At 47.6% G+C, this 71,026-nt stretch overlaps 2 protein-coding genes and 1 long non-coding RNA gene across 4 annotated transcripts; 2 read left to right on the top strand and 1 right to left on the bottom strand.

The window, feature by feature from the left end:
- The first annotated feature begins 7,773 nt into the window (after nt 1-7,773).
- On the top strand, nt 7,774-17,270 carry LOC125701465 (uncharacterized). Its single transcript, XM_048963561.1, has 3 exons — nt 7,774-7,943; nt 15,774-15,863; nt 16,223-17,270. The coding sequence occupies exon 3, from the start codon at nt 16,241-16,243 to the stop codon at nt 17,213-17,215; it is 975 nt and encodes a 324-aa protein (XP_048819518.1). The 5' UTR covers nt 7,774-7,943; nt 15,774-15,863; nt 16,223-16,240; the 3' UTR covers nt 17,216-17,270.
- A 7,763-nt stretch (nt 17,271-25,033) lies between these two features.
- On the bottom strand, nt 25,034-60,525 carry LOC125701462 (uncharacterized). Its single transcript, XM_048963559.1, has 2 exons — nt 60,235-60,525; nt 25,034-25,517 (listed from the first exon to the last, which is right to left on the bottom strand). Exons 1-2 carry the CDS (start codon nt 60,517-60,519, stop codon nt 25,104-25,106), a joined length of 699 nt encoding a protein of 232 aa, XP_048819516.1. The 5' UTR covers nt 60,520-60,525; the 3' UTR covers nt 25,034-25,103.
- On the top strand, nt 34,519-51,294 carry LOC125701474 (uncharacterized). Of its 2 annotated transcripts, none has more exons than XR_007380246.1 (3): nt 34,519-35,502; nt 47,563-47,918; nt 48,052-51,294. It is a non-coding gene; the product is annotated as an uncharacterized LOC125701474 (long non-coding RNA). The 2 variants fall into 2 exon arrangements; XR_007380247.1 differs by lacking the exon at nt 34,519-35,502 and adding an exon at nt 46,756-46,883.
- Nucleotides 60,526-71,026: the final 10,501 nt, after the last annotated feature.

Raw genomic sequence — 71,026 nt, 5'->3', positions numbered from 1 at the left:
CTGGAGGAGGTGCAACCTCCTCCTGCTCACCCTCTTGGAGGACTTAGAAAAACCCAGACGTGTCTGTTTGGGAAATGCACACAGCATGCTCCTCCTCTAGCTGGGCCTGCAAGAGGCCAGCCTTGTCTGCGAGCAGCTGTGAAGCCTCTTTGTCTCTTTGCTGCTCTCTCCTTCCCCATTCACACTCTGCAACGCATCTCTTCCAGCTTCACCAGCCTTCTCCATATTTTGATCTGGGAGATCCTTACTGTCGCCATCTGCGCACAGAATACAACATCTTGCATGACCCATATCTGCAGGAGTACCACAACCGCAAAGACAACCTGCAGAACCTGAAGAAGAGGGGCCTCATCACCAAGGATGGCAAAGTAGGTTTGGAAGTTGGGTTCACCAACACAGGTCTCCTGAGGAGGGGTTTCCAGGCAGCAGGCAGGGGCCTGGCACCCCAGTGTGGAGTCCCGTTGGTCCTGGGAAGGAGGGAGGAGGCAGCGTCCCCTCGGCTGGGGAGGGGAGGGTGGAGAGGAGCAGCTGCCCCGCTGCTGGGGGCCTGCACATTGCTGGACGGCTGTGTGGGAAGCTACCTCAAGAGTTGTTGGGAGTCATCTGCCCGTGTCTCTCTGTAGGTTGTGTGCACTCTGAAAGAGTTCAACGAGTACAGGCAGTACCTGACCAGGCTGAAGCTGGAGTGGGAGAAAATCAACAGGCAAAAAGAGGTAGGCCAAACCTGGTGTTGGTGGGCACGTGTCAGTGGCATGGCACCGAGGGCATGATGGCTTTACTTGATGGGTCTGAGGGAGATGGGGAATGCAGAAAAGGTGAGGGCTGGGTTGGTGGTGCAGGCATGGAGGCATGGAAAGGACAACTCAGCTCAGAGCTGAGCTAGCACAGCGTGCTGACGTGCAGGTGACCTGGAAAGCTGCTTGCTTGCAAACAGAGCACTGTGGCAGCTCTTCTCTTCTGCCCTCACTGCATGGCTGAAGCAGAGTGCTGGCCCTCGTTGGCATAAAGCATCAGCCTGCAGCGTGGCAAGCACTTTCCGAGACAAGACCGAGCCTAACCCTGCTGTTCCCTTCCAGGAAATGTTTCTTCAGGAGATCTCCAAATTGAAGAAATGTGCCCACAGACCAATGGCAAGCACTGACGATCTCCGGCCTGGTCCTGTGGAATACATTGTGGGCAAGAAAGCCAGACCCAAGAAGCGTCACAAACCAGCTGGCCCTGCTCCTACATGCCATAATCTCCAGGCTGGCCAACGCAGAGGAAGGAATGTGGCGTTGATGCAGCACAAACTTCAGGGAGACTCACGGAGCACAGGACGTGCAATGAAGCTCCCTGAGAAGTTGCCCAAACCTGAGCTGGGCATGGAAGGCTCCAAACTCCACAGAAGCATCCATAGTGCTGCTGCCGCAGAAACAAAAACACAGCTCCCTGGACATAGTGAATTCAGAGCAATGTCTGAAAAAGAAGCAGACAGTCTTCAAGAGGAGAGTGGGACTGTGTTGGGAGAAGTAACAGGGAAGCAGAAGGCACTGGATCATCCTGTCTGCTCCTCAAGGAGGGCTCCCCAAAAGAGCAGTCAGAAAGTGCTTAGGAGTGCCAAAAGAGCAGAGCCTTCAAAGACGCCACGTTTCAATCACGAGCAGGAAATTGCATTGCTGGCTTGGGATGTCGCTGGGCGAATTTTGAAGGAAGTTTGGAAGTAGCATTCATTCGAATCCAGCACAGCCAGTGCACCTGAGCCAAGGCCAGCAGCCAGTCTGTGGGAGCAGTCCGTCATGGGAATAACTTCCAAAGCAGGAAAACCGGAGCAAGGGAAGCCTCTGACAAAGCATCCTCGCAGGCTTCCCTCCAGGCTTCAAGTCATACTAGAAACTTCTGGAAGTGTTTTGAACAAGTTGCAATCCTTTGTAGCTTCTCACTCTGAGCAAGACTTTGGCTGCAAATATTATGAAACCATCAAGCTTCCCAACAACCATCTCTCTCAGAGGCAGCCACAGCCATCCCAGGTGCCTCTGTCATGGCAAAGCAGGACAGAAGGACGAGGCTCATCAGAAGAACAGAGCCAGGCAACAAGGCAGAAAAGCCCGTGATCCAACCAACGCCAAGCACTGCTGACGTCTCTCATCTGAGTTGCAGCATTCGTCAATAGTTTATGGGCTGGTGCGGCTTGTTTCTGTGACGAGTGGGGCAGGAGGACCTACGGATCCATGCCCTGGGAAAGGGAAAAAAGGGGAAAACAGTAGAGAGAGATGGACCAAAAAACAGCAACAGTGGCAACGATCTGAGGAGAAACAAACTGATTTACTAAATAAGATATCAGAATGCAAGTTAACACTCTATAGTGCAATATAATACAATATAATTAAAATGGAAGCTAATAAACAAAAACACCCAACAGACAGTGTCTGCAAATCAGTCCTTACTCTAATGCTGAGGCGAAACCTTGGGAGCTCACATGCTGCCAAGATCAAAAAAGAAAGGGAAGGCCAAGTGATCTACAAATGGCTTTTATCTTTTGCTCTGAGCAGAAACGGTAACAGAACAGCAAACAGTCCTTCAGAAGTCCCTGCATTGCACCTCTTCCACACCCATGTGGGAAACCCAAACAGAGCAGAAGCCGGGGAGCACCGCCGGCACCTTCCCCTCCACGGGCCTGCAGTCTGCCAGACAGCCTGTTCCTCCAGCATGTCCAAATCGCCCTGCCCAGACAGGAGCTCGGCACCCAGGGGAGCGTGTCAGGGCTGTGCTGTCCAGGCTCAGGAGCTCAGGGCACCTCCTCCAAACCCAGAATCTAGAGGTCTCTTCTAACCTCAGCCTTTCTATGACTCTGTGATCATACGATTCACTGTTTGCGTTTGTTAGCTGCAACACACTTTCGTTCTTCAGACTTGAGAAACAACATTATTGGTGTTCTGTAGCCTGTCATCAGCAGAGAAGAACTATGAAATACTCTGGAAGCATTTCCTGAAAGACATGATAATGCACTGACTCCACATTTACTGCACACAACCTAATTCACTGCATTTTCTACAAGATGGCCAGAAAAAATTATTCTGTTATTTCATGCATGCCTACAGCCTAGTGCTGTGAGCACTTCAGGGGAACTGCTGGATCACGTAAACCCCTACAGCCCTCCTGCTCGTGCCTCAGTCACCGAGTCTGCGGCAGGCTAGGACTGCGGTTGGGGTGGCCTCAGTTCGCTGCTGCTGGAGCGAGAGGTGGCAGCGAAAGGTCGCAGTTCTCGGAGAGTTCCTGCAAGGAGCCATGGAGCGCTGTGGCAATGCTGGGTTCCAAAATTCAGATGCATTTCTGAGCACAGAGGGGAAGAGCGGAAAGGTGAGCACCGGGTCCTCGGAGAGGGCTGAGTGCAGAGCCTGGGCTGTGTGGGACTGCTCTGGGGCCGGAGATGCTCTCTGGAGGCTGAGGGGCATCTTCTCATGCTGGCGCTGGAGAAGGCTTGCAGGGAATCGCGCCTCTCTGCACATCCCAGAGTCGGGCTTGGAGGCCCTTACTTGATGGATCTGAGGGAGATGGGGAATGCAGAAAAGGTGAGGGCTGGGCTGGTGGTGCATGCACTGCAGCATGGAACGGACAACCCTGCCTGGGGCTGAGTTATTGCAGCAAACTGGCGTGGGGTGGCTGGAAATGTTGCTTGCTTGCAAACAGAGCACTGTGGCAGCCGTTTGCTTCTGCCCTCACTGCATGGCTGAAGCAGAGTTCAGACATTCTGTGTAGATCATCAGCCTGCAGGGTGGCAAGCACTTTCTGAGACAAGACCAAGCCTAAATCCACTGTTCCCTTCCAGGAAAACCTTGGTCAGGAGATGTCCGGTTCAAAGAAATCTGCCTACAGACTAAGAATGGAAGTGGAGAAACCTTGTCTGCAGTCAGCCACTTCTGTGGACATGGTTGTGGAGGAGAAAGCCAGTCCACTGCAGCCTCGCAAACCAGCTGGCCCTCCTCCAAGCAGTACTCGTCAGTCTGGTCAAAATAGAAGGCTGAAAGTGGCTGTGGTTCAGGGAGACCTTCGGGGAGATTCAAAGAGCACAGGGCGTGCTATGAAGTTGCCTGCCATGTTGCCTAGACTTGAGACAAGCAGCAAAGGTGCCAAGCTCCCTGCAAATATCCATGCTGAAACTGCCTCAAGAAGGAAGCCACAGTTCCACAGAGATCGTGACTTCAGAGCTGTGTCTGAACAGCACAGGGAAGACCAGAGTCTTCAAGAGGCAGTTAAGACAGAAGCGTTGGAGGGGGTGAAGGCGCTGGATCCATCTGCCAGTGCCTTAAGGAGGCCCTCCCTCAGCATCAAACAAGGATTGTTAGGAAGTGGGAAACCCTTCCCCGGAATGGAAGCCTCTGACAAAGTGTCTTTGCAGGCTTCCCTTGACAGAGCCACTCGAGAAGCTGCTGGAAGCGTCTGCAACACATTGCAGTCCTTTGTAGCTTCTCACTCCGAGAGGGAGTTTGATGCTGAGTATTCTGAAATCATCGAGCTTCCCAACAAGCGCCACTCACAGAGGCAGCCACAGCCGGACGGCAGGACGGCAGGACGAGGCTCACCAGAAGAGCAGAGCCTGGCAACAAGCCGGAGAGAAAAGCTGCCAGGGACGGCGACTCCACCACCTCCCTGGGCAGCCACTCCAGCACCTGACCACTCTGTGAGAGAAAAAGTTTTTCCTCATGTCCAACCTAAACCTCCTCAGGTACAACTTGTGGCCATTTCCTTGCGTCCTGTTTGTGGTCTGAGAGGAGAGGCCAAACCCCTCCTCACCACAACCTCCCTTCTGGAGGTTGTAGAGTGCAGTGAGGTCTCCCCTGATCCTCCTCTTCTCCACACTGAACAATCCCAGCTCCCTCAGCCGCTCCTCATAAGGTTTGCGCTCCAGACCCCTCACCAGTTTCCTTGCCCTTCTCTGGACACGCTCCAGAGCCTCAATGTCTTTCCTGTAGTGAGGGGCCCAAAACTGAGCACAGTACTCGAGGTGCGGCCTCACCAGAGCTGAGTATAGGGGATGATCACCTCCCTGCTCCTGCTGCCCACGCCATTTCTAATGCAGGTCAGGATGCCACAGGCCCTAACGGCCACCCGGGCACACTGTCGGCTCATGTTCAGCCGAGCATCAACCAACACCCCAGGCCCCTTTCCTCTTCACACTCATCCAGCCACTCAGCCCCAAGCCCACAGCGCTGCATGGGGTTGTCGTGGCCAAAATGCAGGCCCCAACACCTGACCTTGAAAGAAGCTTTCATTTCAAGAAGCACTGTCTTCATTTAGGTGACGGAAGTTGATGTGTTTATTTTCACGTCCGCTTGTCCAGTCTCCTTTCCTATAGGAGGTAGCAGTAAAGTTTCAGCTTCTCCAATAACGGCAGGAGGACATCAGTGTCATGGTTTTATGATTTCTGGTTATCAGTATTCCACATCATAACATCGTGGAGCGCACTGGGAGTTAAGGTGTTAATGCTCCAGTGCCGAGTACCTGTCCAGAATGGAAAAAGAACTACGTACTCGAGGGGGCTATGCGGTCAGGGAGGAGACACAACCCCTGCCAAGGTCACCTGATGCTTCCCTTCTTCATCAGGCTCTCCTCCGACAGCGTCTCACCTCAGTGAGCATCTCACCTCAGGGTTATGGTGATGCCTACCCACCTTTCAGACACACTCATTGTGTTTCATAGTGTGTTATCTTGCATTCTGATACCATTTTTAGTAAATTAGTTTGTCTCTCCTCAGACTGTTGACGCTGTTTTTAAGTATTTTGGGGTCCCCTGTTTCCCTTTTCTGGAGGCGCAGATTTGTGAAATCCCTCCGCCCCACCAGTCACGGAACTGGGCCGAAGCAGCCCATAAGCCGTGGACAGTCAGAGGGGTGACACGTCCTGACAACAGGATGGTGAGATTTACCTGTGACTTTTCCAATGGGGAACAGTCATTGCTATTTGCAGAAAAGCATTTTGGTATCCCACCAACAGTGAAGACCTCTCACACTTTGAATAGCAGCATGCCAGGTCTGTCTTCTGTACCTCTGATCCTGGCCCACGCCTGGCTAGGACCAGGCCTACAAAATGCAATATACATTTTCCAAAATTCACAGCTCCCCACATTCTTTGTAGTTCTGCTTAGTATTTGCCAAACGCCCTTGACATGTCTTGGCACATTTGTGCACAGGCAGCCGCGCTCCAAGATGGCTGCTTTACAAAACAATTTCAACCAAACCAGAACATTTTAAGAGAAAGAGCGACAGCAAGAAAGAGCACCATAACTACATTATGGTCCTATTAGATATATTTATACCATCAAATTTCATCTTGGGACGTGAAGAAATGAAGGAAAGCATGAAGGAAGCAGGGGGGCTGGAGCTGATGATCTCTACAGGTCCCTCTCAACCCCTACAATTCTGTGATTCTGTGAAATTAATTGTGGGACAATCCTGGAAGGAATCTGTGCCTCCTGCAGCGCTACATGAGATGGAAGACAGAGACAAGCAGGTCCAGGCCCTGGACTCAAAGCAGGGCCAGCTGGAGCAGGTGGCAGTGAGTGCACCCAGAATGGTCTCCACGCAGCTGCAGGGTTGCCGGGTGGCGGCGCGGTGACATTGTGATGGCATGGTGATGCAACAAAGGGTGAGCGTGACAGAAAGCTGCGGGCTGGGACTGCGGTCGGGGTGGCCTCAGTTCGCTGCTGCTGGAGCGAGAGGTGGCAGCGGAAGGTCGCAGTTCTCGGAGAGTTCCTGCAAGGAGCCATGGAGCGCTGTGGCAATGCTGGGTTCCTAAATCCAGATGATGAGCACAGATTTCTGAGCACAGAGGGGAAGAGCGGAAAGGTGAGCACCGGGTCCTCAGAGAGGATGAGTGCAGAGCCTGGGCTGTGTGGGACTGCTCTGGGGCCGGAGATGCTCTCTGGAGGCTGAGGGGCATCTTCTCATGCTGGCGCTGGAGAAGGCTTGCAGGGAATCGTGCCTCCCTGCACATCCCAGATTTGGGCTAAGAAGTCGGATGGGAGCTGCCAAAGGGAATGGAGGTGGGGCTGGAGAGGGGACCGGAGTGCCTGAGTGTGCAAGCGTGTCTTTGTCTTTGTCTTTGTAGCTCCGACCCGGAGGACGGAAAGTTGGGGCAGGAGGTAGCGGGCTGCTGGATCTGCCACTCGGCGTCAAAATCCCTGTGCAGCCTGGCACCAAGCCTGTCTTCTGCAGGACAAAGCTGGGGGAAAAGGTGAGAGGAGGAGGAAAGGGTCAAAAGGGCCTCTTGTTTCCTGGGGTAGCCATCATGCCAAGGAGGCCTTGTGGGACCTGCTGGAACTGCGGCCCTGTGCTCCAACCGCGCGGGGGAATGAAGGCACACTCCTGGCTCCACAGCAGGGAGACAGCCGAGGGCTTGCCAATAGCAGTGCCCAGTGGTCAGGAGAGATTCAGAAAGCTGGGCTCTCCACACAGAGGAGCTTGCCAGCACTAATTCTATTACCTTATCTGGCATCAGGCAAGCAGGTGGGTGGGATCCTGAACAAAGCAGCTGGCAGTGTGTTGGGTACCGCGGCTAGGCACTCATCAGGCACAGCCAGAAATGTGAAGACCGGGCATTCCTGGAGGAGGTGCAACCTCCTCCTGCTCACCCTCTTGGAGGACTTAGAAAAACCCAGACGTGTCTGTTTGGGAAATGCACACAGCATGCTCCTCCTCCAGCTGGGCCTGCAAGAGGCCAGCCTTGTCTGCGAGCAGCTGTGAAGCCTCTTTGTCTCTTTGCTGCTCTCTCCTTCCCCATTCACACTCTGCAACGCATCTCTTCCAGCTTCACCAGCCTTCTCCATATTTTGATCTGGGAGATCCTTACTGTCGCCATCTGCGCACAGAATACAACATCTTGCATGACCCATATCTGCAGGAGTACCACAACCGCAAAGACAACCTGCAGAACCTGAAGAAGAGGGGCCTCATCACCAAGGATGGCAAAGTAGGTTTGGAAGTTGGGTTCACCAACACAGGTCTCCTGAGGAGGGGTTTCCAGGCAGCAGGCAGGGGCCTGGCACCCCAGTGTGGAGTCCCGTTGGTCCTGGGAAGGAGGGAGGAGGCAGCGTCCCCTCGGCTGGGGAGGGGAGGGTGGAGAGGAGCAGCTGCCCCGCTGCTGGGGCCTGCACATTGCTGGACGGCTGTGTGGGAAGCTACCTCAAGAGTTGTTGGGAGTCATCTGCCCGTGTCTCTCTGTAGGTTGTCTGCACTCTGAAAGAGTTCAACGAGTACAGGCAGTACCTGACCAGGCTGAAGCTGGAGTGGGAGAAAATCAACAGGCAAAAAGAGGTAGGCCAAACTTGGTGTTGGCAGGCACGTGTCAGTGGCATGGCACCGAGGGCATGATGGCTTTACTTGATGGGTCTGAGGGAGATGGGGAATGCAGAAAAGGTGAGGGCTGGGTTGGTGGTGCAGGCATGGAGGCATGGAAAGGACAACTCAGCTCAGAGCTGAGCTAGCACAGCGTGCTGACGTGCAGGTGACCTGGAAAGCTGCTTGCTTGCAAACAGAGCACTGAGGCAGCTCTTCTCTTCTGCCCTCACTGCATGGCTGAAGCAGAGTGCTGGCCCTCGTTGGCGTAAAGCATCAGCCTGCAGCGTGGCAAGCACTTTCCGAGACAAGACCGAGCCTAACCCTGCTGTTCCCTTCCAGGAAATGTTTCTTCAGGAGATCTCCAAATTGAAGAAATGTGCCCACAGACCAATGGCAAGCACTGACGATCTCCGGCCTGGTCCTGTGGAATACATTGTGGGCAAGAAAGCCAGACCCAAGAAGCGTCACAAACCAGCTGGCCCTGCTCCTACATGCCATAATCTCCAGGCTGGCCAACGCAGAAGAAGGAATGTGGCGTTGATGCAGCACAAACTTCAGGGAGACTCACGGAGCACAGGACGTGCAATGAAGCTCCCTGAGAAGTTGCCCAAACCTGAGCTGGGCATGGAAGGCTCCAAACTCCACAGAAGCATCCATAGTGCTGCTGCCGCAGAAACAAAAACACAGCTCCCTGGACATAGTGAATTCAGAGCAATGTCTGAAAAAGAAGCAGACAGTCTTCAAGAGGAGAGTGGGACTGTGTTGGGAGAAGTAACAGGGAAGCAGAAGGCACTGGATCATCCTGTCTGCTCCTCAAGGAGGGCTCCCCAAAAGAGCAGTCAGAAAGTGCTTAGGAGTGCCAAAAGAGCAGAGCCTTCAAAGACGCCACGTTTCAATCACGAGCAGGAAATTGCATTGCTGGCTTGGGATGTCGCTGGGCGAATTTTGAAGGAAGTTTGGAAGTAGCATTCATTCGAATCCAGCACAGCCAGTGCACCTGAGCCAAGGCCAGCAGCCAGGCTGTGGGAGCAGTCCGTCATGGGAATAACTTTCAAAGCAGGAAAACCGGAGCAAGGGAAGCCTCTGACAAAGCATCCTCGCAGGCTTCCCTCCAGGCTTCAAGTCATACTAGAAACTTCTGGAAGTGTTTTGAACAAGTTGCAATCCTTTGTAGCTTCTCACTCTGAGCAAGACTTTGGCTGCAAATATTATGAAACCATCAAGCTTCCCAACAACCATCTCTCTCAGAGGCAGCCACAGCCATCCCAGGTGCCTCTGTCATGGCAAAGCAGGACAGAAGGACGAGGCTCATCAGAAGAACAGAGCCAGGCAACAAGGCAGAAAAGCCCGTGATCCAACCAACGCCAAGCACTGCTGACGTCTCTCATCTGAGTTGCAGCATTCGTCAATAGTTTATGGGCTGGTGTGGCTTGTTTCTGTGACGAGTGGGGCAGGAGGACCTACGGATCCATGCCCTGGGAAAGGGAAAAAAGGGGAAAACAGTAGAGAGAGATGGACCAAAAAACAGCAACAGTGGCAACGATCTGAGGAGAAACAAACTGATTTACTAAATAAGATATCAGAATGCAAGTTAACACTCTATAGTGCAATATAATACAATATAATTAAAATGGAAGCTAATAAACAAAAACACCCAACAGACAGTGTCTGCAAATCAGTCCTTACTCTAATGCTGAGGCGAAACCTTGGGAGCTCACATGCTGCCAAGATCAAAAAAGAAAGGGAAGGCCAAGTGATCTACAAATGGCTTTTATCTTTTGCTCTGAGCAGAAACGGTAACAGAACAGCAAACAGTCCTTCAGAAGTCCCTGCATTGCACCTCTTCCACACCCATGTGGGAAACCCAAACAGAGCAGAAGCCGGGGAGCACCGCCGGCACCTTCCCCTCCACGGGCCTGCAGTCTGCCAGACAGCCTGTTCCTCCAGCATGTCCAAATCGCCCTGCCCAGACAGGAGCTCGGCACCCAGGGGAGCGTGTCAGGGCTGTGCTGTCCAGGCTCAGGAGCTCAGGGCACCTCCTCCAAACCCAGAATCTAGAGGTCTCTTCTAACCTCAGCCTTTCTATGACTCTGTGATCATACGATTCACTGTTTGCGTTTGTTAGCTGCAACACACTTTCGTTCTTCAGACTTGAGAAACAACATTATTGGTGTTCTGTAGCCTGTCATCAGCAGAGAAGAACTATGAAATACTCTGGAAGCATTTCCTGAAAGACATGATAATGCACTGACTCCACATTTACTGCACACAACCTAATTCACTGCATTTTCTACAAGATGGCCAGAAAAAATTATTCTGTTATTTCATGCATGCCTACAGCCTAGTGCTGTGAGCACTTCAGGGGAACTGCTGGATCACGTAAACCCCTACAGCCCTCCTGCTCGTGCCTCAGTCACCGAGTCTGCGGCAGGCTAGGACTGCGGTTGGGGTGGCCTCAGTTCGCTGCTGCTGGAGCGAGAGGTGGCAGCGGAAGGTCGCAGTTCTCGGAGAGTTCCTGCAAGGAGCCATGGAGCGCTGTGGCAATGCTGGGTTCCAAAATTCAGATGCATTTCTGAGCACAGAGGGGAAGAGCGGAAAGGTGAGCACCGGGTCCTCGGAGAGGGCTGAGTGCAAAGCCTGGGCTGTGTGGGACTGCTCTGGGGCCGGAGATGCTCTCTGGAGGCTGAGGGGCATCTTCTCATGCTGGCGCTGGAGAAGGCTTGCAGGGAATCGCGCCTCTCTGCACATCCCAGAGTCGGGCTTGGAGGCCCTTACTTGATGGATCTGAGGGAGATGGGGAATGCAGAAAAGGTGAGGGCTGGGCTGGTGGTGCATGCACTGCAGCATGGAACGGACAACCCTGCCTGGGGCTGAGTTATTGCAGCAAACTGGCGTGGGGTGGCTGGAAATGTTGCTTGCTTGCAAACAGAGCACTGTGGCAGCCGTTTGCTTCTGCCCTCACTGCATGGCTGAAGCAGAGTTCAGACATTCTGTGTAGATCATCAGCCTGCAGGGTGGCAAGCACTTTCTGAGACAAGACCAAGCCTAAATCCACTGTTCCCTTCCAGGAAAACCTTGGTCAGGAGATGTCCGGTTCGAAGAAATCTGCCTACAGACTAAGAATGGAAGTGGAGAAATCTTGTCTGCAGTCAGCCACTTCTGTGGACATGGTTGTGGAGGAGAAAGCCAGTCCACTGCAGCCTCGCAAACCAGCTGGCCCTCCTCCAAGCAGTACTCGTCAGTCTGGTCAAAATAGAAGGCTGAAAGTGGCTGTGGTTCAGGGAGACCTTCGGGGAGATTCAAAGAGCACAGGGCGTGCTATGAAGTTGCCTGCCAAGTTGCCTAAACTTGAGACAAGCAGCAAAGGTGCCAAGCTCCCTGCAAATATCCAGGCCGAAACTGCCTCAAGAAGGAAGCCACAGTTCCACAGAGATCGTGACTTCAGAGCTGTGTCTGAACAGCACAGGGAAGACCAGAGTCTTCAAGAGGCAGTTAAGACAGAAGCGTTGGAGGGGGTGAAGGCGCTGGATCCATCTGCCAGTGCCTTAAGGAGGCCCTCCCTCAGCATCAAACAAGGATTGTTAGGAAGTGGGAAACCCTTCCCCGGAATGGAAGCCTCCGACAAAGTGTCTTTGCAGGCTTCCCTTGACAGAGCCACTCGAGAAGCTGCTGGAAGCGTCTGCAACACATTGCAGTCCTTTGTAGCTCCTCACTCCGAGAGGGAGTTTGATGCTGAGTATTCTGAAATCATCGAGCTTCCCAACAAGCGCCACTCACAGAGGCAGCCACAGCCGGACGGCAGGACGGCAGGACGAGGCTCACCAGAAGAGCAGAGCCTGGCAACAAGCCGGAGAGAAAAGCTGCCAGGGACGGCGACTCCACCACCTCCCTGGGCAGCCACTCCAGCACCTGACCACTCTGTGAGAGAAAAAGTTTTTCCTCATGTCCAACCTAAACCTCCTCAGGTACAACTTGTGGCCATTTCCTTGCGTCCTGTTTGTGGTCTGAGAGGAGAGGCCAAACCCCTCCTCACCACAACCTCCCTTCTGGAGGTTGTAGAGTGCAGTGAGGTCTCCCCTGATCCTCCTCTTCTCCACACTGAACAATCCCAGCTCCCTCAGCCGCTCCTCATAAGGTTTGCGCTCCAGACCCCTCACCAGTTTCCTTGCCCTTCTCTGGACACGCTCCAGAGCCTCAATGTCTTTCCTGTAGTGAGGGGCCCAAAACTGAGCACAGTACTCGAGGTGCGGCCTCACCAGAGCTGAGTATAGGGGATGATCACCTCCCTGCTCCTGCTGCCCACGCCATTTCTAATGCAGGTCAGGATGCCACAGGCCCTAACGGCCACCCGGGCACACTGTCGGCTCATGTTCAGCCGAGCATCAACCAACACCCCAGGCCCCTTTCCTCTTCACACTCATCCAGCCACTCAGCCCCAAGCCCACAGCGCTGCATGGGGTTGTCGTGGCCAAAATGCAGGCCCCAACACCTGACCTTGAAAGAAGCTTTCATTTCAAGAAGCACTGTCTTCATTTAGGTGACGGAAGTTGATGTGTTTATTTTCACGTCCGCTTGTCCAGTCTCCTTTCCTATAGGAGGTAGCAGTAAAGTTTCAGCTTCTCCAATAACGGCAGGAGGACATCAGTGTCATGGTTTTATGATTTCTGGTTATCAGTATTCCACATCATAACATCATGGAGCGCACTGGGAGTTAAGGTGTTAATGCTCCAGTGCCGAGTACCTGTCCAGAATGGAAAAAGAACTACGTACTCGAGGGGGCTATGCGGTCAGGGAGGAGACACAACCCCTGCCAAGGTCACCTGATGCTTCCCTTCTTCATCAGGCTCTCCTCCGACAGCGTCTCACCTCAGTGAGCATCTCACCTCAGGGTCATGGTGATGCCTACCCACCTTTCAGACACACTCATTGTGTTTCATAGTGTGTTATCTTGCATTCTGATACCATTTTTAGTAAATTAGTTTGTCTCTCCTGAGACTGTTGACGCTGTTTTTAAGTATTTTGGGGTCCCCTGTTTCCCTTTTCTGGAGGCGCAGATTTGTGAAATCCCTCCGCCCCACCAGTCACAGAACTGGGCCGAAGCAGCCCATAAGCCGTGGACAGTCAGAGGGGTGACACGTCCTGACAACAGGATGGTGAGATTCACCTGTGACTTTTCCAATGGGGAACAGTCATTGCTATTTGCAGAAAAGCATTTTGGTATCCCACCAACAGCGAAGACCTCTCACGCTTTGAATAGCAGCATGCCAGGTCTGTCTTCTGTACCTCTGATCCTGGCCCACGCCTGGCTAGGACCAGGCCTACAAAATGCAATATACATTTTCCAAAATTCACAGCTCCCCACATTCTTTGTAGTTCTGCTTAGTATTTGCCAAACGCCCTTGACATGTCTTGGCACATTTGTGCACAGGCAACCGCACTCCAAGATGGCTGCTTTACAAAACAATTTCAACCAAACCAGAACATTTTAAGAGAAAGAGCGACAGCAAGAAAGAGCACCATAACTACATTATGGTCCTATTAGATATATTTATACCATCAAATTTCATCTTGGGACGTGAAGAAATGAAGGAAAGCATGAAGGAAGCAGGGGGGCTGGAGCTGATGATCTCTACAGGTCCCTCTCAACCCCTACAATTCTGTGATTCTGTGAAATTAATTGTGGGACAATCCTGGAAGGAATCTGTGCCTCCTGCAGCGCTACATGAGATGGAAGACAGAGACAAGCAGGTCCAGGCCCTGGACTCAAAGCAGGGCCAGCTGGAGCAGGTGGCAGTGAGTGCACCCAGAATGGTCTCCACGCAGCTGCAGGGTTGCCGGGTGGCGGCGCGGTGACATTGTGATGGCATGGTGATGCAACAAAGGGTGAGCGTGACAGAAAGCTGCGGGCTGGGACTGCGGTCGGGGTGGCCTCAGTTCGCTGCTGCTGGAGCGAGAGGTGGCAGCGGAAGGTCGCAGTTCTCGGAGAGTTCCTGCAAGGAGCCATGGAGCGCTGTGGCAATGCTGGGTTCCTAAATCCAGATGATGAGCACAGATTTCTGAGCACAGAGGGGATGAGCGGAAAGGTGAGCACCGGGTCCTCAGAGAGGATGAGTGCAGAGCCTGGGCTGTGTGGGACTGCTCTGGGGCCGGAGATGCTCTCTGGAGGCTGAGGGGCATCTTCTCATGCTGGCGCTGGAGAAGGCTTGCAGGGAATCGCGCCTCTCTGCACATCCCAGAGTCGGGCTAAGAAGTCGGATGGGAGCTGCCAAAGGGAATGGAGGTGGGGCTGGAGAGGGGACCGGAGTGCCTGAGTGTGCAAGCGTGTCTTTGTCTTTGTCTTTGTAGCTCCGACCCGGAGGACGGAAAGTTGGGGCAGGAGGTAGCGGGCTGCTGGATCTGCCACTCGGCGTCAAAATCCCTGTGCAGCCTGGCACCAAGCCTGTCTTCTGCAGGACAAAGCTGGGGGAAAAGGTGAGAGGAGGAGGAAAGGGTCAAAAGGGCCTCTTGTTTCCTGGGGTAGCCATCATGCCAAGGAGGCCTTGTGGGACCTGCTGGAACTGCGGCCCTGTGCTCCAACCGCGCGGGGGAATGAAGGCACACTCCTGGCTCCACAGCAGGGAGACAGCCGAGGGCTTGCCAATAGCAGTGCCCAGTGGTCAGGAGAGATTCAGAAAGCTGGGCTCTCCACACAGAGGAGCTTGCCAGCACTAATTCTATTACCTTATCTGGCATCAGGCAAGCAGGTGGGTGGGATCCTGAACAAAGCAGCTGGCAGTGTGTTGGGTACCGCGGCTAGGCACTCATCAGGCACAGCCAGAAATGTGGAGACCGGGACATTCCTGGAGGAGGTGCAACCTTCTCCTGCTCACCCTCTTGGAGGACTTAGAAAAACCCAGACGTGTCTGTTTGGGAAATGCACACAGCATGCTCCTCCTCCAGCTGGGCCTGCAAGAGGCCAGCCTTGTCTGTGAGCAGCTGTGAAGCCTCTTTGTCTCTTTGCTGCTCTCTCCTTCCCCATTCACACTCTGTAACGCATCTCTTCCAGCTTCACCAGCCTTCTCCATATTTTGATCTGGGAGATCCTTACTGTCGCCATCTGCGCACAGAATACAACAGCCTGCATGACCCATATCTGCAGGAGTACCACAACCGCAAAGACAACCTGCAGAACCTGAAGAAGAGGGGCCTCATCACCAAGGATGGCAAAGTAGGTTTGGAAGTTGGGTTCACCAACACAGGTCTCCTGAGGAGGGGTTTCCAGGCAGCAGGCAGGGGCCTGGCACCCCAGTGTGGAGTCCCGTTGGCCCTGGGAAGGAGGGAGGAGGCAGCGTCCCCACGGCTGGGGAGGGGAGGGTGGAGAGGAGCAGCTGCCCCGCTGCTGGATGCCTGCATATTGCTGGACGGCTGTGTGGGAAGCTACCTCAAGAGTTGTTGGGAGTCATCTGCCCGTGTCTCTCCGCAGGTTGTGTGCACTCTGAAAGAGTTCAACGAGTACAGGCAGTACCTGACCAGGCTGAAGCTGGAGCAGGAGAAAATCAAGAGGCAAAAAGAGGTAGGCCAAACCTGGTGTTGGTGGGCACGTGTCAGTGGCATGGCACCGAGGGCATGATGGCTTTACTTGATGGGTCTGAGGGAGATGGGGAATGCAGAAAAGGTGAGGGCTGGGCTGGTGGTGCATGCACTGCAGCATGGAACGGACAACCCTGCCTGGGGCTGAGTTATTGCAGCAAACTGGCGTGGGGTGGCTGGAAATGTTGCTTGCTTGCAAACAGAGCACTGTGGCAGCCGTTTGCTTCTGCCCTCACTGCATGGCTGAAGCAGAGTTCAGACAATCTGTGTAGATCATCAGCCTGCAGGGTGGCAAGCACTTTCTGAGACAAGACCAAGCCTAAATCCACTGTTCCTTTCCAGGAAAACCTTGGTCAGGAGATGTCCGGTTCGAAGAAATCTGCCTACAGACTAAGAATGGAAGTGGAGAAATCTTGTCTGCAGTCAGCCACTTCTGTGGACATGGTTGTGGAGGAGAAAGCCAGTCCACTGCAGCCTCGCAAACCAGCTGGCCCTCCTCCAAGCAGTACTCGTCAGTCTGGTCAAAATAGAAGGCTGAAAGTGGCTGTGGTTCAGGGAGACCTTCGGGGAGATTCAAAGAGCACAGGGCGTGCTATGAAGTTGCCTGCCAAGTTGCCTAAACTTGAGACAAGCAGCAAAGGTGCCAAGCTCCCTGCAAATATCCAGGCCGAAACTGCCTCAAGAAGGAAGCCACAGTTCCACAGAGATCGTGACTTCAGAGCTGTGTCTGAACAGCACAGGGAAGACCAGAGTCTTCAAGAGGCAGTTAAGACAGAAGCGTTGGAGGGGGTGAAGGCGCTGGATCCATCTGCCAGTGCCTTAAGGAGGCCCTCCCTCAGCATCAAACAAGGATTGTTAGGAAGTGGGAAACCCTTCCCCGGAATGGAAGCCTCTGACAAAGTGTCTTCGCAGGCTTCCCTTGACAGAGCCACTCGAGAAGCTGCTGGAAGCGTCTGCAACACATTGCAGTCCTTTGTAGCTTCTCACTCCGAGAGGGAGTTTGATGCTGAGTATTCTGAAATCATCGAGCTTCCCAACAAGCGCCTCTCACAGAGGCAGCCGCAGCCGGACGGCAGGACGGCAGGACGAGGCTCACCAGAAGAGCAGAGCCTGGCAACAAGCCGGAGAGAAAAGCTGCCCGTGATCCAACCAATGCGAAGCACTGTTGACATCTCTCATCTGAGTCGCCGCATTGTAAAGGAGAGCATTGAAAACGCTGCCTCCAAAGTGAAGGAGGAGGAAGAATGGCTTCTTAGGCGTGCCAAAATTCTTGTCACCAATGCAGTTTTAAGAGCAAAGAAACGTTTAGAGGATGAGCTGCACCAAAGGTCTTAAGGCTTTGGAACTACTGGACCACCTAATCCCCTCCATCCATCCTGCTCATGCCTCAGTCACCGTGTCAACTACTCTTAACAACAATCTCATACACATGTCCAAACAAAGGAGAAAGTTCCTTTCAACCTACTGCAACATCAATAAATAAATAAACATTAAAAAAAAAAAAAAAAAAAAAAAAAATTGGGGGGGATTATTCTATTGTTCTTTTTGTACAAATATTGTTTATTTGTCTGGAAGGAGAGGCATACACCATTTGGAGAAAAGTTGCTGTTTCTGTGAAAAGGCTTACTCTTCCTGTATTTTTAAGCTGGAGGCTATCTCTTACCCTGTGCCATATGAGTCCCGAGGGCATGATGGCTTTACTTGATGGGTCTGAGGGAGATGGGGAATGCAGAAAAGGTGAGGGCTGGGTTGGTGGTGCAGGCATGGAGGCATGGAAAGGACAACTCAGCTCAGAGCTGAGCTAGCACAGCGTGCTGACGTGCAGGTGACCTGGAAAGCTGCTTGCTTGCAAACAGAGCACTGTGGCAGCTCTTCTCTTCTGCCCTCACTGCATGGCTGAAGCAGAGTGCTGGCCCTCGTTGGCGTAAAGCATCAGCCTGCAGCGTGGCAAGCACTTTCCGAGACAAGACCGAGCCTAAACCTGCTGTTCCCTTCCAGGAAATGTTTCTTCAGGAGATCTCCAAATTGAAGAAATGTGCCCACAGACCAATGGCAAGCACTGACGAGCTCCGGCCTGGTCCTGTGGAATACATTGTGGGCAAGAAAGCCAGCCCCATGAAGCGTCACAAACCAGCTGGTCCTGCTCCTACATGCCATAATCTCCAGGCTGGCCAACGCAGAGGAAGGAATGTGGCGTTGATGCAGCACAAACTTCAGGGAGACTCACGGAGCACAGGACGTGCAATGAAGCTCCCTGAGAAGTTGCCCAAACCTGAGCTGGGCATGGAAGGCTCCAAACTCCACAGAAGCATCCATAGTGCTGCTGCCGCAGAAACAAAAACACAGCTCCCTGGACATAGTGAATTCAGAGCAATGTCTGAAAAAGAAGCAGACAGTCTTCAAGAGGAGAGTGGGACTGTGTTGGGAGAAGTAACAGGGAAGCAGAAGGCACTGGATCATCCTGTCTGCTCCTCAAGGAGGGCTCCCCAAAAGAGCAGTCAGAAAGTGCTTAGGAGTGCCAAAAGAGCAGAGCCTTCAAAGACGCCACGTTTCAATCACGAGCAGGAAATTGCATTGCTGGCTTGGGATGTCGCTGGGCGAATTTTGAAGGAAGTTTGGAAGTAGCATTCATTCGAATCCAGCACAGCCAGTGCACCTGAGCCAAGGCCAGCAGCCAGGCTGTGGGAGCAGTCCGTCATGGGAATAACTTCCAAAGCAGGAAAACCAGAGCAAGGGAAGCCTCTGACAAAGCATCCTCGCAGGCTTCCCTCCAGGCTTCAAGTCATACTAGAAACTTCTGGAAGTGTTTTGAACAAGTTGCAATCCTTTGTAGCTTCTCACTCTGAGCAAGACTTTGGCTGCAAATATTATGAAACCATCAAGCTTCCCAACAACCATCTCTCTCAGAGGCAGCCACAGCCATCCCAGGTGCCTCTGTCATGGCAAAGCAGGACAGAAGGACGAGGCTCATCAGAAGAACAGAGCCAGGCAACAAGGCAGAAAAGCCCGTGATCCAACCAACGCCAAGCACTGCTGACGTCTCTCATCTGAGTTGCAGCATTCGTCAATAGTTTATGGGCTGGTGCGGCTTGTTTCTGTGACGAGTGGGGCAGGAGGACCTACGGATCCATGCCCTGGGAAAGGGAAAAAAGGGGAAAACAGTAGAGAGAGATGGACCAAAAAACAGCAACAGTGGCAACGATCTGAGGAGAAACAAACTGATTTACTAAATAAGATATCAGAATGCAAGTTAACACTCTATAGTGCAATATAATACAATATAATTAAAATGGAAGCTAATAAACAAAAACACCCAACAGACAGTGTCTGCAAATCAGTCCTTACTCTAATGCTGAGGCGAAACCTTGGGAGCTCACATGCTGCCAAGATCAAAAAAGAAAGGGAAGGCCAAGTGATCTACAAATGGCTTTTATCTTTTGCTCTGAGCAGAAACGGTAACAGAACAGCAAACAGTCCTTCAGAAGTCCCTGCATTGCACCTCTTCCACACCCATGTGGGAAACCCAAACAGAGCAGAAGCCGGGGAGCACCGCCGGCACCTTCCCCTCCACGGGCCTGCAGTCTGCCAGACAGCCTGTTCCTCCAGCATGTCCAAATCGCCCTGCCCAGACAGGAGCTCGGCACCCAGGGGAGCGTGTCAGGGCTGTGCTGTCCAGGCTCAGGAGCTCAGGGCACCTCCTCCAAACCCAGAATCTAGAGGTCTCTTCTAACCTCAGCCTTTCTATGACTCTGTGATCATACGATTCACTGTTTGCGTTTGTTAGCTGCAACACACTTTCGTTCTTCAGACTTGAGAAACAACATTATTGGTGTTCTGTAGCCTGTCATCAGCAGAGAAGAACTATGAAATACTCTGGAAGCATTTCCTGAAAGACATGATAATGCACTGACTCCACATTTACTGCACACAACCTAATTCACTGCATTTTCTACAAGATGGCCAGAAAAAATTATTCTGTTATTTCATGCATGCCTACAGCCTAGTGCTGTGAGCACTTCAGGGGAACTGCTGGATCACGTAAACCCCTACAGCCCTCCTGCTCGTGCCTCAGTCACCGAGTCTGCGGCAGGCTAGGACTGCGGTTGGGGTGGCCTCAGTTCGCTGCTGCTGGAGCGAGAGGTGGCAGCGAAAGGTCGCAGTTCTCGGAGAGTTCCTGCAAGGAGCCATGGAGCGCTGTGGCAATGCTGGGTTCCAAAATTCAGATGCATTTCTGAGCACAGAGGGGAAGAGCGGAAAGGTGAGCACCGGGTCCTCAGAGAGGGCTGAGTGCAGAGCCTGGGCTGTGTGGGACTGCTCTGGGGCCGGAGATGCTCTCTGGAGGCTGAGGGGCATCTTCTCATGCTGGCGCTGGAGAAGGCTTGCAGGGAATCGCACCTCTCTGCACATCCCAGAGTCGGGCTTGGAGGCCCTTACTTGATGGATCTGAGGGAGATGGGGAATGCAGAAAAGGTGAGGGCTGGGCTGGTGGTGCATGCACTGCAGCATGGAACGGACAACCCTGCCTGGGGCTGAGTTATTGCAGCAAACTGGCGTGGGGTGGCTGGAAATGTTGCTTGCTTGCAAACAGAGCACTGTGGCAGCCGTTTGCTTCTGCCCTCACTGCATGGCTGAAGCAGAGTTCAGACATTCTGTGTAGATCATCAGCCTGCAGGGTGGCAAGCACTTTCTGAGACAAGACCAAGCCTAAATCCACTGTTCCCTTCCAGGAAAACCTTGGTCAGGAGATGTCCGGTTCGAAGAAATCTGCCTACAGACTAAGAATGGAAGTGGAGAAATCTTGTCTGCAGTCAGCCACTTCTGTGGACATGGTTGTGGAGGAGAAAGCCAGTCCACTGCAGCCTCGCAAACCAGCTGGCCCTCCTCCAAGCAGTACTCGTCAGTCTGGTCAAAATAGAAGGCTGAAAGTGGCTGTGGTTCAGGGAGACCTTCGGGGAGATTCAAAGAGCACAGGGCGTGCTATGAAGTTGCCTGCCAAGTTGCCTAAACTTGAGACAAGCAGCAAAGGTGCCAAGCTCCCTGCAAATATCCAGGCCGAAACTGCCTCAAGAAGGAAGCCACAGTTCCACAGACATCGTGACTTCAGAGCTGTGTCTGAACAGCACAGGGAAGACCAGAGTCTTCAAGAGGCAGTTAAGACAGAAGCGTTGGAGGGGGTGAAGGCGCTGGATCCATCTGCCAGTGCCTTAAGGAGGCCCTCCCTCAGCATCAAACAAGGATTGTTAGGAAGTGGGAAACCCTTCCCCGGAATGGAAGCCTCCGACAAAGTGTCTTCGCAGGCTTCCCTTGACAGAGCCACTCGAGAAGCTGCTGGAAGCGTCTGCAACACATTGCAGTCCTTTGTAGCTTCTCACTCCGAGAGGGAGTTTGATGCTGAGTATTCTGAAATCATCGAGCTTCCCAACAAGCGCCTCTCACAGAGGCAGCCGCAGCCGGACGGCAGGACGGCAGGACGAGGCTCACCAGAAGAGCAGAGCCTGGCAACAAGCCGGAGAGAAAAGCTGCCCGTGATCCAACCAATGCGAAGCACTGTTGACATCTCTCATCTGAGTCGCCGCATTGTAAAGGAGAGCATTGAAAACGCTGCCTCCAAAGTGAAGGAGGAGGAAGAATGGCTTCTTAGGCGTGCCAAAATTCTTGTCACCAATGCAGTTTTAAGAGCAAAGAAACGGTTAGAGGATGAGCTGCACCAAAGGTCTTAAGGCTTTGGAACTACTGGACCACCTAATCCCCTCCATCCATCCTGCTCATGCCTCAGTCACCGTGTCAACTACTCTTAACAACAATCTCATACACATGTCCAAACAAAGGAGAAAGTTCCTTTCAACCTACTGCAACATCAATAAATAAATAAACATCAAAAAAAAAAAAAAATTGGGGGGGATTATTCTATTGTTCTTTTTGTACAAATATTGTTTATTTGTCTGGAAGGAGAGGCATACACCATTTGGAGAAAAGTTGCTATTTCTGTGAAAAGGCTTACTCTTCCTGTATTTTTAAGCTGGAGTCTATCTCTTACCCTGTGCCATATGAGTCCCACAGTTGTCAGGATGAGCTCTCTGCATATTTTAAGATTTTGGAAAGCAAATCATCACTTGTGCTGCATTCTTTGGCCTGCTTCCCATGCAGCATTCTCCAGGGAGTTTGCAAAGACATCCCCAGGGATGGAGAGCTCATGGCCTCAAACACTCAGTTTGGAACTAGCAAAGTTCCACCACTCTTATATCATCAATATTCTTCTCAGACTCACCCTAATTTGTGGTTGGATTCATGAGTTTTTTATCACACATCTACTAGATTAGAGAAATCCATCGCCTCTTTTCGAATTCACCACTTCACTTTCCCATGCCTGCTGGATTAATGAAATGGATGGTATTTTATCAGATCAATTATCAGATCTAACATCCTGGGAGGAAAAAGGGAGTGAGAAATAAAAAATTAGTTGGTGAGTAATATTGGAGAAGACATTGAAGTGAACGATTTTCTATTTATTACAAATAGAGGGTAACAAGTTAATAAGAGAGAAAGCAGAATTTGGGTAATAACCATCACACTGCCGTGATGAATTGTCTTATACACATTGCATATATTTGTTAACACTGTAATGAGCTGTGCCAGAGAATTCTGAAAAATGTCTTGTGGACTTTAAATATTAGTAGTTAGTAGTTCTTCTGTCTTGCCTTCACAGCCACTACAAATTGTCCATTTACTTGAACTTGTTCCTCCTCTTTCCAAAAAAGTATCATCACAGAATCACAGAATGGTCAGGGTTGGAAGGCACCTCAAGGATCACGAATCTCCAACCCCCTGCCACACACAGGGCCACCAACCTCCCCATTTCATACCAGCCCAGGCTGCCCAGGGCCCCATCCAACCTGGCCTTGAACACCTCCAGGGATGGACGGGGCATCCACAGCCTCTCTGGGCAGCTGTTCCAGCACCTCACCACTCTCATAGGAAAGAACTTCCCCCTGACATGCAACCCAAATTTTCCCTCCGTCAATTTAAAAACACTGTCCTGCTGTTATACACCCTTTCAAAGAGTTGACTTCCTTTAGGTACTGAAAGACTGCAATGATGTCACCCTGCAACCTTCTCTTCTCCAGAGAGAAGGACATTTTTGTCCATTTCCAATGACAAAAAGCCCAAAATACAAACTGTGCTTCAGTAACCTTGTGGGGACAGCAATCTGGTGCTCAGCATTTAGTCACTGGAGACCATGATCTGAAAGATGTCAGTTCTCTGCTGTGAAACCCGGGCGAGGATGTCTGAGCAACTGGTCTTTTGCAGTGAGGGGTATAAAAAGCCATTTTACTGCACAGTACTGGAGAATTACAGGCTGTGCATTATCATCATCATTATTTCTCTGCATGTAAGAAAAAGATAGATTTGCTAGCACTCTCGTTCTAGCACACCAGGCACCGATGGGACTTAATTATCTTAGATAATTTTGGTCAAAAATTAAAAACTAAATCTAATAGAAACATTAACAGCAGGGTTTTATTTATGGATGGAATCTGACCCTTCGTTGACATCAGTTAATGTCTCATTGGTGTTGAAATGACAGATAAGTCTTGTACCTTTGAAGTAGAATGTTGATCAAGCTGCCTTGTGAGCATGATTCCAGCCAGAACAGAACAGTGAACAGACACTTGCTAACCACTAATTATAATACCTCCCACTGGCAAGAAGCTGTCCTGACATGTTATAAAACACATTCGAGTTTCATGAGACATGCTGAAACTCTGATCTATTTGCAAGTGGATATTTATATCAGAAATGTCCGGGCTGAATTTTGTTCCTTTCTAATCTTCTCTCCCATGCACCCCCCTCTCATGTGGTTAAATGCAGCACTGACAACTCAAAATACTTGGAATTAGTGGCTTGCATCTGAGAAAGCATGAGGAAAGTGGTTTGAAAATCAAAATTGTTCTAAAAAAGAGTACAAATGGGGAGTTGCATTTACTGTCTGAGGCCCAGCAGGATTAAGGTGTCTGATGCACTCATTAAGAGACACAGGCCTTAATCACCATAACCTTGTTGACTAAAAGCTTGCTTTCCTGAGGAATTCATGCATCCTGACAGGGGTTGTCCAAGACGAAGAAACTCCAAAATGTGCACACACAAGTATGAGAACATGGCCTTACTTCTCACTTGCAGAAGGGTCACGAGCAGTGTGAGTACTGCTTCTGTATTTCCACCTGACCAGTAACAGGTTTGCACCACTGCTATGGACGATGGAAAATCCAGAGTGAGGCAGTGTGAGTTTCTTGTATGATCAAAATGTTTTTTTCAGAAAGCTCTACTCTGCTGTTTGGTCAACATCTTGTCGATTCTACTTCACTGTGGAGCACCTGCAACCGTTTGAGATGCTACCTGTGGGTAAATCAGCTACAGACATCTGCTTCCCCTTTGCCCTTTACTATAGGTGGTATATATCTTGTGGTCTGTCCCATATGAAGTTCTTGGTATGCTTACAGGAATTTGGCCAGACTTGTAGAACTGCTGCTCTGACCATCCTGCACCATCCTGCATACAGGTCCAAGCTGAGCTATCGGAAGTTGTGGAAGACACTGGATTTTCAGAAGAATCAGAACGTTGACATTCAGCACTGCTAACATCGGCCTTCTGATGCCTTGTTGCTTGGTGTATTCAGCAATTCTGATAAGTATTTTGTTATTCTCTACAGTGCCTTGGAGACATACATGACTCCTGAGTCACTCCAGCTCAGTATATACAAACCACAGAACAACAGAAGTTAATGCTCTTGGTCACTACCAAGTCAAGTCAGATTAAGATCGATGATGTGCACGTATAATTTGTATATTAATCTTCTGTTACTACCCTACATGCTGGGGAACTCTTAAGTAGGTGTCACAGGCCCAGCTTTTATGCAAGTGGGTTTGCCAGCCTGTCCAAAACAAACACAGGGCATTGGGTTTCACACAAGTGATAATTTGTATGTCTCTCCAGGACAGCAGTCCCTTTTCTTTTCCTCAAATACCTCAAATATCTTATTGATAGAAGGGCTGTACCGAGTGCTTGGTTTCCATACTTGTAGGGCAACACAGTTCATGAGGTGGGCACCCAGGTACCTATTGATGTATCTAACCCATTTTTTCACAGAATCACCCGGGTTGGAAGGGACCCCAAGGATCATGTAGTTCCAACCCCCCTGCCTGGCAGGGCCACCAAACATACACATTCAGATCAGGTTGCCCAGGACCCCGTCCAACCTGGCCTTAAACACGTCCAAGGACGGGGCATCCACAACCTCCCTGGGCAGCCCGTTCCAGGGCCTAACCACTCTCCTAGTAAAGAACTTCCCCCTAACATCTAACCTAAATCTTCCCTCCTTCAACTTAAAACCATTTCCCCTAGTCCTGCTGTTGTCAGCCCTTTTGAAGAGTTTACTCCCCTCCTGGGTGTAGGTTCCCTTCAGGTATTGATAGGCTGCAATGAGGTCACCCCGCAGCCTTCTCTTCTCCAGGCTGAACAAGCCCAACTCCCTCAGCCTGTCCTCATAGGGGAGGTGCTCCAGCCCCCTGATCATCTTAGTCGCCCTCCTCTGGACCCTTTCCAAAATCTCAATGTCTTTCTTGTACTGAGGGCTCCACACCTGGACACATTTTTTCAAAACTGTACCTCCCCCCATGCACACCCAGCCTGTGATTAGGAAATTTCATGGTCCTTGTGACAACCACTCAAACAGGAACATAGCAATGCTGTGCCGACAGATTGGACTGCAGAAAACCTGACCTGGCTCAAAGAGGCAACTGCTGCCTCTCCTTCATCTGAGGCAGCAGCTCTAGCATCAGCAGCATTAACTATTCACTCCCTGATCATTTCAGCCAGGCAGAATTAGGAAAGAACTGTAGTGAAGCCCTTGGAAAGGGCATAAGACACATGTTGCTTCAGGGAAGGACATCTGTTGGCAAAGAGAAAGGAAAACAACAGCAAAGCAACCTGGCAAAGATGGAAAAGAAGCAGGGGAAAGAAACAAGACTGGCCTGCAGCAAGGAAGATTCTCTCTGAGCAGAATGGATCAGAGGGGATTTTTTTTTTCCTCCTTGCACAAAGTTTTGACTTTCCATTGAAAGCAGAAAACCTAAAAAAAAAAAAAAAAAAAACCAAAAAAAAAAACCCAACAAAACCCCTTTGTTTTCAACAACTGTCAACAAAAATAACTTAAAAAAAAAGGAAGAAAATAGGTGAGGAATGGTTGATTATCTGAGATACAAAGCTACCATCAAGAAAAGCATGCATTTCTTGGATAGCACTGGAGGAATCTGCTAGAGCCCGTCTTCTGCTTTGCAGGGGAGAGAGGAGCTCACCCATACTCATCTGAGCAGCACCAAACACCAGATGAACACAGCTGGCTGCCTGGGACCCATCTCCCACTGGTGTGCAGGGGCAGGAGCAGCTCAGACACAGGCAAGGCTTTGGAAGGGGTTGTGTAAACAGGCTGGTTAAGCTGCAGAGATGCTTTATGTGGCAGAACAAGAGAAGAACCATTTTGGAGCTCTCTGCTGTGCAGCTGCCCCAGGGTGGAAGAGGTGAACTGAGCCAAGGAGACTGAATTCAGGAGAAACCTGTAATGGGCAGAGGCAGATCCTGAGCTGTCGTAAAGAACCAAAAGCCAACCCAAGAGATGCTTTATGTACATGTATCCCCAAACAAAAAATAACAATGAAGACAGTGATGGACTTCTTGTGAGGAACAAAATATTATGTCTTCTGTGGCAGTGGATACACTTTACCAAGTTCATACAGTGAAGCTGTAGCCCTGAGATAATCAGCACAAACTGCTCCTGAATAGCCTCTGTGCTACACAATTTGAAGTCACGGCTGAGAACAGCTTCTTGATGCACTCAGGGGCAAAACATTAAAAGTAGAGGTTGCAGGTGGAAGCCAGTACTGCTATCATGACCTTCCCATCATCTGTAAGTGCACTGGGGCCAACATAGACGCAAGCGAGCTTTAGAGAAGGTCTCAAACAGCTGTCAGAGACAAAGGAACAAAGCAAACCGACAGACTTGCTGTGGCAGTTTCACAAGCTCAGTCAATTTTTGGTTGAATGGAATACACAGAAAACTATTGTCTGAGATTTTTCCAGGACAATTAGACAAGGATGAAAGGTAGTGCAAAAGGTGTTGGCGTGAATTCAGCTCAAATCCAGACTGGATTAGCCCAAGCTAAAGGGAGCCCAACCTAAGCTTCTATCACAATCTCGATCACAAGGATGTCTGAGAAATCAAAGAGCTCTCATTATGGCAAGAGATTAAAGATCTTGACTAATTTAATACAACAAAATGTAGGCTGGGGGGAGGCAGTTACTGTCCGTATATGTATGGAGAAAAATAGAGAAACAAAACACAATAGAAAGTATTGTATTGAAGTCTAACTTCTATTGCAAAAGTAGACACAAACATAATAACAAGGAAATAATATATACCAATGACTTAATGAATTGTGATTAGAAAGGAGAAGATAATTCCTTACCATCTTGGCAGTGAAGGAGTCTCTATAACTGAGAATGGCTCTACCAAGTGAGTAGCAGAGAGCTTGGGGAGAGCAGGAAGGAGCCCATTCTCCCTAATGCAGGTGGTGGATGAGCAAACTGTCTGTAAAATCCTACACCTTCACTACAGGAACTACAGGGAGACCCAGGTTACTTGTTAGTAACCTCATAGAAACATAAGAGAAAGTGTGTTTTTGCTGTTGTTTTTTTTAAATTAAAAGAAAAAAACCACCAAGTAAAGCACCTTTCCCCCCCCGTTGGTTTTTTTTTTTTTTCAACTACCCTAGATCGTCTGCTATTGTTTTGTTGAACTGTTTTGCTGCTGTTATGTCTGAGTTTTTCTGAGCTTCCCATTCACAAGATCAGAAGCAAGAACTTGGGCAATTGGATCTGATAAAGCCTGCAGGTAAAACTCCTCATTTCGTGTGACTGTTTTCCACATCCAGTATCTAGTCTATGGTAATACAGGCACTTTTTAGCAACTTGAATCTCTGCTAGCTGAAGTAACACTTGTGGGGTTCCCTGAGACCCAGCTGTGCACCCATCTCTCCTCATAGAAGAACCATCCTTCTGGAGGGCTGCCATCAGACCCTGGCAGTGACTGCTTCCCAGCCACCTCCTGCACCTCTGTGCTAGATAGGATGGGTCCTGTCACGATCCGACGACTGAATTCTGTGGCCTTCATCAACTTGAAGAGAGATCAGTCCTCATCTAAACAGTGTGTAAGCAATAAAGCCAGAAAGAGCAGAAAGAAAGCTGATCAAAAACAAGTGAATAAAAAAATAAATATTGGCTGTGTTGCTTCAGAAAAGCACGGTCTGGGGAAAATTGTGTAATGCTATAATTAGATTTTATCATAATGCATCTGAGGAAGAAAGATGAAATGTGGTCACAAAGAAACATTGTCTGGCACAAAATCTCACCTTTGAGTTTAGTTTTCCATCTTCGGTAAAATTGGCCTCATATCGGTTCCTTGTATGTGTTTTCATTTTTCTTAAGCTTTTAAGAGCTGTAAAGCAGACACTTCATCTTGTGCTCCCATCTTTGATCTTCTCAGGGTTCATTAATGGAGCAGGGTTGGTTGGATTCATTGCCTGGATATCTGCCACAGGAGCTCAGATGAAGGCAATAACCAACGGCAATGTTCAATCCTCTCTGCGGGGCAGCTCTGGAGATGTACATAGGGAACAGTTTTCTGAGCTCAGTCTTTTAGACTCTGATCTGTTTCTTTGCTATGCTGCAGATCTAACTTCTGAGACTTAGAGAAAAAAACAGTTAGGGAGGAACACTTGGAGGTCTGTGGTCCAAAGGCAAGCTGAATGAGAGCCATTTGCATCAGGTTTTTGAGGGCTTTATTCTTTGAGTATCTCCAAAACTAGACAGTCAGTATTGGACCTCTGCTGCAATATTTGATTAACCTAATGGGGAAACACTTTCAGGGTTGAAAAGTTGTGCCAGTGGTCCTGTTTCTGTTGGAGGACAGCGAGCTATAAATGATATATGGAATCAGAAACAGGTTCTGCCTGTTGTGTTGTACTGGTACATGATGGGGGCTGGTACAGCCTTTGATGGCCTTCATTCATCTCCCCTCCTGCTCACTGAAATCATCAAATATGTAGGCAAAAAGAGCCTCTGGCAGCAGCAGGCAGGTTGCTCCTGCTTGAAATAAGTAGAAATCCAAATCCTCAAAGCTTGACTTTCACCAGTGTTCTCTGTATAGAGGATGCACTACTGGACCTGCTCCCACCATAGGATATGCCAGGGGTGGTTGCTTAGTGAAAACCATTTACAGCTGTACCTGCACCATGCTTCACCTTCGCAAGCACAAAAGCAAAGAGTCAAAAGCCTCTTATCTCTTCTCACTTTGTTTGGCTCAACTTTTGTCCCCTCTGCTGGGTGTTCCAGCCTGGAACCTGCAGGGAAAGCCTTGGGAGGCTGCAGTGTGGCTCCTGGGCAGTGCAGCTGGTGCATGGTGCATCTTGCTCTGCTTGGGAGCCCAAAAGGCTTTCACACCAGCACTTGCAGTCACAGAGGCTCTGCTCTGGTCCTCTCCCCAACAGCAGAACCTGAGCAGTGTGCTGCTCCCCAGTATGTTTTGCAGGTTGTTTGCTGCAGCCTTTTCCAAATCAGTCTGGTGAAATAACGAGGCACAGTAATGATTCATGAGCTGTTTTATGTTGGCTCCTTGCAGAGCTGAAGGGCGAGGCTGTGAGCTCAAGCACTGCACTGCTTATCAGTGGAGCAAAGGGACAGAGCACCCTGTGCTGGGTCAGACGTGTCCCTTTTATGTAGCCTGATCTGGCACTCCATGCCTTGAAGAGGTAGTGCTAGATGTCTCATCTAATAGGACATCTGCCATGTACCTTCCTACAACTTTCATTTAAGGTTATCTGTAATACAAGGTTATGTTCGTTGAGATCCCGGGAGCAGAAAGCCTATCTTTCACTATTACTCTGCACAGATTGCCTTGATGGCTTGGTAAGTGAATTATGTAGGAGACATTACACTGTGAAGAGCTGACCTTGTCCTTAACCTCAGCACATTCTTCAATTAATGCCCTGCAAGATAAATTAATTCTATTAATCCATATAGGCCTCAGAGCAGCTGAACTGGGATTTCTGCCTTTCTCACTAAACCAAATTCTCCCTTTCCCTTCCTAATGAACCTTTTGCTTACAATCAATAGAAAAAAGCTACTTGAAAGCAAAACTAAACAGTGCTTGCTGTACTTAAAGCATGCTTGCCCCCTGCAACCCAGCTGTGAAGGAGGAGAGATGCTGAGAAGCTGCAACGCACTGCTTTTTGCCTCCTCGACCATCCCTCAGGCAGAAAACCCACTCCACTAGCAGGGCACAGAGCTGGGATGGAAACAGGGCTGTCTGACTGCAGGGAGGTGTCCAGCAGAGATCCCCCAGGCTGTGTCTGCTCAGTGCAGGTGCAGCATTCAGGCTAATGCCTCAAACGCAGGGGCCTTGGGAATGCTTCAGTGCTGCCCGAGCATCGCTGCAGGTGATGTACTGAGCACTCATCCATTCAGCAACCCTGGTATTCTGGTTTATTTGATTATACTTTATGGGGTGGACGTGGCAGCTGTCAGTACTGGCAGTATCTAGGATGTATGGGTGACACAAAGGGAGACCATTTCTCATGGCATAATAATGACGATTAAGGATGGGATTCCTCCAAAGCAATCAGGAAAGTCAATGAGAGTCAGTAAGAAGTGGGTGCCTCATTTCCTTAATGTGCTTTTGAAAATCCTAGCCTAAAACATTGGTATTTCATATGGACTCATTTAAGTCTGTACAGGAGAAGTCTCAAATCCTTTCTGAAAACCGATATGCATATTGTAATTGGAACAGATTAAATATGAATATCCACAGCAGCTTAACCTCTTATTCTTCTTATTTAAAAAAACATCGGGTGTTTCAGCCATAAGCAGCTACATCCTGCAGTTAACAGTGGGCCATATCCAGACCTGTCAGCTCACACAGCTGCCCTGAGTTGAGCAGAGCAGCTCTGATCTACCCCAGCTGGGGATCAGAGGCTAAGTGTGAGAAGTAACCGGAGCAATATCATCAAGTTGCAAATATATTCAGAGAAGTGCTGGTTATCCAGTGCTCAGCATACATAATGTCTCTGTAGGCAACCAACATTCAGACAAGAAATAGGGCACACGTTTTGAGCAGTGAGGGTAATTAAACTGTTGGAGCAACTTACCCTGGGGAGGCAGTAGGCTCTCTGTGGTGTGAAATTCCTAGACTGGGAAAGAGACCATTGGAAATAAACAATCTAAAGCAAACAAAAACAGGGAGTCAGTTGCAGGGATCGTGATGGGGAAGTCCTGTTCTGAGTAAAAGAGGAGGTTAGACTCGATTACCCTGATGGACTCCTCCGGGCTGCATGTAGGCATTGAATTGCTGATTCTGAAAGGTGGCAGCAGCAGCCCAGCTTCTCAGGGTGCATGTGGATTTTCCTTTTCTTCTGTAATAGCTCGTGCTTGTTGATCACACATGTCTCTTTTTGTCTCATTTCTGATGAAACTCCAGGTCTCTGTAGGATACCTCATGGAAAAAAACTGCATCTCACCTGGTGTCACACCAGCACTATTACACCCAGCTCGACTCATCTGCTTTCTGTTAGAGCTCATCCAATGGCTGTGAGTGCTTGGATGGCTTTGCTCAGCCACTTCATTAGAGCTCTTTGCAACAAAGCCTCAGCACAGATGATGTCTCTGTAAATGTATGTGCAGTTCTGGCTATTTCACACCTCTCTGACAGCAGAGACTTGCATCGAGCAGCTCACCACATGATACATAGGTGGTGAGAAGGAGGGAAGAGACAAAGAAGGGGATATTTGGACTGGTTTATGAAGACTGTGGAAATGAATTTGTATTTGAATGCTGACAGACTTACGGCTGCTGACAACTTAAACCTATGCATTTTGGAGGACGGTGTTTCATCAAAAGCTCATCAGGTGCTCTGGAGTGGATTTATGCAGCCAGCAGTAATACAACACAAAATGTAAGGTAAACAGGGTGGAAAGTAAATCACCAACTCTCTTCTAGCAAATAAGAACTCTTCATGTTTTGGCTGACATATGCAAATGGAGAGGATGGAGGCATGTATGGCAGTGGTTCATCCTTGGAGCTGGGGCTGTGACTGAAGCAGAGCTGGAGATAGAGATGGCACCAGGAGTCCCTGCAGAGACCTCTGCCACTGCTGTGTGTCTCAAAGCACAGTTCACTGAAGGACTTACACCCCTTAAGCATGGTGGAAGAGCAGCTAAGGGGGAAAGGTGCTATTCTTGCACAAGGGCTGGCTCGGTCCCACTGGAGGTGCACTGAACACAGTGTGCTATCCCTGCTGAAGGCTTCTGCTTCTCAGGGAAGCCCTCCAGAACAGAGCAGCCTTACAGTAGTGCTGTACCAAAACACACTGCAATGCTGAAACTCATGGTAGCAATACAGCACAGCAAGGATGAGGTCCTGCTGGGAAATTACTTATGTGTGGCTTCAGAAAAAGCAAACTGCTTCCATCACATGCTTGTGCAGCTGAGCAGCCCTTGAGGCTGTAAAACTGCACCATCTTACAGCAGATCCCACTGGTGATCCTGCTCTAGATCAGCATTCCCCCTTTGCAGTGCTGGCTTGAGCTGCTGTGTCTCATTCAGCTCCTTGAAATCTGCAAAGCCCCTCTAGCACAGATTTGCCTCCTGCCGCTCCCTCACTCCACATGTTCCTCTTCTCATGTCCCACCAAAGACCCTCCCCCCTCCTTCTCTGGGCCACTTGCCCAGCCCTGGGTGCAATACCTGATCCCCACCCACCTGCCTGCTGTCCTTCAGGCACCCAATGCTACAAGTTGAGCTATGGCCTCATGATTAGCCTCACATTACAGCTCCTGGGACAGGACACCACCCATGTGTCCTCCCTGCTATCACCCTCCTCCATTTTACATCAGCATCTGGGGTCCAGGTCTCCATTTCCTCCACCAGGAATCAGAACAGATCTGGCCCAGGAGCTTCATTTCTACCTCTCTGTCTCTTCCTGGGTTTGATATGATTTGAAATATTTTGGGGGAGGGGATGCAAACACTTTTCCCATTATGCGCATATCATTAGCTTTTCCCTTTGTGTTCGTGATTTAATAACTTCTGAATCTGTCACAATCAGTGTTGAAAGGAGCGTGGCTGGATGTAATGGAATGATTTGAAAAGAAATGCTAAAAAACGGGAAAAGTCAGCATCCTTTTTAGCAGATGTAGAGTGAATACTATTTAGGGACGTGTTTATAAATCAGTACACCCTTTAATTAAGCAAAACATTTTGCTAAGAAAGAATAAATTAGCAATTCATGGCACAAGGCTTGGCCTATTATCAAAGAGCTTGTACGCGATAAAGCACAATTGCCTGCGTGTCTTAAGAGCTAATTATCAGTAACTTGTTTAATTCTTATTTCAGAGCTGCTTGTGAAGAGATGAGACAAAGATCTACACGAGGGATGTGGGCTCGTGGCTTGGCTTTCCCTTGACTCTCTTTCGAGGCTGCACTAATTGCCTTGAGCAGAAGGGCACCTGTGGCTGCTGTGCAGGCCCAGGCTGAGGGGAGGATTGCTCCCATCCAGCACAAGGCAGAGCCAGCACTTCTCTCTTACAAACTCATTCTGTAATGCTGCAAAAGTTATATTAATCTTGGTTTCTTCTTCACAAAATGGGGATGACAGCGCTGCTGGGCTGGTGGAGGTGTGCCGAGGATTGAGACGTGAGGCTGAGATGTTTGATGTAGAGATGAGGCAGACAAGGACCAGGAAGAGACTGAAGAAAGTGAGCAGTGATGGAGTCTGGGGTTCCCAGTGCAGCTCTGCATTGTGCAGAGCCTGTGGCACGGGGAGGCATTGCACAGATCTGAGAGAAGAAGGAATGCTACGTGCTCTATCAGAAACCCAACAGAAAGGCAGTAGGGGCCTCAGATCCTGGGACGGGACGGACGTTGATGTGTAAGCCTCAAATATTTGTCTCTTGGGCACATGCCAACAGAAGAGTTGAAGCACGCCATGCTGGCACGAGTGACAGGATTATGAGCGGTTTCAATCTGATGCAGATGGTCTTCCCATTTGCTTCCTTGTTTAAACAGCAATTTGGCAAGTTTGTCATTCATAAAGCTTTTATAGCGCTCCACATGCTTCTCCCCTGTGGCCCACTAGGAGCTGCTTGGATGTTTGTTGATGTCTGGAAACACGCATTAGTCTTTAATGAGGTTGTATTCTTACTGTTTCCTTTGGTCGGAGGAGCCTTGGGAATTGCACACTATAGAATGTATCCCCACTGAAAAACCTGCAACTTCTCACCAAAGCATCACTTGATGCACAATGGCACAGCCCAGCTATTGGAATGGGGAACAGAGGAGCGCATTGAGATGGGCTGAGAAAAAGCTATGTGAACTCGCAGGTGTTACTCAAAGCAGAGGCATTGGAGAAGAATGGAGACAGGGCCCAGGCAGCCCCATTGCAAGGCACTGCTGGAGGTGGAGCAGGCAGGGGGCATCCCCTTATGAGCTGGGGAAAGGCTGAGGAACCAGCTCAGAAGGTGATGTGGTTCTGCTTTGCACACTTCGGATAAGCTCTTCTTTTATTAACAAGGCAAACAGACTGCAGGAATCCTAAAGGGTTTTGTTTGCCCACAAGTAGTACTGATGCAAAGCACAACTGAAATATAATCAATTAATAGCTTTCATGTCGTTTTGCTGAGTGTAAAACAGCAAAGCATCACGGCTTGCATTGGCACAAGCTGCTCAGATCTAAAGGCAAGTAAATATTTAGCCAATAATTTTGATTTTGAGCAACAATATGCATCTTTATTCCTTATTGGCTGATTTGTGTTCTTAACAGAAGGAATAAGGAATGCTGGGGTATCAGTCTTCAACTCCGCATCTTCTGCAGTGGGACATTGTCATCTTTGCAGAAATGCAGGAAAAAGTCTTTGGCATTCTGTACTCTGCAGCTACCTCATCCAGAGCTGCCTATGCTCATGTATTCCAGCAGTCTTTTCTGCTGTAATTAGGACCTGCCACAAATACAGCTTGTGGACAAGGACTCCTCATCTATTTTTCTGTCCCCTCAGAAGAAACCCACACAGTTTGTTATAGATCAGTGTATTTATAGGCTTTGCTCCATGGCAAACAGGCTAATTTTTCACCTTTTCCTTATCTGTATGTACTTGCAAAGACCGTGTTTCATGTTATTTGATGGAGAGATGTGAAAACAAGAGGCAGCTGGAGGTCAGACAACAGCAGGCAGGTAACCATAGACTTAGCTTGCTGTGGGACCTCTGCCAATGCATTTAACACTTCTGATCCTGCTTCCCCCAGATGTTGTGAGAAGATAACACAGAAGATAACGCAGGAGCAGGACTGGAGCCCCGAGAGGGGATCAGCTTTGAGCACAGTGTGACACCCAAGCAGTGGAGGAGCATGTCTCACCGAGTGATGGTGGTGGTGGTCAGTCCAGGCTCATGGCAGGGCGAGGCACACTGATGTTTTGCATCTGGAATCCAAACCAGACCCATTTGGAAGGCACGACAGCCAAGTACAAGGTAAGCTTTGCAAGGAGACTAGAACAGTTATACTGGTGAGAGTGGCCAAAGCAAAGGTCCGTGAGGTATCTGCCTCCAACCATGGCCATGACCATGGGAGGATGTGAGAACAAGGGTGGTATCTATTGTAATACCAACCAATTCCATTTCAGAGGCAGCTTGAGCTGCATCCAGGGAAGCTCCCAGAACAGCTGTGCTGAGGATAATCCAATTTTAAACATCCTGAGAGTTCTGACAAGGTGCTGCCCACCACTGTCCTGTATTAGGGGGCAGATGTCCAAGGCACTGAGGTGCAGGTCTGTCCTTCTATCATGCGTGTTTTTTCCTCTGCCTGCTCCAGCCTCTGTTCTGTGTACTGAGAGGGCCTGGAAGGGTAAGAAGAGTTGGGGAAAGAAGCTTTTTTCCCTTTGACATAAAAGCTACTCACAAATTCATCTCACAGCTCTGGGTGTCTGCTGCCATACAAATGTCTTTCTTTCTTGACTCTGTCTTTGTACGTCTCACAGAAAATGTATCATCAGGAGGATATATTATGACGTTTTTGCAATACTATCCTCTGCAGCATATTGCAGAGCATCCTTCAATGGATTTCCTTCATGTGCAGCTCCTGCCATTAGTGTTGTGAGTTCTTCCCAGAGAGATGTACTTAGAGGTAATGGGTTCAAAACGCATGCGAGTTATGAAGTGGTTATGCAGTACTCTTAAAGGATTTCAGTGGAGAGGGAAAGAACCACAAGCCTTGGTATGTGGAGAAACAGCCCTAGAACTGAGGCTGTACTCTTTTTCATGCTGTGTCATCTGATCACTGTCATTCGCTCTGAAAACAAATCACCTTAAAGGAAGGGATTGGACAGGACCTTTGCCAGTATTGCATGTTTAATTTTTTCTTTCAAATGAGATGAAGTAATACAGATAGGAAATTTGCTGAGAGTATTATAGGAAAGTCATGCACACGTGGAAAGGAACATTGAGACAAACCCCTTGATTGAATGTAGAAGCACCAGGCTATTAAGGAACCCCACACCTGGATTCATCAGTTCTCCTATGGGAACTATCCTTGACATATTGCTTTGTGCTGTCAAACAACAGTAAATAGCAGAATGTGTGTGGGATTTTTTTGATTCTTTGTGTTTGTTTCTACACAAGTGTTTTAAGGCACAATAAAGAGGGGAAAAAAACGTCTGGGACATCTGCAAATAACAGAGAGATTACCAGGTCTGCTGTAGCTGAGAAAATGCCTTGCCCTGGGTTGGGCTTCACCTAATAGAGGGAGGCATAGCAACACTTGTTCTGTGTTTTTGTCCAGGTGTCCTGGCCTCTGTTTTCACAGGCTGAAGAATTGAGCCATGCATGTATTCAGAGACCATACATCTTTCTCTACAACAGTGCATGCAAATGCTGGGTTCAAGATTTGCTAATGATTGTCAGAAACTGCAAAAGGATTAGAGCTTGGTTCTTGCAGACTTGACAAAAAGAAAAACAAACAAACAAACAAACAAACAAACAAACAAAAAAAAACCAGAAAAATTGGCTCCAGACTTCTGTGGGATGGTGAAAAACTGTGTTTATCTTAAAGTGTTTTTCTCCTTGAATCTTTTGTTGTAAGTTTTCAAATGAGACCTGCAAAGAGGACAGCCTGAAGAGGTGTGTTTGCCTCCAGAGCATGTTGTGTGGCCACCAAGCAGCACTCAGAGCCTCCTGCAGCCCTCAGCTAACCAAGGAGCCCAGTGGGCATTAGGGGGTTCTGGAAATGCACTAAATAGCAACAAGAGCAAGTACAGAGATGTTGGGATAACGCGAAGGAAAGAGCACATGTCGCTGGGTGGGAGCAGAGGAACACACAGAAGACAAGAGACAAACACTTCCAGCATGTAGCCTTGCTGCATTTTCTCTGCAACCACCACTGCCACAACTTTGTCATTGCTCAGAAAAGCTGAGGTGGAGGGGAAAAATACAACTGCAAGAGCCGAGGATTCTACAAATCACCAGTTATCACAGAGGAATTAATTTGTCATAGGATGTAGGAGGGGAATAACCCCCTGTGCTCTTCAGGAGAGCCCCACTCCAGCACTGCTAGATACCTAATCGTTTTCAGTGCTGTATGTTTGTACAATGTCAGTGATAATGACAAGCATGAGATGAGGTGTTTAATCTTCCTGGAATTCAGTTTCCTTTGCATTACCATGGCAATGCAAGAAAAGATTTGATCACTAGCTGAGACACTCCAGTAAAAATTAATACAGCTTCTGCCAAGGAGAGGAGACTGACAGCTGTGTTTGTAAGCCTGATTTGAACCTTCTGTTTTCCACGTTATATCAAAAGCCACGAGCCCAGAGAAAGTTGAGGGAAAAAAGAGAAATCTTACAGCAACTTAAGATAAATGCCTGAAGTTAAGAGAATATGTTTAATTCTTGCTAAATTGGCATCAACGTCTGTAGCTGACTGCAAGGCAAGAAAGTCCAAACTCCCTTGAGGCAGCAAGTTCTAAAATAACCTCCTACTGCAGCATTTTGCTGTCAGAAGTTCTAACTTGTGACTCTGCTCATTCCTCTGTAACATCTTTGTGCTCACTGGGGCAGGATCTGCTATTTTATCCCTTGTTTGTGACATAGGAACAATAGACCCATATCTGAGGTCTCTCATGCCAAAGTAAAAACAACCCCAATTTTAATTTCCAACGGATTTAATGTTCTTTATTCCCACTCATAACTATGATAGTAATTATTTTCATAGTTCTACTCATTCCTTTAATGAATGTTTTAAGCCTGAGCAGAGGATGCAGGTGTCCACATCAACAGTCAAGTGTGCAAGTGGAAGGTGGTATGAAATTAAGTGAAATGATTCCTCCAAGCATCAGTCTCCCATAACTGACCAAGAAAGCACCTCTCTGAATGACAAAAGGTCACAAACCTCTCTGCATGTCCTCATTGGTGCTAAGGGCAGAGGACACATTAAGGATGGTCTCCTCTTCACTGTTCCCACTTGCTTCTTAGAAGCTGTCCAAGTACCACATGGTGTGCATGAGAGTCAAGGTGAATGTTCTTCATGAAGACCAGGAGTTGATGGGGATGAGAAGAGAAGGTGTGAGAAGAATAGGGCTCATGTGCACTGCAGGCAGCCAAGGAGCTCAGGTGGTCTCAGCATTTTGAGCTTGATCAGAATGCAGATTGTTGCTGCCCCAGTTAATCAGGAAGAATTGAGGTTGGCTCAACCACTGGAAGCAGAACTCATTTGACAGTAAGGAAATTGTTCTCCAAAACTTTGTGAAGGTCCAGAGTATGATAAAGCCAACAACATCCATTGGTAGCAGTGAGGGTTGCAGTGCTCATGCCCACAGACGTTTGTCCATCATCGTGAGAGTCATGGATAAGGTCAGCTGTGACAGCTTCTTGCCTACAAAAGCTTCTGAATGTTTTGAATTGAAGTCATTTGAGTAAGTGCCAACCACAATGATGTTCACCTTGTTCTCTGTCAGACTAAATCGTTTGCCACCCCATTTCTTGGTGACATCTTTGGGCAGAGCCCAACTAATGGTTAACACAGCGAGATCAGCAGTTCAGTTCAGCCATCTGGAACAAAGCCACAGCCTGTCCAGCCCATAACTTAGCAGCAGTGACAGTACTTGAAAGCCAGACTGACATCTCTCTAACTCAGACACACATTCATGTCAGCTCTTGTAAAGTTTTTATGCTGGGGATCTTTCTTTTGCAGGTGATTCCTATGGGCATGTAGACTACTGCCTACAGACTCCTGCCAGGGCTCAAAAAAGAAGTCTCCAGCTGTAACTTTCCTTTTTCCCTACCTAGCACTTTATTGCAATTGGAAATGTTTCATAAGGCCACCAGCCTAATTGAAAAGATACTATCTGAGATACTGTTCTGAAATGCATGCATTTAGAGTTAACTGTACATGCAAAATAGAAATATATGCATATGTATGTACCTACAACCATTTTTTCTATTTTTGGCTGGATGAGCACATTACCTGGGATCAATTTAGATTCTGATCTCTGACAAATTAGTGTCCAGGACTAATATTTTCCAAAGGCATTTGTTTGTGAAAAAAAAAAAAAAAATGCATATTCAACTGCACGTCCAATCTGCAAGTAGACTTTCTGCACTGCTGTGTACTGATCAGGAATTGCATGGAAAATAAATCTATCCATTTGCATTACTGGTCATCTGATTTACCAGCACAGCCATTCATGCAAGCTAGACACTTGGGTGAATTTAGATTTTGTACATGCATGTGTGTAGCTGAGTCTATTGAAAAATCTAGGTCAAACACTGTAGACAACTTTTGGCCTGACTTCTGTATCCACAAGAACTTTGCTGTATAAGAAATTGATTCGAGCACATTAGAGAAGGGGCTAGAGGAAGTTCTGATCAGACGAAACAGATTTATATAACTCAGTCTCCCCAAAATACAGCCACTGAGAGTTTCTTAAGTGGAGAACTTCCCATTTTGTTCAGCTCCATTAAAATGGAATCTAGCAGTGCCACCACTGTAGCACAGTAACAGAGCGCTGCAGTTTGATATGCATCCTGCTGTTCCACTCTCAGGTTCAAACTTGAGGTTGAGCTTGTTTAAGGATTGATCTAGGATCCAGGCTTCCTTTTCTAAAGAAGCGAATGGGAACTTGTGCCCTCAGTTCTGACTCACAGTTATCCTTTTTTTCTCTAGAAGATTCCTCACATTTACTCAGTGGGAAAACATGCAGGAACCAGTAGGCAGTATGAGTGAATGGAAACATCACCCTATGCTCATGCCTTTAACACAAATCTCAGCTTGAAGGGGTTTTGGGGAGGGAGGGAAGGGAATACCCTGTTTCTCATTTATCACATCTCACAAAGTTTGAGGTCTTTGTGAATGTGAGACTTCAAACTGTCTCATTTTGCTCAGCCCTTCAAACATGCCAACATCATCATAGCAATTTCTGAAGATAATTTATTGATTAATATAAGGGAAACACTAGTACAGCATATTTAGATGGTTCACATGTCTCTAGCTTAGCTCAAATAAGCTCAAATAAGTCAAGAAGAAAGACATTCTCTAGCATTCAGGTCTGCTTGACAGAGTGATCACATCAGTTAGACTGACTTAAGCTTTTACATGACAAGAACCTGCTTGTCAATGGCTTTAGCTTTGAATAATATAAATAAAGAGAAAATCCACAAATATGAAGACTAAGCCAGTGGATACTGAGACTGAGCACTGTGGAAAGAGCCACCAGAGCCATCTGTATAACCAAGATGTTATAATTGCAATATGTATAACCAAGATGTTATAATTACAATATAATCAAAAGAGTAAGGCACAGCAAACAGGGATCACAAAAGAGAATAAGTAGAAGAGCTTACCCTTGGGTTGAGCTCACTAGAAGATATCAAAGAGGAGGATCTCCAGAAGAGATCCTTCCCCTCTGGTAGCCAGCTCTTAAATAGGTCCAGGAGGGGTGGAGCCTGGCTCCACCCCTTCCGGCAGCACAGGTGAATTGCCTTCACCTGTGCTCCTCTGGCTGACTCATGGCTCACCTCAGGTGATCAATCAGAGGTTCAGGCCGTGACTCAGCAGTTCCCATACACTCCACCCCTTCACGGCATGAACCAATGATCAGGTTAACAAAAGGGTAAGCTTTCCCTAATACAGAGATCCGGTATATCGCGACGCTTATACAATTTTATCGCGACGTATGTTGGTACAGTTCAAGACAAGTGATGATTAGTGGATGTCCATACTCTTCTATGGGCCAGTGCTCGATGATGTGCCTGGAGGCATGAGGTCCTGAGGTGCAAGTCCATTCTATGTTCCATCAGTCCCATGCAGACCATCACCGGGTGTTGTACGTGATCTGACAGCAACACTGGAACGCTTGATGGCATTTTGTTCCTTCCGGTGGTCCTGAAGGCTCACAGACTCACGGGGAGTAATACAGATGTTTTACAGGTACCAGGAGGGGAAGGTCTGCTCTCCAGGGCAAGATACAGGCCGTATTTCTGTCTTGGGTCAACACTTCCGCTTGTACTGGGGCACGTCCTGGCCGCCTGTACCACACCTTTTTGCCGGATATCTGCGGCTGCATAACGATATCAGGCACCAAAGGAGGTGTCCTGATCTGCCATAGGGACATGATGGGGGTCCCTTTAGCAATAAAGATCGGAGTGTTGACCATAATATCAGTAGGCCATGTACCTATTACTGGAGGGACTACTGAGCCTCCCACCTCCAATAGTCTCCCCCAAGGTGCAAGTAGGCCACACCACTTGGGTCCTACCTGCACCTTCCAGGGCCATTTTATTTTATGGGTACCTGGCTCTAAGTTTTCAGGGGCAGGGAGCAGAAGATTATTTTCATTACCAATTTGGGGTCTTACCTGATGATCAGTGCCCGTAATTTGGATCCTAAGCGGGGTGGCCCATGTCGTCTGCAACATTCTCAGGGCACTGGGTCTGCCATCTCGAGGTCTTTCATTCAGGTCCCGCAGGGTTTCATACAGTCTTTTTGTCCACCCCTGCAAGGACTGGGAGTCTGTCTTCAGGGCAGCCTTAAGAATACCATTATAACGTTCGATGAGGCCTGCCCCTGTTGGATTATATGGCAGGTGGAATCGCCATTCGATGTTATTTTCTTCTGCCCAGCGCTGTATCGTTGCACCAGTAAAATGAGTCCCTTGGTCGCTCTCGATGACTTGAGGTGTCCCGTAGGCAGACATCAGTTTAGTGAGTGCCTTGATGGTATATGCCTGGTTTGCTTTCGGTACTGGATAGGCCTGCAGTAGCCCACTTGCAGTGTCGACACAGGTCAGGGCATATCTTGCCCCTTCGGAACGAGGAAGGGGCCCGATGTAATCGACCTGCCATCGCTGGAGAGGATTGTGTCCCCTAGCAAGATGGGCTGTTGTTTCGGGCAACGATCTCGGTCTCATCTTGGAGCAAGCGTCGCAATCCTGGCATGCCTGGACGATATCAGATAGTTGTATGGGCAGTCCCCATGCTTTAGCAGCTGCCCACATTGTCTTTTGTCCAGCATGCCGTAGCTTCTGATGTAGCCAGCGGGCGATGTTCTCAGATGGTGAATTCTCAATCCATCGAACTCGGGCCAATGTGTCGGCTTCATCGTTTCCCGGTGACTGTAGGGGCTGATGACCAGAAACATGGTAGACACGTACAGTCCTGTGTTTGACCGTATTCCATATATCTAACCACATGTCTTTGCCCCAGATCGGTCGGGCGTGGATAGTCCATTCCTGGGTGGCCCACTGTGCAATCCAGAGAGTGAGCCCCCGGTACACAGCCCAACTATCTGTGCAGATGTTCAGGATACCATCACCAGGTTCCTTGGTTATAACCATCCACACGGCTCGCAGTTCTGCCCATTGGCTGCTCTGACCATCCCCCTCATCGAACCAGATTGTCTCGGTGGAAGGATGGTATGCTATTGCTCTCCACTTGCTCGGGTTGCCCTTGCTGGACCCATCTGTGTACCAGGCATCTTCAGGGATAGGATATTTTCCCTCGTGAACGGGACTCTTCTCTGGTGGAGCGACCAGTATTTCTTTTGGTGCATCACTGTGATATGTAACTGGGCCTAGGATCTTCTGAAGTTCTTCTTTCAAGGGGGATGAAGACAGACTGCTCCTTTGGCTGAGATAGGCGACCCATCGTGCCACTGTTTGTGCTTGGGCCACCCCTGTCTTAGGAAGGTGGGTCAGATCCTTCACCCACCCCTGAATTGGCAGAGTGGTCTTGACTATAACTGCAGCTGTCTGAGTTATTGGCTCTACTGCCTGTAATGCCGAATAGGCAGCCAATAACTGTTTTTCAATCATACTGTATCTTTCTTCTGCTCCGTGCCAAACCTGAGACCAGAAACCAATGGGGGTCCGAACAGAACTCTGGCGCTGCCACAGGCCCCAACCGAAGCCGTCTTGAGTAACATGAACGTCCAACTCGGCTGGGAGGGTAGGATCGAATATACCCAATGCCTGAGCTTGTTTAACTGCCAGTTTTGCTTGTTGGAAAGCATCCTGTTCGGCTTTCCCCCAGTCCCATAGCTGCCCCTTTTTTGTGAGTCTGTATAATGGCCTTAGCAGCTGCGCTAGGTGAGGTATAAAGGAACGCCAATAACCCAATATACCTAGAAACTCTTGCAGCTGCTTTGATGTTGTAGGGACTGGAAATGCCTGAACCTTATCTATAACAGCACTGGGTAGCACTTTGGTCTTTCCTGACCAAACCACCCCCAGGAATTTTACGGACAGGCCTGGACCTTGCACCTTTTGGGGATTTATAGCCCATCCCCTTTGTTGCAAATAGGCAGTTAATGAATCAGCTGCCTGTCCTACTACCTCCAGTGAGTCGGATGTCAACAGGAGATCATCAATATAATGATATAGGTTAACATCATCAGGTTTTCTCCAGTCAGCCAGGTCACGCGCCACTAGATTATGACAATACGTTGGTGAATGCACGTACCCCTGTGGTAGGACCTGAAAGGTCCACTGCCTGCCTCCCCACGTAAACGCAAACTGATCTTGCGATTCCTCAGCAATTGGGATACTGAAGAATGCATTTGCTAGATCTAGGACACAATGATAGGTTTTTATCTCCCTACTCAATGTGTCCATTAGGGAAGCAATATTGGGTACGGCCGCATGAATAGGCGGCGTGACCTTATTTAATTCTCTGTAATCTACTGTCATCCTCCATGTGCCATCCGACTTTCGCACTGGCCATATGGGGGAGTTATACGGGCTGTGTGCAGGTCTTATAATGCCCACTTTTTCTAATTCCTGCACCGTTCTCGATATTTCATCTTGCCCACCCGGGAGTCTATACTGTCTAACATTAGTAATCCGGCGCGGTTTTGGCAGGCAAACAGGCTCATGTTTCGCATGGCCTCTTAATATTGCCTGCACCGCCCGGATACTGATACATCTTTGTCGAAGTCTGAACTCTCCCACAGTTGTTTGGAGAGCCAGACCCCATAGAATGTCTATGCCCAGGATGTATTCTTGGACTGGGGCAATAGACACCTTGTACTCCCGGGGTGGGAGACGCCCAACCCCCAATTTTAACCATGTTTGGGTGACAGGAATAGTCTGTCCCCCAAAACCACCAATCATCACTCTGTCGCCATGAAATTTTCCTGGATCTCCATAGATAATTGATGTTTCTGCTCCAGTATCCACTAATGCCATAACTCTCTGAATATTTTTTCGGGACCAATAAATTGTTAATTCTACATAGGGCCTCCGGTCCCGTCTGGAGGCCCTACGGGGACTAACACCCCTTGTCAGTGCATGAATTGTGCTAGGGCCAGTTCTTTTGCTTCTGATGGCTCAGGCATTGTGGCCCGAGACACCTGAGGTGGCTTCTTTTTCCTGTTTGGAACAATAAAATCTTCTAGGTTCCATGTTGTTGTTGGAACCCTCTCTATAGCTCTTACCCTGGATTTCTTAGGGTAGCTCTGGAATTTTTGATTGTCCTTTAGTTGTCTCCAGAGCTGGAGAAGGACGTGATTGGGTTGGCGGTCGATCTTAGCAAATTGGACCCCAGCCCGAATTAAATCATTAAACATTTGTTTTCGGGATACCCTTATGGGTCCCGATCGAGGAGCTCGAGTAGCCGGCATTCTGGTTTTATTTACCGGCAGGACCTCTGCTTCCTCCAAAAACCGAATATTGCGCCTAGTCCGCAGGCGTTCTGTTTCTCCCAAATCGGCAACTAACTGGGCAACCTGCTGGACTACGGCTTCTGATGCTACAAGGGGATTTAATATTGAAACTAAGGTACCGTACAGATGGGAGGGAGCTTGTTGTAGAATTAAATCTCTCATCCCTGCTGAAAATTTAACCATATCAGGGCCATCAAATGTATCTTCATAGATGGCCTCTCTTACACCCAGTTCACGGATATAGTTCTGAAGGTCCTCCATGGAGGACCACATACCTGTATGTAACGGTATGTCTGATTTATTTGGCCATACCATACGGCAGGCCGCCATTAACCATTCCAGTATGGAATGGTTTTCATCACGATATTGATTGCCCACGTATAACCTTTGCCTAAGAGCAGGATGGACAGTCATGGTGGCCAACTTAGATATTTCTGGGCCATTCACCACGACACTTTCTGCCCCAGAATCCCACAGTCTCAATAACCAAGCCGGAACACTTTCTCTGGGCTTCTGCCGAAATCGTTGTACTAAATCCATTAATTCTGTTGCTGTGTATGGCCGAGCTGTCACATGTAAATGAGTGTGGGCAGGGGGCCATTGATCGGGTGGCACCCCTGCCGGTCTGTCCTGTACTTTTTTTGTTTTTTGGGTTATCACAGGACGGACCTCCAATGGATCAGTTTGAATTGGACATTCAAGGTCTGATTTGGATTTCTTGTTGTCCTGATCAACGAAGTCTGTTGATTCAGGAGCCTGGTCATCATTTATTGAAATATTACGAATTTGGCTTACAGGAAGATGTAGAATTGGCTTCTTCCCCGTTAAAACGCCAAGTTCGTGCTCTAACTTTTCAATGCGATCTTTCAAAAGTTGATTTTCGGTTTCTAAAGTATTATTTCTTGAGTCCGCATGATTTAAAGCGGTTAATAGTGGCCATGCCACCATGGAGGCAGCCAATTGTCTTTCTTTGGTGATGAGAATGTCCTTGCCAAGTCCTTGAAAATAGTCTGCCATGCGATATGGGGAGAGATTGCCCATAACACGTAAGGGACCCCATTTTTCAATGATGGCAGCTAACTCGTAATAGGGCGATCCCTCAAATCCTGGGATCTGCCCTGGAATCATTTTCTCTAGGGGAGTATTGTTCTCCCCCTTGACCCATTTATAGAAGTTCCACAGGAAAGACATGTTAATTTCAGTATAATCAGCCTGCCTGGCTCGCCAAGTGTATAACCAAGATGTTATAATTGCAATATGTATAACCAAGATGTTATAATTACAATATAATCAAAAGAGTAAGGCACAGCAAACAGGGATCACAAAAGAGAATAAGTAGAAGAGCTTACCCTTGGGTTGAGCTCACTAGAAGATATCAAAGAGGAGGATCTCCAGAAGAGATCCTTCCCCTCTGGTAGCCAGCTCTTAAATAGGTCCAGGAGGGGTGGAGCCTGGCTCCACCCCTTCCGGCAGCACAGGTGAATTGCCTTCACCTGTGCTCCTCTGGCTGACTCATGGCTCACCTCAGGTGATCAATCAGAGGTTCAGGCCGTGACTCAGCAGTTCCCATACAGCCATCTATCCATCAGTTTTAGGTAATCACAATATAAGCTGCTTCTCCCACCAGATTCGGAGATTCTCCTCTTCACACATTCCCACCAATATATAAAACATCTCTCAGGAAACTTAGGAGTACTACTAAAAAGGTAAGTGACAGAATTCCCTAAAATTAAGTGTACCAAATATGTCATACCTCATTTGAAAGGGGGAGAGCTCCTTGCTTTCTCTCCTTCTCGCATCAGCGTGTCACATAGTCCTTGCAAAACGCCAGGAATAAGTAGGTAACTCTGGTGCTCAGGATGCATTTGTCTAGTCATTAATTCAGAAGGCATACGAGGCACTAACTAGCTGGAGGGAGAAAGCCTGTGCCAGCGAGGAAGGGCCTGCTGAATATATAACAGAAGTAAAGACACCGATCTCGGTCTTCTCAGACCACATTTACATGAAGATGCACGTGTCAGGAGAAACATGGCTATCCAGAAGGAAAAGCAATTAGAAATGGTAGCTTTTGACAGTATGCAGTTCCTAACCAAGAGAGCTGAACAAGTATCTCTCCTTCCTTTTTGCTAATGCAAAGATAATGTATGAAAAATGTCACTCAGCACAATAGGAGAACGAAGACTGGCAGTGTGAGGGAAGGAAGGACCAAGAGGAAGAGCTGGCTCTGTGGCTGATGAGAAAGGCTCTTCTCCCAGAAATGCCAGCCCTGATGTGAACTATATGGACTTGCTGAGGGACAGCTGAGATCTGAACTAAATAACAGTTAATGAATTTGATTATTGAACTTCATACCTTGCCAAAGTAACCTTGTTTCCTCCTTTCCAGTCTAGAGTTTGTCCAGAGGTGTGCATGCAGCCACAGAGCCATGGTCCCATGGGATCACAGAAATACGGTGGGACAGCTGACCCAACTGAAAGGCTGCCGGCGTGGACATGGACTCTTCAGAAGGAATGGTCTGAGAAGGAGAGAGATGGGAGGTCATCTGCATGAACGCACAGCAGGAGTACAAGATGAGCAGGCAGAAGTTTTCCTTGGAGAGCATAAGCACAAGCCTTGGCTGGGCTGCTGGTGGCAGAGAGACAGTTGGTCTCCAACCCAAGATCACACAAATTCAGTACCTTGGGGGAAGAAAACAGAACTCTCACTGAAATGTTCATGAGAAAATACTCCGTTCACAAATTGTATGTTTGAGATTGCAAAGTCCTCAGCAAAGTACTGCCTGTGTGTTTGTTTTTGTACGTGTTTATATGCAAAAAGTCTGTTGGTCAAGTCATCCTTTCTTTACACTGTGTCCCTTTTTCTGCTTTATGACAGATTAATGACACTGAAGAAGTTCTAGTCACCTTGTCCAATGGGCTAAAGTAACCAAGATGAAATGAGCATGGAGGTCAGTATTTCTTCAGAGGCAAATCCTTGCTTTCCTCTGTCCCCAAGGACAGCTGGAGGGTATGACAGCAGGCAGGACAGGAGCCTGCAGTGATATTCCCATCCTATTCAAAACTCTAGGGATAAACAGCAGAGCTTTGGCTCTGAGCCCTTCATTCCAGCAATCAAACCCACGCTGGCAATAAATCAAGTGGCAAACCAGTGTGTCTATAGATCCTGCCAAGTCACTTTAAACCGCAGTTGCTGGGTCTTTTCTGCGACATTTTGATGTATGTCTTTGGCCCATTAGAAAAATAACTTCATTTCCAACCACAGCTTATGTTGTGAGACAATTCTCCCCTTCATTGAAGATCCCTCTAGATAGCCAGACTGCAAAGCACGATACTTGGCTCGGGTTAGAGGTAAACGAGCTGGCGTTGTGCAAAAGCCCATTTCTAAAGGACCCGGCAAGACAGATCAACTCTGAGGGCTGACAGCAGCTATGAGGGCAATGAATGGAGACAGCAAATGCAGCACAAAACACGAGGCATTCCCTCCATCCCATCTGCAGGCAGTAAGGGGCAGCAGACACTGGTCAAGTTTTACCCTGCAATTACACTGATCATCTTTTCAGGTTTTAAGGATTTTGTTGGATTTTTTTTTTTTTTTGTTTGTTTGCTTGTTTGCTTTTTGCTGTTGTTTTTTTTGGATGTTTTTGGGCAGTGTGTCTTCCTACTTCGAACTGCAGGAACCTCTCACAGACTGACCACTCCAATATTGCCAGCAGCTGTTCTGGTTCTGTGGTTCCCCATCATCCCAACTGGAGCAGAGTCTAAGTTCAGGGAGGAACAAAATCATCTCTGAGCTGAACCAGCCCTCAGGCTGTGTGGTGCCCGTTCACACAGGGACTACACTTACATCCCGCTCAGTCACATGCCATAAATCTGTGTAGATGAAACCAAGGTGGGATGCACATCCAGCAAGATGTCAGCATCACTGAGTCCAGGACCCTGCCACTATGAGCAGTGACATTGCAGAGATAGAGGTAAGAGTAGCACCAAGAAATTCAGAAGCAAAACTGAATTCAGAGGTAAAAAGAAGAGCAATAAATAATCAGAATGTGTCCCACTGTGGCTGGGAGCCCTTCAGTGACATGCAATTTCTCCCTTTCCCTCCTGGCCTCTCCAGTTTAGCCTTGGGATGAGCTGCTTAGCATTCTTCAAGAACAGGACAAGAAAAAGAATCATTTGGCTGAATAATGGCCATTAGAAGAACATGGAAGATTTTATGAAAAACTACTGGCTTTTTTAAATGCATTTCTCCTTTTTTTGATTTTTCAGTGACGTCCTCTATCAGTCTTTTTTACTACAGAGTGCAGTGTAAACTAGGCACTTGTTTCTCTGCCAGAGTTTTTCTTTTAAGATACTTCTAAAATCAAAACACTATCAAAATAATTCATCCACAGAATATTTACTTTCAAGAAGATGAGGTGTGCATTTTTTCTGAAGGCAGACGCATGGAGAACAGTTATTCAGCTCTGAATATTTCAGTGTGCAGAGCAACAAGACAGACTGCTCTGTAGCATGCCCCATCCAAGCTCTGCCCAGACACTTATTTTCCTGCACCAAGTGCTGAGGTATCCCACGTTCTCTCCTCTCACCAGCCAGATTCCTTGTTCTTACTCTGCTTATGAATATCTAATGCTGCTGGTGCAGGAGCAGCAGCTTGATTACAGATTTCCAAGCCACGTGCATTGCTCCCCATCAGCTCACCCAAGAGCTCTGGGCAAAGCACAGTGTACAGGATTTCCAGACAACACAGAGAAGTGAAAGGCACCAGCTAGTTGCACCACAAAAGGCTTCTTTGTGCTCATCTCATCGAATCTTTAACAGCTAATATTTTAGGAGCGATATCTGAGAAGTTTTTTGAAGAACGGTTTATATGATGGTTCTGTTAACAGCAGCAAGAACATGCACAGGGAAGTTTATTGATTCTCGTTATTGAGCTAAGTTTGCTTCCTAGAATTCAGAGTCAGAGGTGGGCTGTGACTGCAATACTGAATTACCATGAGCTGCCCATACGTTGGAACCATCCAGAGGTGCAGCTGCCCTGAGCAGACTGCCTAATCACAGCAGGCTGCAGCTCTAACCTGCTCACAAGGAAGAGAAATGGAAGCTAGAGGAATGGAAGATGGGAGGATTACAGAAGTTTTCCTTGGTCCTCCCTGTCCATGGGCAATTTTCTGCTGCTTAATGTGTTTGATGGGTAGATCAGCAGTGGATCATGAGACAAGGGATATCTGAAACATGGAGGGCCAGAGCAAGATGTTTTGGCACTGGGTTGGGTTGTGTCATAATCCAGTGCTTATTCCTTTCCCACCTCAATTCCTTCCTGTAAAATTGGATCCGATTGAAATTCTTGATGTCTAGCTTCTATCCAGCAATTACACGTTAATTTTGCTGGTTATGCTGTGCTCCAGCAGACATGGATTGCCCATGCATTGCATTACCTTCTTCTAGAAATAGTGCTCAGGGCAGCACTCAGCCTGCTTAGAGCTCCCCGAGCCAAAGCTGGATGTTGAGGTGGAGTGTGCAGTGGCAGAGACAAGGAGAAAAATGGTGTGCACAGAAAGAAAGAGGAAGATCCATCAGGACCTCAGAGCTGGGTGAAGAATAAGTGCCAGAGGGCAGGGGAGAAGGGCAGCCAGCCCTCAGTCTGACACCACACACAGACACCACACACCTCTTCATCCTCACTCATTCATAAAATAAATACAGCCAACTACCTACTGCTCCCTCATTGCACAGGCCACCCTACAGATTACCACAACCTGAAGTCTGGGAACATCTGTTCTAGACCCCTCATCCAACCAGCACATCACAGCACATGGTTATGGGTTGATATCACACAGCAGGAACCAGCCGTGTAGAACCACCTACAAACACACAAGCATCCCCACCTGATACATACCTTAGAGCCACATTCCACCCAAAACTCCCAGCTTCTGCCCTCTCACAGAGGAGAGTTACAAACACCCCAGTGTGCAGGAAGAGCAGAACCAATCCCAGTATCCCCTTCCTGCTGGCTTCCGACCCATCAGCACAAGCTCCACTGCTCTGCCCAGCCCCGGGCTGCACCATGCTCTGCTCCATGCTGCACCTGATCAGAAGCAGCTTGCACCTCACCTTGCCCTTCCAGCACCCCTTACCTGCTTCACCACATTTTCCTCCTCCATACAGCCACTTCTGCCTCTTAAAGAATGCCTCCTCTGCTCCTGTCACCTGGGACAAGCTTGTTGTGCAGAGGATAAGCATGTCCTCTCCCAGGTTATCACTTGCCTCCTGGCAGCACAGCTGCACTTTCTGAGGATTTACAAGTCTATCTGCTTAATAATTCCTTAATATGCATTCAGCATCTTGTGCTAGCACAGGTGGGGACCTGAAGAAACTCAGTAACAGCCTTCAGCTGTTCTGTCCCTTCAGTCAACCTGTGTGTAAAACCTCTCCACCACTTTATACAGGGCTGACCCCAGTGCCTCGGACAGCGGCGGCTGTTCTACAGTAAGTTAATTTATAACAGCATAGCATCAAATTATTTTAGGTGTGTGCTGGCTTCATGTGTCTTGCTGTGTAGTTATATTTTAATCCTTTCAAAGTTCATTACAACCGTTTTAATTTTAAATAGGATCATTTCAAGGTAAAAATGATTTCCGAGCTGCCACATGAAAATCAAACATGGATTTCTCCCACACTGCATTCACAGCAGTTGTGTCTTTGTCCTCCTGCCACTGAATGAATTAGTAAAATATAAAAGCAAAAACAAAATTAACAGTTGCTTCTTTGAAACTCTTAGTTTGGTCTGTAACATTGTTCTTACGTTGCCATGTCCTAATCAGAATTGTATCCCATTCTAGGGGGAGTTCCTTGTTCCATTCTAGTTCCTTGTTCTTAATAATTGGATCAAAGAATCATAGAATCTTTGGATTTTCCTTACTGTGAAATTTAACTCCATAATCCGGAGCCTCTGATGCTTGTCTGTACAACACTTGCAGCATGTGGTCACATACTTTAACCTTAGCTGCAGATAAGTGCCATCATTCTGAACTTTTCCACTCTGTTATACAGAAATGAGTTATTATTTTTGGCTCTGCACTGTCTTTCTGTTCTGCATTCATTTCTGCCCTGCAGTATCACTCTGCTGTTTAATGCAGTGTATGCACAGCAGACATGGCCAAATGCTTTCTGGATAACACCTTTCAAGGGGGCAACAACTTGGGGAACTCCCCAGCTTCCACCTTTCTGCTCCATGCATTGTCCCACCATCTTTCCTTTGCAGATGCACATCCTCATGCCCTGCACAGACCCACGAGTCCACTCCCTCCCTCCTTCTGATGCAGAGGCAATCGTAGCCCCAGTGTGTTAACAATTATAATTAGTCATTAATCATTTCCCAGCTGACACTCTGATGCTGTCACTGCAGAGGCACAGTGGCCCAAAGATATCCTTCTCAGCTGGGATTGAGTATGACTTCAGCACAGTTTTATTTTATTAAGATGAGCTTCTGAATGAAGACATTCAAGACACGTGTGTGGTTGCCCTGATTACTGAGCTGCTTCAGCTTCGTATCTAAAAATTGCTGTGATCTCCACAAAGGTCCCTTCCATTAGTCTGATTTCTCAGGCTGCACTCTTGATGTAATGGGGGGATTGTCTGGAGTGACCAGGGAAAAGTGCTCGTGTCAGTCTGCAATGCAGTAGAAGACCATGCTTGGTATTAATGCTATTTCATTTCTATTCCTAAGAGATCTCAATCTGTGTCGAGTCTGGACCACACCAGGCACTGAGCCACAGTAGATGGCAATTCCTAACATGCAGGAAATGCTATGAAGGAAAAAGCCATAGCTGCCAGGCAGTGCAACATTAAATGACACCACAGTTTTCCACTATCTTGAAAATCTGAATGTTTTCATTGGATCTATCTCTAGACCTTAGAGCTCATCTTCATCATTGCCTTCTGCCTCCTTCCTACAGCTGTGAGACAGTGTTTGCTGTCAGAAATGTGGGTGTGAAATATGGGCTTCTCTGGATAGAAGCGCAGCAGAATCCCTGTGAAGAAGTCAAGGATGTCTAAGGGAAGAAGTGAAGAGTGGTTAGCTGATGGTTTGGGTGTAAGAAATTGCCCTGAGTGACTTCCTCCAGAAATGTTCCTCAAGACATTTACACTGTTGTTATTTTTGATCAGCGAATAGCAGATATGATTCCTTCAGCAAAATCAAACATGACGATGTGGCCCTGAGAAATAATGTCATGTCTCTGGAAAATGGCAGAAGGGGAGCTCCATTAGGGCCACAGGTGCACAGTAATCTTACTGAAGATGTCTGTCCATTTGTCTGAGCTGCCCCTCCGTCCATCAGGCTGCACCCGTGGGCACTGCCCTGCAGGTCTGCTGGTGCTCACACAGTGACAATGGCCATTGAATGCTTTGAGCTTGGGATGTGCAGAAGAGTTCAAAGTAACTCCTATAATTCACGCTTGAACCCTCAGCTCCTGGGTGCTTGACTTTGCCGACCAGTGTCAGCAAAAGCTGAATGAGCATTTAAGTATTCCTCAGCAAACAAAAAAGCAATCAATAACTGTCTCTCTGTGTTCCTCTCCTTCTCCCTTCCCAGGGAGGCAGCCCTGTTGGTTCCCACACAGATGCTGATCAGGCTGAGATCTAACCTTCAGTGCATCCACTGAGCAGCTCATTTTGCTCCGTGTGAGGTGGCACACAGCTTCCCAAATTGTACCCAGTGCTGTACCTTACACCTGCAGCAGAGCTATTGTGGGCTGAGAACACTGCAGCCCAACACACAGCTGGGAGTGCAGGTAGAGGGAATAGGCACAGACATGGGCATGGCAGTGCTGGGTTGGTGGTTGGATGAGGTGATCTTAGAGGTCTTTTCCAACCTTAATGATTGGAACCTCTGAGGCACAGCAGCATAGATGGTTTCAGGATGGTAAACGGATGCAGGAGCATGTAGCAGACCAGAACATTGATTTTCACTTTTAAAATCCAACTTTTCACCATTCATTTTTCACCACAAAACTGAGAAACCGAAAACCTGTCCCCTCCTCCTTCTCCTCCCAGGTTTTGAAAACCTTATTTTGTGGCTAAAAGGATCTGCACCTTACTGTAAATATTTATAGCATTTCAAAACCAATACTTGAATATTTTGCTGTAGAGAAAATATTGAATTTTTCTCTATTCATGCTTTTTTTTGTTGTTGAAGGAGAAAGCCAGACAATTTCAGCCACACAGAAGACGTTCTCATTTGGGTCAGACAGCTATTTTGAGCACAGGACTGATAACCATCTGCAGTTATCATCCACAGACAATTGGATGAATGTTCCCTTGCAACCCAGTAGGGCAGGTCACTGGCAGCACGTCTTACTCATTAAAAGCAAAGAGTAGCATGGGGATGTGTCACAGAACCCGCAGCTGGAGCAGCAGGCAGAGCCCTCCCTTATCACAAGGCAGTGTAGGTGGTGCCTTCTGTCAAACAGCAGCCCAGGAGGAGGTATAATTAACAATCACATCTTCATCCCATAAATCATGGCTTTCAGGGATGATAGATGAAGAACCTGAAGGTGCAGCACATCTTCACACTGAGCACTGCAGCTCTGTATCTCCGCTGCTCCCTTCTCAGCTTCGCTGGGAGGCGGTGAGCTCTCAGAACTCAACCTGACGTGTCTGGTTTGCTCGGAAGGCTGTGCCCCGTCTCCACTAAATTACAGACCAAACTTCTCAGGCTGCCTCCTTCCCTTAACTTTTCTGAGTCGCAGTTATGTGCACCCACCTGTATACCATGCAAATACATGCACATAGATCCATACACACACCACACGGGCACTGTTATTCGTCCCTTAGACATCACTGTCAACCTCTTCATAACACATTATTATTCTACCAGGATCATTCCAGCTAACAAACGTTAGAGGTACAACTGCCCCTAGGTCTCCTGGTATGATGTACATTAAAGTTTAATGCTGTATTGATGTGTGCATTGTGTTCCATATGAGCCAAGCTGTTCCATTAACTATGTGCAAAGGGCTATGAAGTTATAACATTTATCTCCCCGGACGCTCCAGATTACTTTTTCCTGTTGCATGCCTCCAAGGCTAAACATCTAGTCCTCAATTTACGTAGAGCTGTTAAAATTTTTAAACCTCTGTAAATGATGAACAGTTTATCAGTGTAACCGTGTTGTTGTCAGCCCTGGCTGGGGAGGATGAAGGAGTGTTGGCGACTTTCCAGTGGTCTTTCTGTTTTTTTCTTCTTCATGTAAAGCGTGAGTTGGGTGGAAACAGTATCCATTATTAATAGATAAATGTTTTATTGAAGATATAAAGACCACAAAGATTTGTAACTTTAATAATCCAGATTCTTATTTTAAATTCTGTAACATAATTATTTATTGAACAGCAGAGGATATTTGTTACAGGATCACAGTTGGGCAGAAACACAACAAAATGGTTCACTCCATGCTATCCAAGGGGAAAAATATTTCCAGCAGGCTTCAGAGCATCCCGACAGGACATTTTTTCAATATATTTTAAAATAACTTTGTCACTAGCTGTTTCCAACAAGGCCCGTACATTTTCAAAGGGAATTCTTTTTTCTTCACTTCACTTCTGCTGCTGCACATTCTGGAATGCCCTCACACTGCATTCTGCAAACTCACGTTTCTGTCAGCGTTCACATTTCTGTGTTAAGCCAATCATTTTTTTCTCCTTTGCTGTGCTATAGCAGTGTGATAACTGTGTTTCCTCCTCTCCGCAGGGGGATCTGTTGCTCTCAGGTGACTTAGTGAACAGAAAGGGGAAAAGGAACATAATTTTGAACTTCATTTCGCTTTCCCTCCTTGGATTTCATTGCACGTGCTTCTTTCTTGAATGTTCTTCCAGCACTTACCAGACATCACTGGGGCGATGCGAGTTACTGTTTTGATCAAAGCAAGGGTGGAAGTCCAAGGAATTTAAAATGTAGAAAGATTTAATCTGAACTAATCTGAGTTACAGTGATCTCTTTCTAAAAGAAAGAATACCTCATACGACATTTAATCCGCTGTATTTACACATCTGCAAACTTACACTACTGACTCTATACAGGCTATGTTCAAAACTCAAACAATGGAGAATTTGTTGCTAAAAAAAAAAAAAGGCAAATTTTGTTTGCCACTTCCTATTCAAAATCTGAAATGATCCACTCGAGGGTTTTCCATTACATCTGATCCACTGAGGAAATGTCGGGTACTGAAACCAGAGCCACCCAAGGGAGGGAGCAATTTCAATGTACTTTTCCAATCGTGTTTACCATAGTACAGTCTGAAGTTGTTATCGTGTTTCAATACTTTCTAAGTGAACATTTGTGGTTTTGATTTTTGAAAACAATGAATTTTAAAAGGCTGTGGTTACAAAAAAAAAAAAAAAAAGAAAGAAAAAAGAATAACCATAGAACTATCTTAAAGCACTTACTTAACTGTTCATCAACCAACACCTATTACTTTACCCTCTATTTAACTATTTCTTCATCTACTCAATCAAGTGTTTACCAACATTTGAGCTGGTCAGAATAAAGCTTCAAGCTGTAGGAGCGCTGATGATTTTGAGTTTAGCTCATGAATGAAGTAGGGCCATTTGGTGTCTTTGAAGCTGCAGAAAGTCCCATGGAATAAGAGGTCCAGACTCCTCCGGCAGCTTCTGGTGAAGAATGCTGTTCCAGATCTTGCAAAAATCATTAAAATTTCATGTGCTCCCTTTCACGCCAACATGTAAAATCAACTGTAACTGTCTGGACCATTAACTGTTATTTTTAGAAGCAAAATTATACCTTGACTCTGAATGAATATTGCTTATGTGGAACTTAATTTACCAGGAAATTCTCCAGTATAGCTCATCAGATTGGTTTAACACATTACATTTGGCCAAATACTGCCAAAAAAAGTTTATTGGTCATGAATGCACTCATGCTTTTAGTGCATGGGCACAGCAGGTTGTGCACGGCTGGTGGTCATCATTCAGAACAGCCCTGCTCAGCTGGAACCCGGGTTTCATCGTGTCCCATTTGTTAAGGATGAGCAGTGTGTGTGGTGGGTGGTATTTATCTCTTGTTTCTGTTCTGCCTTACATGTGAGGCTGGGCATCCTGGACAAGTTTCAGAGCTCCTCCTGGACATGAAATTGTAGGTCATCCTTAAGGTATTCTGCTGACCCATGAGACAAATTGTGTTTCTATTAAATCAAGCCTTCAAGGAACATCTTCCCTGTCTTGACAGTGACTAGTTAGTCTCACTTGCAGCAAAAAATTATGGAGTGACAGGCATCTGACAGCAATTTCTCAGTGCCTGGGATGGAGTTTTCCTTCTTGTTCCTTGGCAGGTTGCAGAATAGCAGCAGCAGTATATCAGTATGTGCTTTGGGGAAGGAATTTTTCATTTCACTCCTGGCCTTTCACAGGAAACTGTCTCTTGATAGCAGAACTAGAAGGTGTGGAAAGCAGAGATAGGCTTTCCGCAGCAGGAGAATCAAGATTTCAAATCTGAGCCAGTTTGGTGGAGCTCAAAGAAAAGGCACAGAGAGCCCAAGGGGATGAAAGCTCCAGTGTGAGTGAAAGTACGCTGCTGTGTGTCCCGAGCATTGGAATTAGGGAATGTGGAGGATGTGCTGTGTTTTGACATTGCAGGCAGTTCCTTAGGCACTGTTCCACAGCTGTCTGTTCAACAGGGCATGGAAACAGGACTGTAGTGGCGAGAGGTGCAACTGCATCCCATTGGTCTATGGCGTGGTAGAACATAGAGCATTTTGGTGGGATTGAAACTCCTCTGCTCATACCAGCACTCAGGACAGGAGAAGCAGAGCCCTGAGCATGGCTGCTCACAGCATTCATCCATCCCAGCACTGCTCTGAGGGTGATCTGGAGAAGAAGAGCTGATTGAGTGGCATCTTAGTGTGGAAAATTCCAGCTTGAGAAATTTCTTCAGCAGTTGGGAGCAGTAGATATGAAGATATATCTAAACCATTGCATTTGCCAAAACTTATCAACCAACAACTAACCAAAATCACCCAGAAATACTTTGGGAGATAAAAACCAAGAAGCTTGTTGGTTTGATGGATTGTTTGCTAGGAGAAGGTTTCAGTTATTAACAAATATGGAGTCATGTTGTGATAAAAATATCAAACCTACAGTGAGCAGGTAAATGCTGACAGAAATGATGTAAATGATTGGTTTGATTAGTCAATAGCATTAGGAACCTTGATGTGTTTTCAAAAGTGAAAGTGAAGAAATACTTGAGAAATAAATACATACAATAGGTGAACATAAAATCTCACTGGAAGGTGGGGACACTCTGTACTTCTTTGGTTGCCGGTGAAACCAGTTCACATCAAAAACAAATGAGCAAAGAAGGTAATAGACTGATGCACTGATGGAAAGCCATTGCACTGGGCTGTCCCAGAAGATGTCTATTCTGCCTCTTGATTCTTGCTCAGTGAATCTGTAGTGCTCTGTAGTGTTCCACAGTAATTTCTAATATGGCAGTCTCAGCAAAAACAACTGATGTTTATTGGGCCCTCTCTCGTGTCAGATGAACCTGATGGTGGTGGATGTTTGTCTACTACCATTGCTAACAGCAAACTTTGCAAGTAAATTTGTTCATGGTACAAAACGTTGGATCGAGTGGGAATGCCTTGGGCCAAGGGTCCCACGCCACAGTTAGTCATTTCACTCTGAGTTTACTAAATGCCCCTAAAACACTGAGAAGTCTGGAAAATGCTGTGGTCTGAAGATAAAAAGCGCTGAGATCATCTGCTGGAAGATGTTACGGTTGTGTGTAAGCCCATATCTAAGCACAGCGGATTATCTCACAATCTAATTAAGTCTTTGCAGATAGAAGGATTAAATTTCATTTACAATGAAGAGTTATTTCTAAAGCTGAGGAGACACTGTAAAATTTGGTAAAGTTAAAGTACTGGGATAACTCAGACAATTATTTCATATGCTGAGACAGCAGGAAAAGAAATGAGAAAGCCAGAAAGGCAGTGGGAAAGAAAGGTGAGGTCAGGAAAGACCTCCAGATTGTTCCTGGAGAGGGAGAGCAGGGATTGCTGTAAGAGAGCAGCAAGGCTGCAGTGGGTGACTGAATCCCCAGCCTACTTGTTTGTGTTGCTGGGATCTCTGCACAGAAGGATGAGTGGGTTGGAAATCAACAAGCCTCTGCTATTTCTCAAGGCTTCATCTCCAAGTGAGGCCCCAGTGCAAGAAAAAACACAGTTATTCACATTGTCTGTGTGGTAAAGATGAAGAAAAAGCCACAAAAACTTGCCCCTAAAGTAATAACAATGAATTGTTATTGAACAACTTGGTTGTTGAACAAAGTCTTGGTGAAGCTTGCTTAGGCGTTATGAAACAGATGAAATGGTGGAAGAGTCGGGTGAGAAGAGGGTGGCAGTGGGCTGGAGCTGGACTGCATGATACTCCTCCTACCATCTTGCTGTTGCTGTCAGTGGGGAAGACAGAGGATGCTCACAGCTCCTGTGATCTGAAAGCACAAGCACTGTGACCTCCCAGCCCACTGCATCTCTTTGAGAATCACAGAATCACAGAATCACCCGGGTTGAAAGGGACCCCAAGGATCATGTAGTTCCAACCCCCCTGCCTAGCAGGGCCACCGACATACATATTCAGATCAGGTTGCCCAGGACCCCGTCCAACCTGGCCTTAAACACGTCCAAGGACGGGGCATCCACAACCTCCCTGGGCAGCCTGTTCCAGGGCCTAACCACTCTCCTAGTAAAGAACTTCCCCCTAACATCTAACCTAAATCTTCCCTCCTTCAACTTAAAACCATTTCCCCTAGTCCTGCTGTTGTCAGCCCTTATGAAGAGTTTACTCCCCTCCTGGGTGTAGGTTCCCTTCAGGTATTGATAGGCTGCAATGAGGTCACCCCGCAGCCTTCTCTTCTCCAGGCTGAACAAGCCCAACTCCCTCAGCCTGTCCTCATAGGGGAGGTGCTCCAGCCCCCTGATCATCTTAGTCGCCCTCCTCTGGACCCTTTCCAAAATCTCTATGTCTTTCTTGTACTGAGGGCTCCACACCTGGACACAGTACTCCAGATGGGGCCTCACAAGAGCCGAGTAGAGAGGGACAATCACCTCCCTGTCCCTGCTGGCCACCCCTCTCCTGATGGAGCCCAGGATCCCATTTGCCTTTCGAGCTGCCAGAGCGCACTGCTGGCTCATATTCAGTCTCTCGTCCATCAGGACCCCCAGGTCCTTCTCTGCCGAGCTGCTCTCAAGGACCACTCCTCCCAGCCTGTACAGGTGCCTGGGGTTCTTCCGGCCCAAATGCAAAACCTTGCACTTTGCCGTGTTGAACCTCATCAGGTTCACCCGAGCCCAGCCCTCCAGCCTGTCGAGGTCCCTCTGAATGGCATCCCTTCCTTCTGCCGTATCAACCGCACCACTCAACTTGGTGTCGTCAGCAAACTTGCTGAGGGTGCACTCAATTCCCTCATCGATGTCATTAATAAAGATGTTAAAGAGCACCGGTCCCAAGACAGACCCTTGGGGGACACCACTTGTTACCGGCCTCCACCTGGACATAGAACCATTGACCACCACCCTCTGTCTGCGGCCTTTCAACCAATTGCTTATCCATCGGGTCGTCCACCCATCAAATCCACTTCCCTCCAATTTGGAGATGAGGATGTGGTGGGGGACCATGTCAAAGGCCTTGCTCAGGTCCAGGTAAATGACATCGGTCGCCTTCCCTTCGTCCACCAATGCCGTCACTCCATCATAGAAGGCCACAAGATTAGTTAGGCATGACCTTCCTCTGGTGAAGCCGTGCTGGCTGTCTCGGATCACATGCTCATTCTTTATGTGACCGAGCATGTTGTCCAGGAGGATCTGTTCCATGATCTTCCCAGGCACGGAGGTGAGACTCACCGGCCTGTAGTTCCCCGGCTCCTCCCTGCTCCCCTTCTTGTATATGGGAGTGACGTGACCCTTCCTCCAGTCGTCCGGGACCTCTCCTGACAGCCACGACTTCTCAAATATGATGGAGAGCCTGTCCCTCTGCATCAGATCCAGTGCAAAGCCCTTACTAGGGCACAGGTATGGAGGCAGGGCCTTACCTGGTCTTGCTGCAACCATCAAGAAACTTGCATCCTGTGTGTTCACAGTGTGGGCATCCCCAGGTATCAAAACATCCTCATTTGGATGCCACTCAGCTTCTCTGTCCTCAGGTACTTCCTCTTAATCCTCTTTTGCTTATCCCATCAGCACTGGCTCCAAGCCACTGCAGTACAGCTCCAATTGTAGATGCACCTCGAGAAGATTCGGTTTAGATACTGAGAAGATCAGATTGGACATTAGGAAACATTTCATCTCAGAAAGAGGAGTGATGAAGTATCCGGGGAGGTGGAGCAGCCACTTCTCTGGAGGTGTTCAAGAACTGTGGAGATGTGGCACTGAGGGATGTGGTGGACGTGGCTGTAATGGTTTGGGGTTGGACTAAATGATCTTAGAGGTTTTTACCAACCATATGATTCTGTGTGGCCAAACTGAAGCCACACAAACCAACTAATGGCAGATCTTCAAGAACTGTTTTATGACTTCCTTCCCTCTCTGGGACACCAGAGCCACCAGCTCCACAGATACAACAGCAGACATTCCTTCCAGGGTAACCTGCTGAAGATTTCAGCTGCTGTCACAGCTAGATGCCTTCCTGACATTTCTGCAAGTTTATGATACTAGTAGCAGTAGGCAGAAATTTCCTCTTGGGTGGCGAAGAATTAACAGATGCTTTGCATCCTGGGGTGTACAGGATAATTTAACATCCACTCACGCTGGCATGAGCTGTAGCTCTAATTCCCTTTTGTGCTAAAATTACTATGATGTGAATCCAGATAATGGCACCCATGGAGGACAGAGCAGGAACTCAGTAAATTTTAGAAAATGAATGCCCGTCCTTAAGGCACCATCTTGACTGTTATCAGATTCATTTCCATTTTATCTCAAACCAGAATTGCTTAGAGCCAGATCCTCACAATACCTGGGTCCATGGACCACCAGGAATTGGGGAGGAGCAGTGATCCTGTTAGAACTGCACAACACATCAGAACCATGTCTTGTGGACACTGCCCAGACAGAGATATCAGTGCTCCATCCGCAATAACCCCAGCAGCACAAGCAGGCTGACTGGTACAGCCCCCTGGGGACAAGGCAATAAGGCCACCACTGAAGGAGGACGATGAGCATTTGTCAAGCTGAGCAAGTGCTATAAATGGTTTTATTGCCACTTGCTGGGGAAGTGCGCTGCTCTTGGCAGTGATGGAATCCTTCTGAGCTGAAGATACTTATCCACAGGGATAAATCATGACTTACTTTGCTTATTGAAGAACTGGAGACTGGTCTCAGAGCACAAAGCACACAAGGGTTCCCAGGGCAGCTCCCGTGTTAGTTTAGAACCTGCAGCGAAGGGCCTTGCGGGGAAAGGACAAGGTTAAAGTTAGGGTCAGGGTTAGGGTTAGGGCTCCTGTGTCTGGAAAACCCCAGCAATAGGAACGATACCTCGAGGCCAGAATGGAGCAAAGACTGGAGTACTCCAATTCACACCTCACCTGCTGCTGGCATTTCCCTTGGCCACTATTTATTGCCCACAGAAAGCATTCAGGAGCCTTGATCCTGACCAAGAAGAGCTGCTCCTTTGCAGTCAGGACTCAGGAAAGAGGAGCTGGGCTGGTTCCTCCTGGCCTGATCTGTCTCACCAAGCCATGCTGTGTCCACAGACACAGACATCAACGCAAAGCAGGTTCCGGAATAAGATGAGAAATCAGGGGACGGAGCTGCTGTGGGGTCTGAGAATGCTTTTGTTTGTGAGAACGGGTGCTATGCCACTTGTATGCCTTGGTGATGTAGGTAAGGCCCAGATCAGGCCCAACCAATCTCCATTCTCCTCCTCCCTTCCTCCCTCACCCCAGTTTGAGGCAAACACCAAACTTGCTGAAAGGCAGCAAGTGGCAAACATGGAAGTGCTGAATTGCAGCTTGAAAAATGACAGAGAATGATTATTGCTGTCCAGGAGAGAAGGATTAATACATCAGCCCAATGCAAGACTCGTATTTCGGGCAAAGTATTTTCATACAACTTAGAATCTACATCAATTTTCTCAGCCACTTGATTCATAGAGAAACGGCGCTGAAGAAATAAGAAAAACAAAACAAAACAAACATAATAACGCAATACAGGCTCAGGGCTTATTTTATCAGTTATCATATTAATGTGCAGCAAGGCACCAGTGGCAGGAAGAAGCTAATTCTCAGGGCATGCTAATAAAAAGCACTGAGCTGAAGCAGAGGATCTGTTGCTGATTTTCTCCTTTGCAAACTGCCTCCCTCACTCGGGAAGGGTGAGAGATCTGACCCAGCACTTTGTCTAATGGGAGGAGGGGAGCAGTGCTCTGCCAGGACTTGGTGCTGAGTGTGATGGATGGGGTGGCTGCTCAGCGTCAGGCAGGGTGCAGAGGGGCCTCAGTCACATCTATTAAAGCAATCCATTTTCCCAGGTTCATTTGGCACTCACTCTTTGTCACCACACTTGTTACCGTTTCCTGATGGTAAATGCTGGGGAACTTCAAGGTATTTGAACAGTCAGAGACGACAAATCCCTACTAAGAAGAAAGTGTAAAACAGCAGGAGAAACATGTTGGCTTCATCCTGAGTGCACATTAAATACACTTCACATTTGTCTAAGGAGATAGTTAATGGGAAAACGGGCTCTTTAATTGAACAGGCTGAGAGTTTCACGCAGCTGCATATAACAAACGCTCAGGAGAAAGCCATTTTTCTAGGCAGGGATCCTAGCCTGGGTGAGGCAGGAGGGAGTATTTCTTCCAGAGAATTAACAGCAAAGGCAAGCGGCTGGTGAGGACAATCCAGCATGACTCTTTCCCCAGCGCTGCTCTATTTAAAGGAACAGAAATGGACTCGGATCAGACATTCAGCCCCAAACTGGCCGAAGGCAACATAGAAGAAGCAAGTTATTTTTGTTGTGTTTTACAGCTGTCTCAAAGCCCAGGGCACGCCAACTGGTGCATTCAACTTGTCTATGTCACTGGAGCCCACTGTAAAGCTGGTTTTACTCCTGCTGGGCTCCTTGCTGGCAGCATGACTCACCAGGACACTGATGCATCTCTGCAACATGTACTTGTGTCAGCACTGCATCTTCTGCCAGATCCAATGTGCATGGCAAGATTCAGTCTATTTGACACCATGATCCAATCATGGAAAACTTACCATTATGGGGCTGCATGCAAGCCCCTCAGCACCTGGCCTGGTGCCTCCTGGGTCAGTCCTTCCCATCTGCCTCTGAAGCAGCAGGTACCCACACCTGTTGCAATAAGGTGCCAGCCACAGTAGCCCAGAAAACTACTCAGAAACTCTGTATGGGTTTTATAAAACCTATTTTCCCTGACATATGATGCATGCTGCACATGTTCATTTGTAGTTGCATCAATCTTCCCATCTCTCCTTGAATCTCTCCTGCCTGTATGCAATCCTTCAAACCCACTCTGCTGCAGCACAGCCACTTCACAGTTTAAAGAGCATTTGAGATCCTGGGATTAACCTGGATATTACTTTCCTTTACTTACTAGAAATGTCATACAGGCACATAAATCACAGAGGGAAATCTCTTAGCTGTCCAGGGTACACAGGTGGTGGGGGCACTCAAAGCAGTGCGTCAGCTTTCATGGTCATCGTGGTAATTAATAACACAATAATTAAGTGAAGAAAGCTCATTATTGGTGTATCAAGGGGAGGGACAGAGGTACAAATGCGGAGTCTGAAGGATCTCCTCTGTTAGCAACTCCTCTTCCTTCTGATTCCTATCACATCAGCTTATTAAGCTCTGTGATAAAAGCAGTGGCTTCTCCCTTCCTTGCTTCCCAGTGGAGGCTGTTGAAGACCTTCCCTCATCATACATCAAGGAATATCCTCATTTGCAACCAAAATTTATACTTAGCCAACTTGTTCTGTAACTTAAATCAACTCTCCCTCATGAGGCTCTCTCCTATGAACAGCAGTCTCCTCTCTTCTCTGATGGCATTTAAGGCTGAGCAGGCTGCAGTGGCATCCCCTCCCTCAGCAGCCCTTTTTTCCCTGTATCTCCATTATTCTTTTCCACGGCTGTAAGCCTAAAAGCCCTCAGTCTGTGCAGAAATCCAGCAATGCCATGGTCTGGCAGACTCCAAGGGCAGCAGCTGGGGATGGCCAGGAGGCTGGTGGGCCTCGAGCATTGGGCAAGGATGTCTGGAAGGAAATGGTGCCAGGGGTTCCAGTCCCGACTCCAGGTCGTTTGTTTCAAAGGTGGGATTTGCTTGAACACGAATGGAGACAAATAGTACCAGCCAATTCAGCTGCTTCTGGATAGGAATCAGGAGGTGGCATCACACTGGATGCCAAAATGGGAGCTGGATCTCCCCGTGAGCAAAACAGGATGCCAGAAACTCTGCCTTCACCTCCCAGATCACCTCCGCACCTCCTGTCTTAAAAGCCTGGGCTCCAGGGAAGTTGGGGAGCCTCAAGAGCAAGTTTTTTAAGGCCAGAATGAAACAACTGTTTTAATATTCATAAGGCAACTAAACAAAAGATTTCTCCCTCCTTAGAAGATGGCTGTAAAGTTATTTAAAAGAAGAAATTCCTATTCCCAGACAGCGACACTGGTTGTAAGATGCCAGTCTCAATGCATGCTCCCCGGTAATTTTCACCAGCTCTAGTTTCCAAAAATCAATTTAAACCCCACTGAGATCAGTTGGCAATAAGTTTAATATGAAGAAAAGAAGTTTTACAATTACCAGGGAAAAACAGATCCTTCCATCCCACTATTTACTCCCCTGCTGTCCTTGCATGCACGGAGCTGAAGTCATCCGGGAGGTGTTAATGATTTGTTTTATGCTTTCTCTTATCCTTCACCTACGTTAGTAGGAAATTTTATTTAAATGGCATTTTCTTTAGCACTGCTATCACAAATCCACTGTAAAGCCATTTGGCATGCCCTGTTTCCAGAGGCGTTCTGAGAAACGATTTATGGCTTCATAGTAGTGACTGGTATTGCAGCTCTGTTCATGCTTTGCTAAACTAATGTCTGCAGCTAAAAAAAAGCAACGAACCCCAGCCCACAGACAACCCCAGCTGGTTGCATTCACAGATCTGGAGATTCACAAACCAGTGAGCGCTCCCAATTTGCCAAGCAGATGAATTTGAATCAGCATGCAGAACTTCACCCCATAAACTGGGTAATGGGAGCCAGTTATTGTGGTTCACGCAGTAAATGCCCCCAGTTTGCTGCCACATGAAAATAGCTCAAACCTTTCATTGCATCTGTGTTGAAGAATAGAGTTATGTGAGCTCCAGTCATTGGTGACGTGAAAGTTTTTGTCCATATGTGGCTGCTTTGCAGTTTCACACCACTGATTCTAATAGTGGGTTTTGTTGGTCTTTTCAAATTACTACAATTTGTCTGTGTTATTTAATGAGAGTGTCAGTAAGCCCTCCTCTGGAGCCGACCTCCACTTCCATCTGTCCATGTTCCCCAGACACAGCTGATGCTGAGACACAAAGCTGCTGAGGCAAACACAGATAATGGTGCTCAAATTTTTTTGTCCCATTTCTTTGCAGAAGGGTCATCTTCTTGTCATGCAGGATGTAAAATTAGCAAATTATGCTCTCACAGTATCCTTCTCCAAGGCATAAAGAAATAGCCTGGGCAGTTTCTGAATGTAGCTGATAACCTTCTGATCTTTCCTCCCATTCTAGCAGCATAAAATATTTGTAGCTCTGGCCCCCCAAACCACCATGTGAGAGGACAAAATGGAATTAAGAGCAGTAATTTTCAAGAACACTGTCTCTTTCAAGCTGTTCTATTCAGAGACACATCAGAATCTCCCCAGAAAGAAAGAAGGCATCAAGTAAGAGCTGTTATCTTTACATATGCTTCCAGCTTGCAGTGGTGCAGGACAGCGGAGAGCAGCGGGTTGCACTAGCCTGGATTCACATGTGAGGCTTGGCAGTGTGTCTTAGACATAGAATAACAGAATCTTTAGAGTTGGAATACTTAAAGGTTATCTAGTCCAACTCCCATGCAGTGAACAGAGACATCACATCATATCAGGTGGTCAGAGCCCATCCAGCCTGGCTCTAATGTCTCCAGTGATGGGGCACCCATCACCTCTCTGGGCAACCATGCCACTGCCACACCACCCTCACTGGAAAAAAAAACTTCTTCCTTACATACAGTCTAAATCTCCCCTCTTTTAATTTGAAACCCTTTCTCCATGCCCTGTCACAACAGACCCTGCTGAAGAGTCTGTCCCTTTCAGATACTGGCAGGCTGCTACATGCAGAGACATGGCCAAGCTGTTTGTAATTAGAAGAAAAGTAAAAGGTCCACAACATTACTTTTACAAATGGTCTTCAGAGTTGCAGAATTTCAGCTTCCTCTGATTCATGGAGCAACTTGGGCTTACTGATGTCTACCCATTAAAAATTGGCTGGATTCAGGCAGTTATGGTGCAGATGAAATAGAAAGCAAGACACAGAAGAGAAAAATAAATCTAGGCAAATCTACCTCAGTCCTGCTCTTAGCTTTATTCATTCCAATCTGTAATGCATTTCATCGGGCAGGCTCAACATTTAGCCAAAGCCATGTGTCACAGAGCATCCTTCCTATGAAAAGATGGAAGAGAGAAATTCTGGTGAATGGAGAGCAAAGGCTGAGGCATGGATGCATGGAAGGCAGGAGAGGTTGGGCAGGTATGTGAACCAAGAATGGAGAAAGGGTCAGTTTTCTCTTGCTGCCCACTGCAACTGAGTTTTGGACCAGTGCCCTATGTTCTCAGCTCTGAAGGCAGCTCTCATTGACTTCAACCATTGAAAGCAACCATCTTAGGTGGACGCCAGGCCAAGACATGGCTGTGCTGTGTCTGGGGCCTGGTCAGAGCCACTCTAGGACGTACAGAGGGCTGCAGTGGTGCAAGATCAGAGCTCAAGCTGCCTTTCAACATCACTGGTAGATCTGAGAAGCCAAAATTCAGACTCTTCTAGTGAGAAGTTTGCAAAAAGAGACATCTCGCTTGATTTTGAATGACATGTTCCATTTAATGTGGAGAGAAAAATGTCATTTTCATCTTTGAGGATGGCGGGTACCAATGCTGATGAAGTGGCAGAAACTTTTAAAACGAAAATTATTTTCAAAGGCAAAAAAAATCTCAAGTCTTTGAAAACATGGAAATGACATTTTCACTTCGGGAGTGTTTTCATTCCACCCTCCCACCCCCCCAACACACACACACACTTCATTCTCCTACTAATGCACAACTCATAGAGTCAGAAATGAAATCACAGAATATTTCAGGGTTGCCAAGTTTGCATTTCTTCACAGGAGAACATTTCCAATAAAGTAGGGTCCCTTAAGGTGAGACACATCCTGAGCTGTTGAAATGTCTCCTGGCAGAGCAGCTCTCCTGCTGTTGAGTCCTCCCCAGTCCTCAGATGTCATCACCTGCACAGATCTGTCCATAGGTGATGTCTGAGGTGAAATCTTGGATCTCTGCTTGTCAATCTGACCCAGCTTTCACTATTTCTCCCACTGCACAAGAATTGCAGCTTTCCTTTTAAAGACAAATAAATAAATTAAATTAAATAAAGAAAAATAGGTTTCTAGGCCAGATAGGCTATGAAAAAAAACCACCATCTTTCAGCGTGACAGCATGATGTCATCCAGCACCAAGACTACTTATTTGTTACTGCAGCCATGCTGGAATTTTCCCAAGGTCTCTTCAGAATCATCTGGAGCATCCCAAAGAAATATGAAGGGTGAGAAGAAATGTGGGAAAGGTCTGAGAAGCCTCAGAAAAATGTTGTGGCTTTGAAACTGGACTTTTGCTTTTGGAAAGCCTCTCTTGTGCTGCTGTGCTATGGTCAGTAGGTCCATTAATCCTTTAGGAAGTACTCAGACATTTGCTGGCACCACTGGGCTGTTTTCTGAAGGCACAGCACATGGGCTGCACATGGAGCAGCTTTGAACATTAGCTTGGGCTGTAGATGCCGACCATAGAATCATAGAATTGCTCAGGTTGGAAATTATAATTTAGCGTCACAATCTTGATAATTTAGAGTTACACCTCCAAAAATACCATTGTATTTTTGAACGTACCTATATTTATCTCCCTACTCCCCTCAGGCCCCATCACACTGTTCTGACAGCACTAATTAATCAGAAACCAAGTTTAAGTGCTGTTTTACAAGTTTATACGTAGAAATTTCTGTCCTGGGCTGAATGCTTAACCAATGTGTTTTGCAGTACTCACAGCCTTGCCCTCTGTCAAATATCCACAGACATGGGCTTTTGTTACACAGAGGGTGGTGAGGCACTGGCACAGGTTGCCCAAGGAGGCTGTGGATGCCCCATCCCTGCAGGCATTCAAGGCCAGGCTGGATGTGGCTCTGGGCAGCCTGGGCTGCTGCTTGGTGACCTGCACACAGCAGGGGTTGGAACTGGATGAGCACTGTGGGCCTTTGCAACCCAGGCCATTCTGTGATTCTATGATTGTATGATTATAAATTGCTACAACATCCTTATAGATTTTCAGCCTACAATAAGAAAATTCTCACAGGAGAATGTGCTCCCTCTTGAAGCAGAATGCTTGCTTTGTGATAGCAGGTATATTTTGGTGATTATCCATAATTTGCAGCAAACTTATCATTTTCACAAAAACTCCACAAGAATATAAATGTGCACAGGTAACAAATGCAGATACATCATTATTCAAAATGTTTTGACCCACAGTTCTGATATGTCTGACTGGTTCTGTTTCCAAATTTACTATTTGATTTACCCGTCACTGCTCACTGATATTTCACAATTTCACATCAGCTTGAATGCAGAACCTCAAAAAACCACCAAAATTTTGGAGAACAACAGGAAAAGGTCAGAGCTTGAAATCCCAGTGAAAGTGCAGGTATTGTTCTTATTTTACAGAAGCGTTTTGTAGCATCATTAATTTGAACGAGTTTCGTATTGACAAAGTGGAAGCTTGTTTCAGAGATGTTTCATTTCAGCAGGTGCAAAATCTTAGTTGAAAATCTCAGACACTGAAGTCACAAGCTCTACCATAAGAATGAGGCTGGAGAATGGAGGCTGCTCTATTCCACCTGAAATAAACTCTCATGTCCTCCTCCCCCATGATTTTCTATCTGTTCTTACCCCCCTTTTTATTTTTTTTCCACTCTTACTGACTCAGCAGACCACCCTAAAATTTTTGTTTCAGGGGAAAGATAATCGTGGTTAGCAGGAGGAGCAGCTTACATCGGGAATTCTTCATGTCTTATTCCCTAACCATTGGCATAGAAAGGTGTTTATCCGTGCTTTCATTCCATATCATAGACAGCAAAGTTTTCTGGCTGCATTATTCCTAATAACTTCTGAGGGTGAGAGGAAGAAGAAGAAGTTGTGGTTCAAAAGCACTTCTCTGTGCAGAGAGTTTGGTCATGTCTTAAGATGCTGTGTAGTGCCCCGTGTGCTATGAGCACTTCCACAGAAGCAGCTCATAGTGGTGGTTTTAAAAGCAATTTTGCAAGACATGAACTCCACATGCACCTGCATGTCATTCCTGCACCCCCTCCAGCAGCGTGACCCTCCTTGAGATCACCAGTAAACCCTCTTGAAAACACAGTGAAGGGGACTGAGCAGGTCCGCCCATGGAGATGGGGGTGGCATGGGTGGGTTTAATACATTTGCTTTGGGAAACTTCTTTACTGCTTACTACATATGAGGAGGCTCGGTGTAGACTGAATACAGTGGGAATTCTCTGTTTTCCTCCTCATCG

The sequence above is a fragment of the Lagopus muta genome, chromosome 16, assembly GCF_023343835.1.
Source record: "Lagopus muta isolate bLagMut1 chromosome 16, bLagMut1 primary, whole genome shotgun sequence".
Classification (NCBI taxonomy): Eukaryota; Metazoa; Chordata; class Aves; order Galliformes; family Phasianidae; genus Lagopus; species Lagopus muta.
The sequence above is the reverse complement of the archived record's forward strand: the minus strand, read 5'-3'. Positions and strand labels throughout refer to the sequence as shown.

What these genes read in the sequence shown, in the direction of transcription:
- LOC125701465 (XM_048963561.1), top strand. Translation starts at nt 16,241, where the DNA reads ATGTCCGGTTCGAAGAAATCTGCCTACAGACTAAGAATGGAAGTGGAG.
- LOC125701462 (XM_048963559.1), bottom strand. Translation starts at nt 60,519, where the DNA reads ATGAGGTTCAACACGGCAAAGTGCAAGGTTTTGCATTTGGGCCGGAAG. An exon ending in ATCTGGAGTACTGTGTCCAG is followed by an intron (nt 25,518 to 60,234) that starts GTGTGGAGCCCT and finishes AAATGTGTCCAG; the next exon opens with GTGTGGAGCCCTCAGTACAA.